Source organism: Pristis pectinata, chromosome 30 (genome assembly GCF_009764475.1).
Source record: "Pristis pectinata isolate sPriPec2 chromosome 30, sPriPec2.1.pri, whole genome shotgun sequence".
NCBI classification, from domain to species: domain Eukaryota; kingdom Metazoa; phylum Chordata; class Chondrichthyes; order Rhinopristiformes; family Pristidae; genus Pristis; species Pristis pectinata.
In genome coordinates, this window is record NC_067434.1 from 18,722,647 (window position 1) to 18,794,735 (window position 72,089).

At 41.2% G+C, this 72,089-nt stretch overlaps 1 protein-coding gene and 1 long non-coding RNA gene across 8 annotated transcripts in view; both read left to right on the forward strand.

The window, feature by feature from the left end:
• The window catches only part of LOC127584747 (erlin-1-like), a 43,475-nt gene extending 32,293 nt beyond the window's left edge, over positions 1-11,182 (forward strand). For all 5 annotated transcript variants that reach the window (XM_052041666.1, XM_052041668.1, XM_052041669.1 and 2 more), the window contains exons 7-13: positions 926-1,051; positions 1,577-1,650; positions 2,070-2,128; positions 2,851-2,942; positions 5,872-5,961; positions 7,750-7,829; positions 8,983-11,182. In XM_052041666.1, coding sequence (XP_051897626.1) covers positions 926-1,051; positions 1,577-1,650; positions 2,070-2,128; positions 2,851-2,942; positions 5,872-5,961; positions 7,750-7,829; positions 8,983-9,231 — 770 coding nt within the window. In that variant the 3' untranslated portion in view covers positions 9,232-11,182. The remainder of the gene's footprint in view (positions 1-925; positions 1,052-1,576; positions 1,651-2,069; positions 2,129-2,850; positions 2,943-5,871; positions 5,962-7,749; positions 7,830-8,982) is intronic.
• A 3,886-nt stretch (positions 11,183-15,068) lies between these two features.
• Positions 15,069-51,526, forward strand: LOC127584769 (uncharacterized). Of its 3 annotated transcripts, XR_007958432.1 has the most exons (5): positions 15,108-15,154; positions 28,242-28,381; positions 34,007-34,071; positions 38,475-38,645; positions 51,102-51,526. It is a non-coding gene; the product is annotated as an uncharacterized LOC127584769 (long non-coding RNA). The 3 variants fall into 3 exon arrangements; XR_007958430.1 differs by lacking the exon at positions 28,242-28,381 and having other exon boundaries at positions 15,069-15,154; XR_007958431.1 differs by lacking the exons at positions 28,242-28,381; positions 51,102-51,526 and adding an exon at positions 42,197-44,044 and having other exon boundaries at positions 15,069-15,154.
• The last annotated feature ends 20,563 nt before the right edge of the window (positions 51,527-72,089 follow it).

Genomic DNA, 72,089 nt, shown 5'->3' on the forward strand with positions numbered 1-72,089 from the left:
TAGCAGCCAGCATGAGCCCTTCTTCCTCAGTTATTTGGACCTCTCAAAGCTGTCATATACTTTGTTTTTATTATGAAAACTCCAATAATCCAGCATCCAATTGTTCTGAAATCCTGATGGTTTGGCATCTGACTGTGGGCTGGATGTGTGGCCAGAGCAGGGTTGGGGTCAGGGACATGGGTGGGTTTGAGGCCAGAACCAGGGCCTGGAGAAGTTGTATATTTTCTGCACCTTTTAAGCTCATTGAGTTCACTGCAAAATTTATTATGCTACTGTGCAACACTTTTTTTAAACAAGTAAAATAAAAGTGTGTTTGGGTATTAATAGGAGTAACATCCCAATAGAATGGAAAATCTGCTAGTCTGAAACTACCAAAGTCCCAAGGGTCCTGGATTATTGGAGTTCTACTGTATTTGGAAACATTCAGAAACGCACAAAAAAGGAACTTTAAAACTAAAGGCACTATACCACATTTAAGGGCTCAACTCAAAATGAAGCAAACTGAAGTACTCCTTTGATCTTTTGTAGCCATTCCCTCAATTGAAATGAATGGAAAAGCTTCCCCTATATGAGGTCCAACATTCCATGTGTTCCTGCAGCTTCCCCACTAAGTAAGGCAGTGAGGGGGAGGGGGAGGATTGCTGCATGTTTTTTAACAGATGGTATCCATGGCATCACAGTTTTAGTTTCATAGAACTACCACCAAACAAAAGATTGTTATGTAGGATTAAAGCCTGAAATGTTCTGTGTAATGTATTAACTTGGGCAAGAAACTGTCTTTCTTCAGGTTAGCATATGGTTAATAGTGAGGGGGCACATAGATTAGTACTGGGACTCAAGCTGTTCACAATTTATGGTAATGATCTGGATGCAAAATCAGGACTTGTTGAACAAATGTAAAACTATTTATTTTGGTTCCTTTTAGTGTACGATATCGCAAAGAACTACACAGTAGACTATGACAAGACTTTGATTTTCAACAAAATTCATCATGAACTGAACCAGTTTTGCAGTGTACACACCTTACAGGAAGTCTACATTGAATACTTTGGTGAGGGATGTTTAAGTTCCTTACTATCTAGGTGAAGACATGCTTGGTTTAAAAAGAAATGTATTTACTTTCAAAAGTTGATAAACTTGAATTTTTCAGTCAAGTGCAATAATAAAAACTAAATGAAAAATGAATCGTCAGTTTCTCTTGGCAGGCAGAGTTTGACAGGTTATTTTAAAGAAAAGTTTAGAAGATCGAATATCATGACAAGTGCTAAATTTTAGACTTAACTAAGCCTGCACATGTATTTAAGGGGTTGGACACTAAAGCTCAGACATCTACTAATGAAACAGTGAAAAGGAAGTACAAGAATGGCTGGTGTGCTTTGCTGCAAATTTCTTTGCAATCACATGTGGAATACTGAGACTATTTCCTGCTTCTAACCAATTATAGGACTATGAAAGTTAAAATGAGAATGTATCTTGCTATGTTCAGTTGAATGTTTATTATGTAGTTTGATATGGATGCTCGAAGGCATGTTCCAACACTGTCATAGTCATACATTTTGATTTGTTCTTGCTTTAGATCAAATAGATGAAAACCTAAAGTTGGCTTTACAAAAAGACTTGAATGTCATGGCACCTGGTCTTACGATACAGGTAAATGAAGCAGTCTTTGATTTTTTACAATTTCTTGTCAAGATATATTTGATGTGCATTACTGGTCAACTATGTGGAGTCCACTCACTTTTTGTTACACTTGCCAAATCTGATTCTTAAGACTTTTCGATTCCTGTACTCCAATCAACTAAATTCCATCTGGGCCTGATGTAGTTATTTCCATGGTTTTATGCTGTCAAATGGCTTAATAAGAAAAATGTTGAAGTGAAAGACAGGGGGAGATGAAGCGGGTAAAATATGTTGAGTAGTGCGATGATTAAATGACTAGTCTTTTATGTAAGACAGCCTTTGCAGTGTTTTGCCCTTGGAGCTAAACGAAGTCTTTGGCAATTTTATATTCCATTGGAACTATATGCAAGTCTCCATTGAGAGATTTATTTCCCTTGTTGTACCAACAGGCAGTTCGAGTTACAAAACCTAAAATTCCAGAAGCAATTCGAAGGAACTTTGAACTTATGTAAGTTGGATGCTCTATATATTACCATCTGTATTCAGTCAACTACTCATTGGCATTTATTGTCTCTTAAGTTTTATTCAGCAAGATTTGAGAGTTTTAGATTAGGAGTCCCCACACCTTCACGTTTATGAATGGTTAAATGTGCTCTCTCCAACAGATTGAAGTGGAAGATCACACATTGTAGTCTTTGAACTCATCTTAAAATCTTTCATCCAATTTTTGTTACAGTATCTTCTCACTTTAATCTTCAAACATTTTGGCACTAGCTTGCACCGCATTTTATAGCTCCATAGAAGCTGCAACTGCTGCTATTTAGATTAAGTAAAACTCATTGAATGTGCCTATTACAACTGACTACAGATAAACTAATCTCTCGCCATGAATCTATCACAAGAATGTAATTAGTGCATTAAATCAGGTTGTTTATCACCTCTGGAGATCTCTACTGTCAGCAAAATTCTGCAGGTTTTAAAAATTTGCAGATTAAATATAAAATGATTGTTCCATTCCACTTTCTCTCTTAACGTAAAAGTAAAATGTGTGTACTAATACACATACACCACTGGGTTTAGGAATTAAAATGTCATTTTGGACTTGGTACTTATCACAGATATTGTCTCTATTCAGAATTTTGGCAAGTGCAAAGTAATTATCACGTGTTATAATTTATTGGTGAACATCTTAGTCCTTACTTTTTTCTCTGTGTCTTTTTTTTATTTTAGGGAGGCAGAGAAGACAAAGTTGCTCATTTCTACACAGAGGCAAAAGGTTGTAGAACAGGAGGCTGAAACGGAAAGAAAACGAGCTATTATTGGTATGTGTTCCCATGAGAGAAATTCTTCTTTGAGTTCAAAATTTAATTTCAACTACTGTGCAGGCATTTCCCAGTGCTGTTGACATGGTTGATGCACCACGGCATTGTTTTTTTTCTGCAATCCCCAGGAATCAGAAGGAAAGGTGGTGTGGTGGCCCAGTAATGAATGCTGCTGCCTCACACCTCAGGGACCCAGGTTCAATGCTGGTTTTTTGCCAGGCGCTGTAGTTTCCTCTTGCATCACAAAGATGTGCCGATAAGTCAATTGGTTACAATAAAGTACCCCTTGTTGTAAGGCTAGTGACAAGTGAATTTGAGGAATTGATGGCTAAGTGAGAGAGACTGGGTTTTAGAGCTACAAGATGAGCAGGAGTAGGGCTGATGTGATTGCCCTGTTGCAACGTGACTTAGATCTAAAGGGCTGAATGGCCTCCTATGTAATAATTAAGCCCTTGATATCACAAGTAGGTAGCAAAGGCTAGCTGTGCATGAATTTTCAAATCTAAAATAATAATTCCTGAATTGAGACAATTGGGAAAGATTAGTTGGGGCATCTGCTGAGTTCATGGCTACTTCCTTTGAAACCCTGAGATGAAAATCATCTGGCCCTGAACTTTTGGGTCTTGTGTTATTGATTCTCTTCTCCACCATTATTTTACTTGTGTCAATTTTGCTGGGTCTTGATTCCCGAGTCATTGTTGGTTTCTTTAAGGTGTTGATGTGCTATTCTCTAAATTTACTTCAGGTGATGTGACAAAGTTATTTTTTAAATGTAAGACATCTGTCACACTGTTTCACCAAAGGCCAATGTAAGCTTGAGGAACAACAACTCTTCCATCTCAGTATGCTTTAACCCTCATTGCTCAACATTGAATTCAAAGTTTCAGATAATCAACCTTTAAAGTTTGTGTCAGAACTGGCCAGTCCTGATGTAGGAGCAGGAAATGCTGGGGGTGCTCAGCAGCGTGGCGACACAATTTACCTCTTCAGTCAATGACCTGGTGGTGGGTCGCCAGCCTGAGGTGTAAACTGTTTTTCTTTCTCTGCAGATGTTGCCTGACTTGCTGAGAATTTCCATTATATTCTGCTTTTGTTTCAGATTTCTAGCATTTGCATCTTTTTTGCTTTTCGTTCTCTGCCCAGTTGCAATGTAACTTGCTTGTTCTCACTTCGAGATACTGCAGAACCTCTGGGATTTCCTGGCATTTTCCTTTAATTCAGATTTCCTGCAACTTTTGTGTTCTGTTTCACAGTTCCAGCAAATTTTTCTTTCCTCTTTCTTCCCTCTATTTCCCCTGGATGAGCCTTCAATCCCCTCTGCTCGTCAGCATCAGTCTGCCTTATCTTGGTCTCCATCCTATCACACACGTTCCCCGGGTTCTCTCCCTCCAACTGTCTTTTCTCCAAGTTTAAACATGCCTTCTTTACAAATTTTTCCAATTGTAAAGAAGAGTCGTTGACCTGAATCATTAACCCTACTCTCTGTCCACAGATTCTGGCAACGCTGCTGTTTCCAGCATTTTCAGTTTTTATTTCAGAGTTTGACATCCCAAGCCTTAAAGGCACAAATGAGAAATCGTAGCTCTGAGTAAAAGGTTGACTGAATTCTGCAGCTTCTCGGGTGTGTTGGTTTGCTTCTGCAAGACCTCGAGTCTTGTAAAAGCAGCTGGAGTCCTTATTCACTCTAGTGAATGACTTCAGTCCCTTGAAAATGATTTAATTGTAAACTAAGGCACTGAGGTGATCATCTGTGACGATTGTATGCACTTCATTAATTTCAAAGCATGAAATTTTACCGCTGGCCTATTGGTTTGCATTTCTGTTATTTTTATATGGCTCAGATGATCGAATACTGAGTCAGAGGCTGTAAGTTCCCGTTGCACTCAAGAGACTTCAGCATTAAAAACTGAGTACCTAGGGGTGCTGCATTGTTAAGTGTGCAATCTTTTGGATGAGTGTTAAACTGAGGAGGTATTGCACATAAGATCCAGTGGTTGTATTTTGAGGAAGAGCAGGGAATTTTTTTTCAGCAAGTGTAAAGCAAAATCACTGCAGATGCTGGAATTTCTGACAGAGTCTCTGACCTGAAGCGTTAAGTTTCCGTCTCCTTCCACAGAATCTGCCTGACCGGTTGAGTGTTTCAAGCATTTTCGGTTCTTATTTTAGTTATTCTCAGTAACCTGGCTAATATTAGTCACATGAACAACAGCACAAGAAAATATTTGGTCGTCATTATGTTGCTGTTCATGGGAGCTTGTGTGCTCCTTAAATTTCTGAAGTTCAGTCAATACTGCAAGGATATGAAAATTGCTGTAGAAATGCATGTCTTAACAAAATCCTTCAGACGTGTATATTCTTGAGTTATTAAGCAAAATGATTACAATTTTTTTTTGCATTGAGAATATTTTGCATTAAACAATTGAAAAGAATTGCTATGATTGTTTGTCCTTTATGTGCTAGGGAAATGTGGAATTTATCCTGTACCTTTTGAAGGAAGGCTGGCAAAACTGATGCAGGGAATGATTGGGAAATCTGGCATTGCACCATACTGTGAAACTGAAGTAATCACAAAAGTGTTACCAGTGCAGTTGGTATCTGTGGCGCAAACAATACAAGTCTGTAAAGTTCTCATGTAGCACAATGTTTTATGTTGTGAGAGTGAATTCTATATAAATTCCAACTGCTGCACACAATCATGCACTTCCTCAGATTCGATCCAGGTGAAAACATGCATTGAAGCATGTCAAGGCCCTAATGTTTTCCTTATCAGAGATGCTACTTTTATTGAGTTGTGTAATTCTTAGGTATGTGATCCTATAGAGCCATTAGCAACCTGAGAGAAATATTGACTGCTTTTTTTTCTGCTTGGTTTTTGTGTATGCTGTCTTTTTTATGGCAGTGAATTGAAATGTTTTATCCCTGTACACAGAGGCAGAAAAATTTGCACAGGTAGCACAGATTCAATTCCAGCAAAAGATTATGGAAAAGGAAACACAGAAGAAAATTTCAGAAATTGAAGGTGGGTATTTGGGAAACATTTAAAGTTTTATTCGTGATTTAATATAGAAGTTGTTATGCCCTAATCTGGTTATTTAATCAGGTAGCCATCCACTTGTTAGCTCGCAAATTGTGTAGCCAGACATCTTAATTTATATTTATTTTCCTTTCCATCTTCTGCCCTCTTATTGACTTTGTCCTGGTTATAGTGTTTCATGAGTGCCAATCATTTTCCAGTACCTTGTTGAAGAGAATGACAGTCATTAGTGAGAATCAGATTTATTATCACTGACTTGTATGACGCGAAATTTGTCGTTTTACGGCAGCAGCACAGTGTAATGATATAAAGTTACTATAAATTACAAAAATAGTGCAGAAAAAAAGAAATAATGAGGTAGTGTTCATGGACCATTCAGAAACCTGATGGTGTTTATCTGAAGCTCTTCCTGAATCATTAAGTGTGGGTCTTCAGGCTCCTGTAACTCCTCCCCGATGGTAGTAACGTGAAGAGGGCATGTTCCGGATGGTGAGAGTCCTTAGTGATGGATGCTGCCTTCTTGAGGCACCGCCTCTCGAAGATGTCCTCGATGGTGGAGAGAGTGTGCCTGTGATAGAACTGGCTGAGTCCACAACCCTCTGCAGTCTCTTGCAATCTTGCCAGCATACCATTCCAGAACACTTTTGCTGAATGGTTTTCATGAAATAGAACCCTAAAACTTTTATTCCTCCCTCATCTCATTGGGCAGACCTGGCCGTTCATTCTGTGAGACAAGTATCCAGGGCTACAACCAACTCAAATTCTTGATAGGTGTGTCTTCAGTGGGAGCATTTTGTCCCTAAAGGAGTCTGGAGTTCTTTCACCGCCATTACTTAGGACAATATCACTGGCTGTAGTATCCAGTCTTGTGTCTGAAGAGCTAGTGGCTCATGGATTAAAACTTTCCACTATACATCTTCACTTTGCTTCCTATTCTAGATTTCCAGCACTCGTCCTAAAGCAGTAGCCCTTCTCTGATGTACGAGGTGCGAGTGGGACATTAGATTGTATTGCAGCCCAAGATGCAAATTTTCATTCGATAAGTTTAATGACTAGGTTTACCTCTGCTTTATCTGATTTCTCCCTTTATCTCCATATTCACTGCATTACTTTCAATACAAGGAGTATTGATTTCATTCAAAAGATGACAGCGAGATCTAATTATCAATGAGCTTTTAATTTTTTTTAGAACTCCGAAGATAATTTTACAACCCTTGGTTTGTTTTTAATCATTGGCTGATAACCCGACAAGTTTAGATAATTACAGCATTCACATTTCACTTGATAGCAGAAGGCAAAAGGAAAAAATATCATGAAGTCTTTGCTGGTTTTTGTGAAATGATAGAATTTGAAATTTCTGTAAGCTGCAACTTTAAATCTTCAAGTACCTTATAATTATTAGCACAAATTTTATATGCTGTAGCTTACTCAAAACTGCTCCAGAAGAGGGATTATTTTAAGTTATTAACTACCTAAATCAGACTCATCCATTTTACTATGCATTGGTGAATCAATGTTCATCAGTAGTTGCTATATGAGGTTAGTGTTGAAATATTCTGATACTTGCTTTAGAAATTCGTTCCCAGTCAGTATCGTGGACACAGTATATAATGGTGACAAAAAGGTTGTACTCTGCCTCTGAAATTCATTCCATTCACTTAATTGGAATAAATTTCAGAGTTGGTACAGAGATTTGGCATGACTGACCAGGAGCGAACTTCTAGGCAAGCGTTAAAGTGAGGAGTGGATTTAATCATTTTGGTCTGCATGCAGATCGTGCCTATTTAGCCAGAGAGAAGGCCAAAGCAGATGCAGAATTCTACACTGCCGAGAGAACAGCACAAGCCAATCAGGTACGATGCACTTAATTTCCATGGATAATTGTGAAAATACAAACAACGATGTTACACGTGTCTCTTGCAGTGGAAGTGTTAATGAAAGTGGAGACTCCACAACAACGTATACACAGGAACTCAGCAATGTGTAGAAACATCCCTGGCCATCTTTTCTTTTTCGATCTATTGACCTAATTTGGAATTCTTTAAATGCTATCCCATGTCTTGCCCTTTACAATTCACAAATGTTCCTGTCACAGTTACAACAAGTAGTTAGAGAAGGTAAAGGCAGTTTTAATCGATTTATCTCGATTCTTTTTAATGTTGCTGTGCAAATTATGTTTAGATGGTGCCATTGTTCATTTTGCAGTTTGTCACCTGCTAAGTTACCTCAAGAGTATTACAGAAATCTGGACTCTCATTGCAGAAGCTGCTCACAATTAACTTCATTTAAAAATGTCATGCTTCCTTTACAAGCAATGTGTTATTCGTGGGGCAGTTATTTGCCATCATAAACCACATTTAAAGTTGATACGAGGAGAATGCAAGTCTGATTGCATGGGGCTTTACATAATGGGTGTGCACACTGAATCAACAGTGGTCACTGGCTAATTAAAGGGCCCAAACATCTTTTAGCTCAATATCCTTGCCTTCCTATTTGTTTAAAGTTACCATCAATGTGTTTGTCCATCCATCTATGTGTATCAGCCTGACCTTTGTACTTAGTTGTGCTGCTTCGTACTGCATCCAGTATTGTGTTCCTATCTAGTAATAGCAAGTTTAGGGCAATATTCCTTCTCAGCCTGCTTGACTCAGTTTGCATAAGGTTCAAAATAAGGTACATTGTCATAGTCTTATCTGAATTATTAAAGCAAAGTTCTCCTTGCTCAACATTCTGATTTAAGAAGCAGTAAGAATCTTGGAATCTTTTTACGTTATCTGATAGAAGGTACCTCAATATTGGTAAATGTCAGGAAAAATACACGAGTTTGGAATTTGTATTTTTTCTCAAATATACCAAATAAAGTTTCTTCAGGTTTTTTTGGAAAGTCAGGTAATGGTGGTAAGGAGCCTTACTTTCTTGGCATCCATTTGTTGGATGAAAATATGATTGACGTATTCAAATATGAATTGAGGATTTCTGTATTTTCCCACTGTTCCTTCCAAACAGATGAAACTGACTAAAGAGTATTTGGAGATGGTTAAATACCAAGCAATATCATCAAACAGCAAGATTTATTTTGGTAGTGACATTCCAGACATGTTCGTGGATGCTAATGCCTTTCGGCAAAACACTGAAACGAGGACAGAGAAAAGTTCTTCTAGTACTGATCGGGAACAGGCAATGCTTGCACCTGAAAGTACCTCGAGCAGGCAGCAAAGAGGTGCAATGAAGGACTCTGGAGACAATGCAACTTAGACTGAATGCAGAGGAAAGACACTACTTTGTTAAATATTACAGAATGCTGATTACACAACACTGGATTATGTTCAAGTGGACTCTGGTATGACAACCATCAGATTGGGTGCAGAATTGTACAACAGAATACTCAGTGGCTTTATGTAACAATTTCTGCAATAGCAACAAGATGAAATTTTGACATGGTACCAATGACTAAAACTGGTTATGCTCTATTGCCGAACCTTATTCCACGTCAAAAGCTGCTTTTTGTTTGATTAACAGATATGGCGCCTAACTGAAATTTGACCATGGCATTCTGTGTATTTACCAATACATGTAATGAGGATTACTTTTCTGTACTGGTATGGTATTATTGGAACATCTACAAGCAGTAAAAGGAGCATTTTCTGTTTTGATTTTGGGTATGATGAAATGAGTGGGAATATGATTGACAACTGTGAACAAATAATTTTTTAAAACTCTGACAAGCTACAATACTTTTGAAAATAGATCAGTGGAATAGGAAAATATATTTTAGAATTATTAAGATGCCTTTGTATTTAAACAATATCGATTAATGCCATGCTTTTACAATGGCAGTTGTGCTCATTGACCAAGAATTTTTGGACGGCAGTGGAAGAACATTGGCCTCTTGTAGATTGAAGTGCAGGAGACAACTTGGGGTAATTTTAGTGAAAAGAGCTTATTTCTGTTGGAGCTGTATCATTGCCACTTGGGGTGTCTTTGGTTTCTGACCCAGGTAGTTTTGGAAACTATATTGGAGTCACCTTATTTGGTACAACATAAAACAAGCAGGGCATTTTGTTTTCAATTGATGAAACATTTTTCACACCAACTAGAAATGATTAATTGCGAGAATGCAAACAGTTTTGAAGACTTGTATGCACTGACTTGACTCCTTAGACTGTTAAGATGCAAGCTGCAGTACTAATTGTAGCGGAGAAATAGAGCATTGTCCCTTAGTATTAATTATACCACCTAAGACTGACCCCAAATTCTAGGTGATGATGCAAAATTGAATATGTCCTGTTAATAACTTTATTTAGAATGAGCTTTCCCATGGATTTATTACTCAATTGATCAAATAAAGCAAGCCAGTTTAAGATGGCAGGCAATTGTTAAAGATTCTTTTACATGCAAAGAAATCTATTCTAATATCTGGGCAATTGGTATATGCAGATACTAATCTTTATTTTTGATAATTCATTATACCGTTAAACATCTTTGCATCATGCCATGTAATCCTTTTGTGGTGTTCTAGCCTTTATATGCAATATTTGTATTGATCAGATACTGATTTCCATCCCCCATCCAGACTTATGAAGGTTTTAATGTGAAAATTGAATATCAGTTCCAGTGTTTGAATCATTACTCATTGTATAAAGCAGTGCCTATCTTAAATGATGGTACTAAAAAAGTGTTTTTGATGTATGTATTCTTTTGAAGAAAAATAATTAACTCTTTCTTGATTTAATTTCTATTATCTTTGTGGGAATCGTATTTTTCCTGGATGATTCTCTTGGCACAGAAGAAACAAATGCAGATGTGTGTTTCAAATCAATATTTCTGTTGTAGACACTATAAAATAGTTTGTACTTCTCTCATTCCAGAATTCTGATGTTTTACCTTAATTGTAAGATGCTTACTAAATTTTTACTGTATTTGGAAAATGATGGTAATCTGAAGAATTTAAGTTTACATTGCTTCTTGAATTACTCTTTACAAAGTGCTGGTACATATGCAATGTATTTGCTTTGAATGATGCTTTGGGATTTAGTTGTGCTTGTAAAGAAAACCACCAAATTCAAATATCTGGAGAAATGGTTTGGAACATACAGAGAATTTAAATTGACTTTGCAAAATTTGCTTTGGACATAACCTATCTAAAAATCAAAAAATTGAGTTTTCTCCAAAATCTGTCACATAAGTAAACTTATTTTGATATCAAGTTGTCTTGAGTTATTATTTGAAAGGGATAGTCACATAAAGTAATAGCACAGGAAGGCCACTTATTTTCTAGCTTTCAACAAGGTTACAGCTGGTCTTCCAGAGCCATATTCCTGCATGAGTCCCATCAGCCCTGATTCTCTTAATAGTCAAAAAAAAAGTCTCTGGCTTGAACATACTCAGCGACTCTGCCTCCAGTGCCCACTGGGGCACAGAATCCCAGAAATTCACCAGGTGAAGAAATTGCAAAGGTTGTGTGGAAACAGACCCAAGGATGGAATGGGCAGAAGCTGAACCTGTGCATGAATGGGGAATACAAGAACTGAAACAAAGCAGTGATGGCCTGAAGCTGCAAGTTAGGTCCTAGTGTCCTTGTGGGAATGTAGACTGAATTCTAATTCACTGGTCTTTATTTAGAATCATTGTGGCCAGTGTTACCTCAATTTAATTGCTGCTTTACTCTGGTTGGTGCTGTCTGGGACTTGAAAGCAGGACAAGTGCATTGTAGATGTGAGTTTCCAGAGCAAGGTGAATGTGTTTTCCAAACAGTGTGGGAGGGAGTGCTACTATGAAAATATCTGCTCCAGAGGGAACCCATTTAAAATGGAGTTAACTCCATTTGGGAATTGGTTAGGAGCAAGCCTTCCAGGTTAAAATTCTGGATACTTGCCAATTTCACAGCAGCAAATGTTAAGGAGTGTTGTTTCCTTGTTTCACAAGAGAATTCCCTTGCCAGAGAAAACCTGTTAGGTTGGGGAGGATTGTCACTACCAGATAGCATTGCATTTCATGTCCACCCGGGCTTTGAATATCTTATAGTGAGGAGTTTGATTGTGTTTAAAGGGGAAGTTATTTGGCTCCACTCTCACTCAATGAGCACAAACAAGACTCATAGTTTCCTGGAAAAGGACCCATGATTTCTTTCTTTTGAACTGCATTTTTCCGTTTCCTAGGCCAAACTATGTCATTATTCCAATAAATCACTTACTGGTTTAAATAAAAGCTTTCAATGTCTCAGTTCTTATAGTGAGTGAGGCACAGGCTCATGGACGAGATCTCAATTCAAGCTACCTTCTTTCAGTTTGCCTTGATTGTCTTGGTCTCTGCAGGAGAATTTATTTCAACGTTATCCTTGATTGCTTTCCAGTAGCCAGTTGGAGAGATTTAATGATTGGATCTCATGAACAGGAGGGGGAGTCCCAGATTCTGTGTGCAGGAATAAGTTGCCACCAGTTACTTTTCAAGCAGTTGTTGGGGAACAGCCACTTAACCTTGAGCATTATAGCTGAAAATTTGACGCCTGGAATTTCCCCTCTGTTATCAGTTTGGAAGGTAGTTCCAGACTAGTCCACTAATTTATATGTGTGGCACAGCTTCAACAGCCAGGATGTAATTCTGACCTTGAGTGCTGTCCACGTGAAGTTTGCATGTTCTCCCTGTGCCTGCATGTGTTTCCTCTTGAGTGCCTTCTCGCGCATCTCAAAGCCATTCATGTTGCTTCATTGATTGGCTGCTGTAAATTGCCGCTCATATGTAGGAGAGTGACGATGTAAATGGTTGCTTGACCGTTGGCACAGACTTAACGGGCTAAAGGGTCTGTTTCCCTGCTCAGTAACCATTGACTGTTTGCAGGAAGCCTGGTTGGCAGATTTGACCATCAAGCACCCATTTACACTAATCCTATGTAAATCCCATTTTATTTCCATCAACTCTTTTCCCCCAGCTTTTGCCACTCACCTACATGCCAGATGCAATTTCCAGAAGCCAGTTAACCTACCAACTCACAAGACTTTGAGATCCAGGGACATGCTCAGCAATGTGGATTATGGAGAGCAGGTTGGGAAACAGTGGTACATGCCCCCTCTCCCTCAAATAATCATTAAATACAGTATATGAAAAGCTATGCATTGATGTATCGAATATGCCCCTCCAAATTTAAGTTCAAATTCCTGCCTGTTCCTATGTTGCTGTTCTGTGTTGGTTGGAGATGTGCTGGTGGTTTGTTGATTAATACCTTTGCTCCAGATTGTGAGCTGGGGAATTTCCATCTGAATAGATAACTAAGTCCAGAATTTAACAAGAAAAAGGCGGCAGTCTCAATCACAATAATGAATAAACTACGGAATTGTGTAAAAAAACCAAAATTCAGGCACCTTTGTTGCCTTTGAAGGAAGGAAAACTGTCCTTGCCCAACTGGCCTCTGACCATCTCCAGACCCAACAATGTGTTGACTCTTAATTGCCTCAGTTGAGAGGCAAATAGGGTGGACAATTAATGGTGGTGATGTCAGTGACATCTACAAGCATTTAAAAACTGCCCCCTCCCTTTACCAGCTGCTAGGGCAAGTAGTTGTCTGTGGAACGGCACAAGATGACCGAGGAAGTGGTTGAGACAGCTACTATATTTAAAAGACACTTGGACAGGTACATGGATAGGAAAGGTTTAGAGGGATATGGGTGAAATGCAGGGAAATGGGACCAGCTTAGGTGGGCATCTTGATCAGCATAGATGAGTTGGGCTGAAGGGCCTGTTTCTGTGCTGTATTACTCTGTCACTCTATGATGCAAACTGTGGCTCTATGATGGTCTCCCATTAGCTTGAGATCATCAGGTGCAAAAAAAAAACAAATGGCTGGAGGAACTCAGTGGGTCAGCAGCATCAGTGGAGGGAAGTGGACAGATGACGTTTTGGGTTGAGACCCTTCATCACAAGGAAGGCGCACCTTAGAAAGTTGTTAGGTATGTCACCGAGCACTAACAAACTTCTACAGATGTACTGTTGAAAGTATCCTGACTGGTTGCATCATGGTCTGGTACAGCAATTTCATTGCACAGGAATATAAGAAGCTGCAGAGAGTCGTGGACTCAGTCCAATACATCACAGGCATGTCCCTCCCCACCATCGAACGTTTCTACATGAGGTGCTATCTCATGAAGGCATCATCCATTATCAAAGGTCTCCACCATCCAGATCATACCATCTTCTTGCAGCTACCATCAGGCAGGAGATACAGAAGACTGAAGTCCCACAGCACCAGGTTCAAGAACAGCTACTTCCCTTCAACCATTTGGTTCTTGAACCAACCCACGAGGGCAGGTATGGTAGTGTAGCGGTTAGCGTCATGCTTTATAGCGCCAGCGACCCGGGTTCAAATCCTGCCACTGTCTGTAAGCAGTTTGTACGTTCTCCCCATGTCTGCGTGGGTTTCCTCCACGTGCTCCGGTTTCCTCCCACATTCCAAAGACGTACAGGTTAGGAAATTGTGGGCATGCTATGTTGGCGCCGGAAGCGTGGTAACACTTACGGGCTGCCCCCAGAACACTCTACAATGCATTTCACTGTGTGTTTCGATGTACATGTGACGAATAAAGGTATCTTACAACCCTAATCACTACCTCAGTATAGTAACACAGTGACCACTTTGCATTACAATGGGCACTCTTGTTCTAATTGTGTTCTTTCCTGTATAATTTTGTTTTTCTTGTGAAGGCCGTATCTCTAATGCTATGTGCCTGTGATGCTTCTGCAAGTAAGTTTTTCATTGCACTTGTGCACACATGTACTTGTGCATATGGCAATAAACTCGACTCTGATTTTGATCAGGTGCCTATACAAAACAGTAGTCGGTATCAGAGTCGACAGATACCAATTTCTGCAGATAAGACGGTAGAGCACATCGGTCGGTGACCATGAGTAACAATGCTAGACACAACTAACTATTTTTAATTGTAGTTTGCGGTTAATGGGAGGTTAAATGTCCCCACCACCCCCTTTACCACCACGACAGTGCCCACCCTCAGATTTCGGGGACATTGTTTCGGATATTCTGGCGCCCTCGTGTAAATTTCATTCTGTTTCACATTCTGATTGGTTCACCCCTGGAAAAAAAACCACCGAACGTCACGGCTTGCAGGAGATTTGTTCCGGGAAAAATAACACTTCACAGTGGTTGAAGGCCGCGAGTGAGTCTCAGGTACGAAATCAGTCTTTGGTCGTAAGTTTTCCTCGGTTATTTTGTAACTGTGGTAAAGCGATTTTTTTTTATTAAAAAAAGGCAAATACTTTTACTTCCTGTTGTCCCTGGGCGCTGCTCGTTCACAAAACGCGACGATCGCTCCCACAAATAGATCTCAAGGCAAACATTTTCACCAGTAACCTTATGTTGGACAAGCTTGCAAAAAGTAAGTTTGCAACTAGCTGGGGAATTTAGTACCGTTCAAATGTTTGCAGGTTTGTCGAAAGGATTGATGTATCCTGCGCAAAAAATTCAGCGGTTAAGTATATTTCATCTTCTGCAACCTGGTCTGGTAGGTCCTGCGCTTTATTTACTTGTACTGTGTTATGTTGGGGAATTTGGGGGCTGGGTAGAAGGAGGTGGATGAGTGTCCGTGACTTTCTGTAGAGAAGCTGTCGCCTCTCCCTCCCATCCTGCATAGACATCCCTGTCAATACTCAACACTTCCAGTGTCTGTAGTTTGCACTTCCAGTAGACTTTGCCTAATTGCTTCAGTGTAACCTGACCCCGGCTGTTATGTTTGAAAAAACAATACTCCTCTGCTGGACGCAAGAGCTCACTCGGTTGATGACCTTGGACACTTTCCCAGTTACCAGGTCCTGAACCTTCTGATATCCAGGATTATTTGATGTAAAGTGGAGATTTATCTCAAGGACATTCTCGGTATAAGCACGTCCACTGTTCTTAAAACGAGATTATAGTTGAAACAATAAAGCCCAAATGCATCCAAATGGTTAAGCCAAACCTGGGAAAGCTGTTTACGCTAACAAAGGAATTGCAGTTTCACGGCATGGTTGGGTTTACCTGAGTCACTTTCCAGCTGTTAGAAAGAACACGATGTTGAAGCGCAGGCTTGCAATTATCTAATTATCTGTTGATGAGGACGTTATGAAGGAACCTGCAGTGGATAATGTAAACGTGGTTACGAAGTAAATCCAAATGCACCCAAAAGAAGCAGCATAATCTCTTATGTATTCTCACCCTGAACTGGGTAAAGCACCAATTTGTGCAACTATGTTGGAGGGAGATAAAAGGGGGATGTCAGGGGTAAGTTTTTTTTACACAGAGTGGTGGGTGCGTGGAACGCACTGCCGGCAGAGGTTGTGGGGGCAGATACGTTAGGGACATTTAAGAGACTCTTAGATAGACACATGAATGAGGGGCTATGTGGGAGGGAAGGGGTAGATAGATTTTAGGGCAGGATAAAATGTCGGCACAACGTTGTGGGCCGAAGGGCCTGTACTGTGCTGTAGTGTTCTTAGTTGCCAAGTTAGATACATATATGTAGAGTGTAAATACAGCTTTCCTCCATAACACCAGCATGTGATAGCATCTGTTTTTTTTAAAAAAAAGATACTTTTGGTAACTATGTTTAATCTGACATATAGTGGTAACGTGCTTCCTTGAAGTATTTATGCAACAGTAATACTTCCTTGTGATGTTCCACACAGGTAGTCTATGTCCTTGTGGTTTGCGATGGAATCTCTATAACCAGAAAGTCACCAATATCCCCAGTGTTGCATTATTCAAATTCATTGAAGTAATACAGCTGTCCCAAGTTAAAATGTTGCCTAGCAAATTGAAATTCAAAGATAAGTTGCCACTTTTTCTCAAAAAAATAGCATTTAATATTAATCTTTTTCAAACCGTAACAGGTGTGTAAATCTTGCTGAGGTGCTCCGTGATCTAGTCTTGTACGTTACCATGTTATCGCTCCGATCAACGACGGGTGCCTTGAGTGTTACTATTGGCCACACTCAGGACTGACTGACTGCAACCTCATTGTCAAAGCACATCATTTTAAAAAGTCCCTCTGCCTAGAAATTGGAGTTCATTCATAACTTGTTTTAAATTGTTTGGAGTATTGTGTCCAGTTCTGGTTGGCCAGCTATAGGAAGGATGTCATTAAGCTGGAAAAGTTGCAGAAAAGATTCATGAAAGGTGTTACTGGGACTGGCAGGCTTGAATTAAAGGCTGGATAGGCTGGGACTTTTTTTCCCCTGGAGCATAGGAGGCGGAGGGGTGACGTTATACAGGTGTATAAAATCATGAGGGGTGTCGAAAAGGTGGATTGGTCACAGTCGTTTTCCCAGGGTAGGAGAGTCCAGAGGACATAGATTGAAGGTGAGAGCTGAACCAGTCCCCTTTCGCATCCCCTTCCCGGTGGTGCTGCCACGTTCTCACTCTTAATTCTACCTCTCTTGGTTATTCCATTATTGTCACTTTAATATTTCTTTTTGCGCTACTTCAGACTGTGCAACAATCTTTGCACCATTCTGTTCTTTTATGCTCATCACTATTTATTATTACCACACACACTGTTTACTCTGAGCTTCATGCGAGCAAGGACTTTCATTGCACCCTGGTGTATGTGACAATCAACTTGCCTGAATCTGAAAGATTTAAAAGGAACGTGTGTGGCAGGTTCTTCCACACAGAGGGTGGTGGTTATATGGAACGAGCTGCTAGAGGAAGCTGTAGATGTGGATACAATTGCAATGCTTAAGAGACATTTAGACAGGTACATGGTCTGGAAAGATTTAGAGGGATATGGGCCAAACTCAGGCTTATGGGACTAGCTCAGATAAACATCTTGGTCGACATGGACTTGTTGGGCCAAAGAGCGTGTTTCCCTGCTCTATGACTCTTGTGTTTTTCCCTGATGCCCAATTGGATGTCATTGAAAAATTTAAATAATGAATAGGGTGTTTCCCCCTTTTATTTTGGTGTGCTGAAACATGCTCAGTGCGATTTCTAATGCCATTTGGGTTACAGAGACAACTGTGCTGTCTTTGCCACCAGTGATCATGGGAAGCCTGTCAGAACCTTAAAGCACACCAGCTGTGGCAGCTTCAGCAACTGTGCGAAAGGCTGCCCTGGGGAGGGAAGAGAGGATGCGCAACGTCACTGCATCTCACCACACCCTCTCCCCATCCCCACACTCATACCCACGCATCCGTCATGGTCTCACTGTGCCCCCTAACACCGTGAGGTAAGGTCACGGTGCAAGCAGAAATCAGCAACGATCTCCGCAGTGAGAAGTTACTTCAGGCATGCGGATGCACAACTGATTCACCGCACCTGATCAGTAATGTCAGGCAGGCAGCCAAGTACAGAAGGGCCAGCAGGGACACATTAATTCATGTATGGTTGATGCCTAATTATGAGGGCTGCCCCCTGTTTGACAGTGAGTGAAGAACATTGGCTATAAGTCGTAAATTTTGGCACTAATTTTAGTCGTAGATGAAGAAAGGATTATCACACATACTGATGATGTGATGTTAAAGGAATGCTGGGAAGAAAAACCTCATCAGGTCAGGCAACATCTGTGGAAAGAGAAACAGTCAACATTTTGGGTCTGCAATCCTTCATCAGAACTGAGAAAGAGAGGGATACAATTTAGCTTTCAGTAGGAGAGAATATGGGGGAAGGGATCTGGCAGATCCCACAACCTTACCATTTACAACACATTACACAGACTAGGAAGCGTAATGTTCTGGTAACGGCTGCCATTAAGCTATTTTGATTCATCCTATCACAGACATCCCCTTTGTTCTACACTTCCCTTCCCCACCTTCTCTCCTACCGAAAACTAACTTGTACCTTTCTCTCTCCCAGTTCTGACGAAGGGTTACAGACTGCTTCTCTTTCCACAGATGCTGCCTGAACGGTTCAGATTTTTACAGCATTTTCTGCCTTTTTTTTCAAATTTCCAACACCTTCACTTTTAGAACATAGCACACAGAACGTAGAACAGTACAGCACAGAACAGGCCCTTCGGCCCACAATGTTGTGCCGACATAGCTATTCCCTCCTACCTACAGAATGCCCGTATCCCTTTATTTTCCTCTCATTCATGTGCCCATCCAAACCCCTCTTAAAAGCCCCCAATGAATTTGCCTCCACCACCCTATCAGGCAACGCATTCCAGGCATCCACCACGTCCTCAGTAAAAAAAAAACGTACCCCTCATGTCTGTTCTGAACCTACCCCCCTTAGCATAAATGCATGCCCTCTGGTATTGGATCTCTCAGTAATGGGAAAAAGATATTGCTTGTCCACCCTACCTATGCCCCTCATAATTTTATACACTTCCAACAGATCACCCCTCAGCCTCCGTCACTCCAGAGAAAAGAGCCCAAGTTTGTCCAGCCTCTCCTGATTGCACATGCCCTCTAATCCAGGCAGCATCCTAGTAAACCTCCTCTGCGCCCTCTCTAAAGCCTCGATATCCTTCCTACAGTGAGGTGACCAGGATAAGGTTTTATCCACCTTATCACTTTGGCTGCAATGGAACTGAACCTGCAGAGCTGAGTACAACTGAGAACTGATAATTTCTTTTCTTTATTTCTCATTTACTGATGATGTGAAGCCAGTGCTCGGGAATTATTCCTAATCCAATGGACAGGACATTCACCAGAAACGGCTGTAATTGCATTAAAACAGACACAATCTTCTCTAAGCACACTTTACACTCAAGAATTGGGTGCAATCAGGTCCAGTTGCTTGGCAATCATATCCATTGCAGACAATGGAGTAGAAAAGCAAAACACTGTCTGTTGGACATTTGAAACAAAACAGGTTAGAAATGTTTGTGAAGAGAGAAACAGAGTTAACGTTTCAGGTTCATGACCGCTGAGTTCAGACAGAATATTGAAACATCAATTTTGTTTTTTCTTTCTGTAAGTTCTGTCAGACTTAAATATTTCCAGAATTTTCACCATATCTATTTCATAATGCAAAAAACCGTTATCCTAAAACATATCAATTATATTTGGATTTAATGGCAGAGAAAAGTGAATCTTGGTGTAAAATAAAAACACAGTACTGCAAACACAGGCCAAACCTGTTATAAACACCCGACTTATGGACACCACTATGTACGATCGAGCTCCCATAATATTATCAAATTCAAAGGTCTGACATTTGTACATGCGTTTGTTCCTGCAAAAAGCAGAACTAGTTTCCTCTCTCTCTCTACTTTATTCATTGTTCATTATAAGTCTCAGGTGCTTTTGATGCCATTCATTACAATACTGTGGAGGTGTGGTCACCATGTCAAGTGATTTCCGAGTTACGGACAAAATCAACTAAAGGGACGTCTGTAAAAACAGAACCCATTCGTTATGCAGGGGCCTGTACTTAACATCCTGTTAAAAGGTCATTACCTGAAATATTAACTCTGCTTCTCTCTCCACAGTAGCTGCCTGACCTGCTGAATAATTCCACTATTGTTTGTTTTTAATCTTAGCTTTACAGTTTTTTGATTTTCATTTACTGTTAGGCAAATATTCAGCACAACTACCTGAGTATAGCCAACTGGGAAAAGTGCCATGTCGATTCCTTTCAAATTTGGCCATCAATTTGATGTCTGTTTTTCACACTGCATTGGACTTCTTCAGACTTTACACAAAATCAGTATTCAGAGTGTGTGTGGAAGTAGGAATTTGACCACTTTAGGAGAGCCTGTTCAAACGGATGCATTGCTTATTGATTACAGGGGAGGACCTATGCATAAGTACCCCACCAGGCTCAAGGACAGCTTCTATCCCGCTGTCATAAGACTATTGAATGGTCCCCTAGTACGATAAACTGGAGTCCTGACCTCACAATCTACCTCATTATGTCCTTGCACCTTATTGTCTGCCTGCACTGCACTTTCTCTGTAACTGTAACACTTTATTCTGCATTCTGTTACTGTTTTCCCTTGTACTACCTCAATGTACTATTGTAATGAAGTGACCTGTATGGATGGCAAAGATTTTCACTGTACCTTAGTACATGTGACAACAATAAACCAATTTAATTTAATGTATCACCCCCTGTATACATCCAGGTTTACTGCTTTATTCATTTTTATTTTAGTAACAATGCACTTGTATTGCATTTTCACTTCTGTGACACAAATTACTTGACTACAAGGTGCTTATTTTCCTTCATACAATATCCATTCTCCTTATCAAAGTAACCTAAGACAGGAGCAACACACAAAACACTGAAGGAACTCTGGGTCGGGCAGTATCTACTGTCTGTCCAGATGAAGGGTTTCAACTCGCAATGTCAACTGTCCATATCCCTCCATAGATACTGCCTGACCCACTGAGTTCCTCCAGTGCTTTGTGTGTTGCTCCAGATTCTAGTATCTACAGTCTCTTGTGTAACCTAAGACTGGATTCCTGTGTACATGTACAAACTAGGGTGTCACAGACTGCAGCCGTTCAAAGATTATAAATGAAGTGGTTGGAAACAGGAAGCTAAATCTGATGCAATGCAGTCAAACTTTGCCTTTACAGTAAAGCTGCTTTGTTTTTTCTCATTGTAGTTCTCATTCCAGCATCTGCTCCAAAGGTCCCAGATACTGGAAATACAATGTGCGAGGGAGCACCTGAATGAACCTGCATTTGACTATCCCATTATCCAACCTATTAGTGATACAGTCCATCACAGAGCAACCCTGTCCGCCTGTTGAGTCTTATTTAAACCATAGCTTAAACAATAAAATGTATTTAAACCAATAGAATCTTATTTAAGATGCCAAAGACATTGTGACCTGCAGGCAGCCAGAATTAGACTGGGAGCCTCTTTCTCGACTGCACTGACTTGATGCACTGAATGGCCAGGGAACTACACTCCTCCTCTGCCTGGGCTGCGTGTGAGGAAATAGTTCGAGTGCCAGTCACTACTCCCTTTAGCTGCCCCCTCTTTACAATCTAATGGTAAAAATCCAACACATCTTGAACGAATTTATGCAAGAAAGCTTACCACACTGGATACAAAATAAACTAATAACCCTTGTGAATGTCTCTGGTGTTGGTCTTTGCCCATCGCTGTGTTCCCATATTGTGCTACTCCCGTGGCAGTAACTTGCCTGTTGACTTCAAGTGAAGGAGACCTTGTAGGACCTCTCGGAGCTATTGTGGTTCTAGAGAGCCCAGCTTTGAACTGCACCCCTTGGCTTGGAGTGAAGACCCATCTGCCAGTGGTGGAGCAATTAAACTTGGGAATGATCAGGAGGCCAGAATTCTTTGAGTGTAGAAATTTCAAAGGCTTGTAGGGCTGGAGGAGGTTGGAGATTGGGAGAGTGGAGAGGTTCGAGAGATTTGGAAATCAGGATGAGAAGTTTTTTTGCTTTTTGCTTCTTGTCATTTATGTTTCCTGTGGTTCCTACTTCATAGCTAATGGAAGCCTGGTTGTTCAATGCAATCTACTTCCACAGGATAAGATGAAATAGGATCTTTATTAGTCACATGTACATTGAAACACTGCATTGCATTTTTTGCATAGAGTGTTCTGGGGGCAGCCCGCAAGTGTCGCCACGCTTCCGGTGCCAACATAGCATGCCCACAACTTCCTAACCAGTATGTCTTTGGAATGTGGGAGGAAACCAGAGCACCCGGAGGAAACCCATGCAGTGACAGGGAGAACGTGCAAACTCCTTACAGACAGTGGCCAGAATTGAACCCGGGTCACTGGCGCTGTAATAGTGTTACACTAACCCCTACACTACTGAATAGGGTGAAAAGTGCAAATGCAGAGTGAGATATCTGGATGAACACTATAACTGATGGTATTAAGCAGCTGGTTTTAATGTTCAGATTCTCTCAACTGGAGAGAGAATCTTTGTCTATTGGCAAGGAGTTGAGTAATTGGTTTATTACTGTCACATGTACTGGGATACAGTGAAAAACTTTGTTTTGCATCCAACCCATCCAGATCATTTCAAAACATAAGTATATTGAGGTAGTACAAAGGGAAAAGCAATAACAGAATGCAGAATATAGTGTTAAAGTTACAGAGAAAGTGCAGTGCAGGTAGACGAATAAGGCCACAATGAGATAGATTGAGAGATCAAGAGTTAATTTTTATCGAACAAGAGGTCTGTTCAAGACTTTTATAACAGTGGGATAGAATCTGTCCTTGAACCTGGTGGTAGATGCTCTCAAGCTTTTGTAGCTTCTGCCCGATGAAGAGGAGAGAAAATGACTGGGGCGAGAGAGGGCTTTGATTACGTTGGCTGCTTCCCTGAGACAGTGGGAAGTGTTGACAGAGCCAATGGAGGCGAGGCTGGATTTCATGATGGACTGAGCTGTGTCTACAACTCTCTGTAATTTCTTGCAGGTACTAGGGAAAGATAGATTTAAGTGAATTGGTAGAAGGATTATTGCAGAGTTGATGGGGGTCTGGAATTCACTGTCTGACAGGGAGGTGGAGCAGAAACCCTTATCTTGTTTGAAAAGTTCCAGGATGAAGCTTTGTGAGACCTGTGAGGCTTCAGACTGAGACCTTGGAAGTAGATTGAACAAACTATTTTTGGTCAGCATGGACAAGGTTAGCGAAGTGGCCTCCTGTAACTCAAATGCCTCTGATTCCATGATGGTCAAGCTTCACAATAAGTCCATATCGAACCAATGCCATGATATCCTGCCATTGCATCTCTTAGTGATATTGGCTCACACTGAATCATTTAGAATGAGAATCCAAAATTACTTTATAATTGTCCATGTCTTCATTCCTGTGTAATTGATGTAGGGTTTGCTGTCCTGTGCCAAGTGCTACCTTGTGCAGGCTTTCAACTGTGCTTATCTAAGAGGCCACAATCAACAGCATCTATGTTACTATCTGGGGAAGTCCTCCACCTGTTAACCTACCTGTGCTTTTATACTAGGCATTACAGAAAGCAACCATACACCGTCCAAATAAAATTAAGTTCTACCGATAAACCTCCAGCAAGAGGGAAGCCATTTATATGTTGTATTAAGTCTGAGTCTGTGCAACATCTGGGGTTTAGCCATTGCATGTGCCAACATCTGTGATGAGAAGTGGATTTGACTGGTTAGTAAACAATTTCTTTCTGTCATTTCTTCAGAGCATTGTTGTAGGCAATGCAAAAATATTATAGTGGCATTCAATTTTGTTGATTAAAAGTTAATACCTTCAAATGAGATGACAATTGATTGGTCCAGCTTTGAATCCTCATCAAGGTTAAAACGGGCAATATTTAGTTTTCATAGAACATAAAACAATACAGCACATGAGCAGGCCCTTCGGCCCACGATGTTGTGCCGAACTAATTAAACTAGTAATTAAATGTGTAACTAAAGTAATCCCGTCTGCCCGTACAATATCCATATCCCTCCATTCTCTGCACATCCGTGTGCCTATCTAAGAGCCTCTTAAAATGCCTCTTTCGTATTTGCCTCCACTACCATCCCTGGCAGTGCATTCCAGGCACCCACACTCTCTGCGTACAAAAAAAAAACTTCCCCCGCACATTCCTTTGAACTTGCCCCCTCTCACCTTAAATGCATGCCCTCTAGTATGAGACATTTCAATCCTGGGAAAAAGATACCGGCTGTCTACCCTGTCTCTCATAATCTTACAAACTTCTATCAGCTCTCCCCTCAGCCTCTGCCACTCCAGAGAAAACAACCCAAATTTGTCCAAACTCTCCTCATAGCACATGCCCTGTAATCCAGGCAGTATCCTGGTGAACCTCTTCTGCACTCCTTTTTTTCAAAGAATATGAAAGATAAAAGTTTATGATTGGTGCAGACAGCAAAACAGTGTCCATGTGAGTACTTGTGAAATTCCCTGATTCCACATATAAACATAAAGGCTTTATGTTTATTTGTGGATCACGGTTCTTGGAGGAATTCAGGTTATGAGTGGTGAGCACTTTCAGTTGCTCAGGGTAACATTGAGAATGGCAGCTTCTGAACCCATTTGAGACTCTATTACTCCTGTTCTCATGGTTGTTCTGATAGTAAACAACCTCTGCAAGAGCCTCTGGTCAGTCATCGAGGTTTCTGGACAACCTCAGTGCACTGCTTGTTGACTTTTGTTTACTCTCACAAATCCACTCCCTGAAATATTGTTTTCTAGAAACTGCTGTTGTTCAATTCACGGCCACAACCTGAGACTGATCAAGAGACTAAAATCAGTGGCAAATTAAGATTGTGATATCCAAATTAGAATCCTATTAACCAACTATTAAAGTCTTCAGCCAATGAGAAGCACTCAGTGCCGTTTTCAATCACCACTGCTTTACGTTCCTACGAAGGGCCTACTCATTGGTTATACCATTGATGTGTTTGGAACAAGTTTACAGCAATAAATAGCCAGATGCAGAAATGTAGATTCTCCCCAATCGTGCAAGCACAGAAGTTATTGCTTCAGCCACCTTCCATTGGACTGGTTTATTATTGTCCTGTGTACTCGTGAAAAGCTTTGTTTTTTGTGTCCAGACAGATCATGCCATACATAAGTACTTCAAAGTAATAAAAAGGAAAACAGAATGCAGAATACAGTGTTGCAGTTACAGAGAGTGCAGTGCAGGAAAACAAATACAGTGCAAGGGCCACAACAAGGTAGATTGCGAGATCAAAGGTTCATCTTTAGCATATGAGAGGTCCATCCAAGAGTCTGGTAACTGGGATAGAAGCTGTCCTTGAGCCTGGTGGCATGTGCTCTAAAGCATTTGTATCTTCAGCCTGATGGGAGAGGTGAAAAGAGAGAATGACCAGGGTGGGAGGGGTCCTTGCTTATGTTGGCTGCTTTTCTGAGGCGGCAGGAAGTGTAGACGGAATCAGTGGAGGGGAAGCTGGTCTGCGTGATGGACTGGGCTGTGTTCACAACTGTCTGCAATTTCTCGCGGTCTTGGGCAGAGCAGTTGCCGTACCAAGCCGTGATGAACATTGGAAAGTAAACAATGTTGGAAGTATTTCATCCCCACACCTACCCTTCATTACACTTGAACTGTATTAATGAATGACCTTGGGCTTAGGTGCTCATTCAGTGCTTGGACCAGCACCTTGTTCTTTTGGTCCTGAGCCTGAGGAAATCATATTCTTAATCACTGTGTATATATCTGCCTAATTTAGTACCTTAATTCTGATTGGCAATGACATCACTGATTAATAGATCAAATTATTTGACCAAGTCATTAACTGTGTCTTTCGACGTCTGATGTGTGTGGATGTATGATTTTTGATATCGCCACTGTCACAGTTGTGACTAAGTCGTTGTTTCTTGCAGTCCCCCAAAAACAGAACAATTTATAAAGAAACAATGATCTCCTGGTCTTGACTGAATTGTTAAAACAGCACCCATTTAATAATAAAAGCAGTGCAAAAATGTTTTTTCATTTTGTATAACAAGGTATGATGGATGGGTGGTGCAAGGTCCAAATGTCTTTCTAAATAGAGGAAAGCCTGTACATGTTTGACTTGTTTGTTAATGGATTAAAGGTAACTCCGGAGTGATTTCATGGGAAATGCGATGTGAAGCACTCGTATAATTAAATGTGTCAGAAGTGGGCATTTTGTATTTTCTCAATGCATCATTTGCAGGGGCTTTCTTCATCAGCACTTGCAAAATTCAGGAGCACGGTGCCACAAACCAATAGCCTTCCTCATGAAGAGTAACCACCCAGTACTTTTCACTTTTGTGAACCTGTTTAACTTGTGATAGGGAGCAAGAGGATTAGTATCAGCACAAACTGAAGATACTTTCTTCAGTACCAGTCTTCGCTAATTGTTTTTACTCTCCATCCCACATCTGGTTGGTTCACCTTTGGGTTTTAACTAATGTCTTTGATGTTGTAGAGAGGCATATAACAGCATTCATATGACAAATGAGAATCAAAAGGTTTCTGAGAACTGATGAAGGGACTTTGACTTGAAAAAGTAACCTTATGTTTCTCTCTCTTCAGATGCTGCCTAACCTGTTGAGTGTTTGCAACACTTTCTGTTCTTATTTCAGATTTTCAGCATCTACAATTTTTTTTTGGCTTTTGCTTTATGGGATGGCTTAGAAAAGACTCTGGCTTGCCTTTTCTCCCCCCATTGTTTTCACACTTTTACCACTCAAGGTGAATTTTGCTCATTGGCCTCAGTAAAGTTTCTCAATACTTGCATTTATACGAATGAGGCAAAGTTTAGTTCCTTCAGAACTGGTGCTGGCTGTAGAATTATTTTTTCTTCCTTATTCAAATATAAATCACAAGCAATTTACATTATTGTTGTTAATATATCTGCAAATCTAGCTGTGTACATTGGTGACTGCTCTGTAAGAGTAATCTGAAGTTGATTTGCTTTAGGATTTGCCACAGAAGGCATTACACAAAGATTGGTTTCATCCACAGTAGCCTATGTAGTAACAACCTTTCTATTTTGATCTCCTGCGTCTCTTGGCTGAGAAAAATCTGGGCGTCAATTGGAAAACTTTTACAAATTGAGTAAAGGAAACTTTCTTAATGCTTCGATCGAAATGAATGTTACTGGAGAAGATCTCTGGGCTTTGTAAGAGCAGAAGATACATTACAGATTTCTAAACTCAACATTGAGTTCTGCTGTGTTGGTTTTCAGCATTCATGGTGATTTCAGATAACAGTTTGGATCCCCCATTGACACCTCCTTAGGACCACCTGTTTGTTCCTCAAAACACCTGCTTTCACTACCACCTCCTTTTGTCATTGAAACTCCCTTGCCTTCCACCCTATCGCAGAGCAGCCCTCTTGTCTCTCCTCCCCTCCCACCTTTCTCAACACCTGCCTATGTTGAACTTTGCCCAGTTTTGAAAAGTGGTCTTCAACCTGAAACGTTAACCCTCTTTCTCTTAGCACAGATGCTGGCTGGTCTGCTGAGTATTTCCAGCAAACTCCTGTTTTTATTTTCTTTTAAGGCTTTACACTGTTGTGCATATTATTTACATAAAATTAAAAGGGGATTTATATGTTCGTTTTGCTGCATATTTTTTACATTATTGAATCGTCTCAAATTCATTTACAAAGTTGGACAAGAAAGAGCAATGTTCCCAGCATCTTACAGGTCGTCAGACTGAAGAGCCGTTTGTGTATGTGTAAGGAGTTAGTGGTTAGTCGTCTTAATATTGTTCTGTCACCAGCAATTTTTTTAAGTTTCAAAAATGCAATCTTTTTGGAATATATACGTAAATACAATGGTACAGGTCTTTCTCTGTGTTCATTCTACCATGAATTCCATACATTCTCTGTCTACGCATCAATATCAATCATGTTTTCTCTTAGACAATGCAGCTGTGCAACACTTGAGAGGCAGTAACACAAGGTCCAGCCCTTACCGTCCATCCTTCAGTGGGAATCCATGGGGATTGGGCACTGCTTCCCCTACTATTCCTCCTGTATTGCTGCCATTTACTAACATCAAGGTGAGCTCACGGAATTCACTTCACAAGAATTTTGCAAGGTCAAGTTAACCTTCCACTTGCTAAATTTCAGCACCAGTCAGTAAATAGTAAATGTCAACAGGCCTCTGAAAGACCAGCTGTGTTTTTAGTGCTGCTGTCTTGTCAGCACTTATTTGGCTCTGCCCTGTGACCTGTGAGCAGTGGTGGACTCCTCTCTCTTCTGCACTGGAGAAGAACCAGACCTGTTAGAGCAACGTGACAGAGAAAGGGAGGGACAGAATTATTTCAAGAAATGTTTCCAGTCTTGAAGGAACTTGCAGTGAAACAGGTCCAAGAAGTAATTATTTTGATGTTGAGGTCAAAACAAGAGCTTTAACTGCATTTAGTTGACAAATCTCAACCACAGCAGATAAGAGGATATCTGAAGTCGATGGTTTTAATTGTCTTATCCAAAGTGCCACCATTTTAGATATATATTTTAGAAATGTAAACGTGAGGTTCTAACAATCTGGTGAACGATAAGATACATGTGGAAGGAGTGATAAAACGGTTCTTAAGGAGGCAGAAAACCACCTATTAGTGCATAAGAACATCGGTAAAAGCAGGAGTAGGCCATTCAACCCATCTTACTGCTGCACCGTTTAGTATGGTCAGGACTGATCTTTTACTTGAGTTTCATTTTCCTCCACTAATCCAATAGCCCTTGTTTCCCTTAATATCTAAAAATCTGTCCGTCTCTCACTTAATAAATGTACTCAGGACCTGATCCTCTATCTCCCTCTTGCCTAGAGAATTACAAAGCCCTCTGTATAAAGTTTTACAGAGGGCTTTGTAATTCTCTAGGCTCTGTATAAAGTTCTGTATCAAGACATTGGTGAGACCACATTTGGAATATGCGTCAGTTTTGGTCATCGTACTATAGAGAAGATGCCTCTAAGCTAGAAAGAGTGAAGAGGAGATTTATGAGGATATTGCCAGGACTGAGTCATGGAGAGAGGTTGAGCAGGTTGGGACTTTTTTCACTGGAGCGTAGGAGAATGAGGGGTGATCTTATAGAGGTGTATAAAAATCATAAGGGGCATAGATAGGGTGAATGCGCATAATCTTTTTCCCAGGGTTAGGGAATCAAGAACTAGAGGACAGAGGTTTAAGCTGTGAGGAGAGGAATTTAATAGGAACCTGAGGGGCAACTTTATCACGCAGTGGGTGGTCAGAGGAAATGGCTGAGGCAGGTACATTAACAACATTTAAATGGTACTTGGACAGGTACATGGATAGGAAAGGTTTAGAGGGATATGGACCAAACGTGGCCAAATGGGACTAGCTTTGGTGGGCATCCTGGTTGGCATGGACCAGTTGGGCCAAAGGGCCTGTTTCTGTGCTGTGACTCAAAACTTATTCTTACCTCGGTCCTGAATGACCGACCCCTTATTTTGGACTGTGATCCCTGCAGCCATCAAACCGTGTAAGAATTTTATACATTTCAGTGAAATCACCTCTAGTTCTTCTAAACTCAAGAGACTTCAGGACTATTGAGTGATCTGTCTTAAATAATGTGCTGAGACAGGTCCTTGCAGACTTTTTTTTAAAACCTGTGACAAGGTGGCCACAAGATGTCAGTTGTGAGCCTAGAAAGTCTTGTTAAACAATGTTAAATGGGTTGCAATACAGCTGCACTAACGGGGATATGAGCACTGATAGTCCAACCTCGCCATGAGTTTAAGCTCCTTGTCTGCCATTCATTGGAATTGCTGGGTCTTGGGTTATGTTTTCATTTGCATTTGGAGGAGGACTTGCTTCCACTGCAGTTCTGTTGGTTCTAAGGTGATTGATGATCCATAGACTCTGCCACAGATGGGACAGTGATACTTTATCAGAGGAGTCAGTAGCCTGGGATCTTGTGCACTCCTGCCCTTTGTGCATGGTCTCCTCATTGTCTTCTTGCAGAGACTCGAGGTACTCAGTGCCTTCCTGGATTCTGCTTCCCTTCTTTCAGCAGTCTCGACCCAAGGATTTCCGTGAATCAACCGGAATACTTTTATTCATGGAAACTTTGAGAACATCCTTGAAGTGTTTTCTCCACCCCACCCTGGAGATTTCTTGCTCTGATGAAGGGTAGAAGGCTGAGGTGTATAAAACCACAAGGGGCATAGATAAAGTGAATTGGCACAGTCTTTTATAATATAATGAAGGGCATAGAAAAGGTGGATGGCCACAGTCTTTTTCCCAGGATAGGGGAGTCTAAAACTACAGGGCATAGGATTAAGAGTGAGAGGGGAAAGATTTAAAAGGGACCTGAGGGGCAACTTTTTCACACAGAAGGTGGTGGGTATATGGAACGAGCTGCCAGAGGAAACTGTAGAGCTGGGTACAGTTACAATGTTTAAAAGACATTTAGACAGGTACATGGATAGGAAAGGTTTAGAGGGAATGAGCCAAAGGTGAATGGGACGAGATCAGATAAACATCTTGGTCAGCATGGACGAGTTGAGCTGAAGGGCCTGTTTCAGTGCTGTATGACTAAGTCTGTGGAGCTTGGGGTAGAGTGTTGGTTCGTGGGTCTGGTGTTGGCCGTGCCAATGGTGTGGCCTAGAAGGGGAGGCAGACATTGATGTTGGTCTGGGAGAGGATGTGGACAGTGGTTTACCTCTCCTACCTTCTATCGCAAACTCGTATCATCATCTCCTTCTCTGGAAAAAGGGTAGCCTACCAGGGAGCTCAGAGACCCTGTGATCAAGACAGGAGGTGAGTCCTGTAGTGGTTATTGCAGAGGGGAGGGTGAGAGAGTCCCCCCCCTTAGCTGCCTCAGGGGTGGTCATCACAGGGATCCTCATCTGCCTTCTCCCAATTTGCAAGGAGCTGCTCTGAGTGGCAATGTAGATTCTGCCCATCAAGAGTACAATGGACATGATCCTCACTGTATGACAAATCCAAGAGACGTGTAGACAGCTTGGCACTCATGGTGCACGGCCTTTCTTGACTTTGCTAAAGGTCGGATTATCAACCAAGAGTGTTCCGTTATAAATGCCTATCTGCACTTGGATACACATTAAAATTAAGTTACAGATGTTTTCAAGGGGTAGCGTTTAACACACACCGATTGCTCTTGAGAAGATGCTGGTGAGCCACCTAACTGGGCAGGAGGATGTGCAATTTCAGACCAATGTTTGCAGTTGATGGGCTGGGACCAGTTATGTGACTAACACCTGTATCGTTATTGAACAGCTTCAGGAGAGGACTCCAAGTTTATATTTCCTCTTTGTCAGACTCTCTCTGTTAATCATTGCACTGTTTGATTTGCTGCCTCTAGAGAGTCTCTTTCTTAAAACTTGCTCTTTTTGATTCATTGAAATTTCATCTTCAATAAATCACAATTTAGCAGTGAGGAAAGGAATTGAAACTCCCTCTCACAGGTAAAGCCAAAACTGTGTCTTCCAGTTAACTCAACAACAGATGGGGGTGGTGGGGGGGGGGGGGGGGGGGGGGGGTCCAAATCCAAATACAGCAACAAAAGAGGAAACCCAATTTTTTTTTGGATTCCAGATATTCTTTAATAAAGACTTAAAAGATTTTGATTTCCTTGGGTATCTTTTAATTAAAGAAAGGCTTGATGTAATTAGAAAAAAATCGAAACCAGGAGTATATTGTAAATGGTGAGGGATTGATGTAAGAGTTGTTTACAGGGACATAGGTGTCCTTCAGGAATTACTGAAGGTTCAGCAAGCAATTAACAAGGCAGATGATGCTTTGGCCTTTATTGAAAAAGGATTTGAGTACAAAAGATGTCTTGTTCCAACTACAGATAAGGTCCTGGTGAGACCTCAACTGAAATGTTGTGTGCAGATATGGTCTTCCCACCTAAAAAATGCAGTGGAGATTCATCAGACTGATAACTAGGATGGTGGGTCAAGTTGAGTTTATCGTCATATGCACAAGTGCATGTATGCACAGGTGCAATGCAAAACTTACTTGCAGTAACGTCACAAGCACATAGCATTAGAGACACAACATTCCCAAGAAAAACATAAATTATACAAAACTATACAAGAAAGAATGTAATTAGAGCAAAAGACAACACACAACATTGCAACGCAAAGTGGTCAAAGTAATCATTGTGTTGCTATACTGAGGTAGTGATTAGGGTTGTGCAGGTTGGTTAAAGAACTGAATGGTTGAAGGGAAGTAGCTGTTCTTGAACCTGATGGTGTGGGACTTCAGGCTTCTGTATCTCCTGCCCAATGGTAGCTGCAAGAAGATGGCATGGCCTGGATGGTGGAGAGCTTTGATAGATGTTGCCTTCTTGCAACAGCACCTCATGTAGATGGTGGGGATGGATGTCATGTGAGGAGAGATTAAGCAGACAGAACCTCTAGAGTCTAGAAGATTGAGGTGATCTGATTGAAGCATACAAGATGAAGAGGCTTGACAGGGTATCTTGAGGAATAATGATTTCCCTGGTTGGGGTGTCTAGAACCAGGGTCACTCTCTCTCTGAAAATAAGAGGTCAGCTATTCAGTAGTAATTCCTTCAGCTAGAGGGTTGTGAGTCTATGGCGTTCCATGCCCACACAGGCAGTGAAGGCTAAGTATACTTCAGGCAGAGATTAATAGCTTTTTAATATTAAGGGAATTGAAGGATATTGGCTTAGTACAGGAAAGTGGAGCCGAGGTAAAAGATCAGCTTTATCTTATGAAATAGTGGAGCAGGAGCAATGGGCCGACTGGCCTATTCCTGCCTCTATTTCTTATGTTTTTAAAAAGTGATCTTCTTACGTATTTCTTTACCTGTGACTTATGTGATCCAGTGACTTTCACTGGCACCTTATTATCAGCCTCATCAAAATAGCACAGCCCATGACTGTAATAAAAGGCTATGCACGGAAGCCTCTGGGAAAATCTTTGAAGAGCCATTATAATGTGCCAGTCCAGTGAGCTTAATTATCTTCCAATAATTCTTACATCTGTGCATGTCTAAAACTGAAATTAAATCACACAACTGCTGTGTATTTTACTGGTATTTTATGTACTTAGCCAACCAAGTATTATTCTCAAACAGAAAACTTGTTAGCTAAACCCAATCTATTAGTAATGCCCCGGTAATTGGAAATGGATGCGCCGTTTCAAAAACACAATGATCCAGTGCTGCTATATTTTCAGACCTAATGCTGAGAGAGTCACAGGAATCTGCCCCAGCAAAAATACTCAGGAAAGGCAAGAGGTGATAATGTGCAGAAAAGCTAGCCAGTGCTATATTTTTTGACTGATCTTTTTATAATGGGAGATGATGAGACAAAAAAGCACCAACATGCACCAAATTAAAATTAATTTATTGTAAGCGCATCATTTTGTTACAGTAAAACTCCAATGATATTCGACTATTTGGAAGTCCCAGTGGTTTGCCATTTGGCTCCAACCCTCTTATGAAAATCGCCAATGTCCCATTTGTTTCACACGTGAATTTTGTGTGATGTTCACCAGGTCACATGGCCACATGTGAAGCTCTTAGGATAGCAAAGATAGTTCTTAAGAAGCGACTGAGAACAGTTTCTGAAAATTTAATTTGCATTGCATTTTTGTATTTCAAAATGCGGCTTAATGAAAGGCATTTCCCATTGTGACCTTACCTTGTACTCATTTTCCTCCATAGATTTGACTAAAAGGCTTTAAGGAGGAGCTTTCGGGACTTATCAACAATATCAAGTAAAACACAAGGTAATGATGGGATTTAGGTAATAAAGCATGAAGAATGAAGAGTGTTGAGAAAGGTCTGCTGTTTGGTTGTAAATTCTGGCTTAATTTTCTTTACAGGTCCTTTTTCAAGAACTGGCAATTGGATGCAGTGAATGCATACAAGATAAATCCTACAATGCCATCTGACGCCATTCTTGGTGTGTTGTTAGATGACGCACTGAATGCTGAAACCCTAACTCTGTGGGAGTTCGGACGAGGCTGTGGAGAAGATTAGGATTTAGATGCAGGATCTGAGTTTAATCGTTATTTATGCCCAGGGAGATCAACCCAAAACTGTCATATCAACATAGTTTTGAGAATGGCGAATCTGTTCAGATAGGCATCCAGGCTTTGCAGTTATTATAAGCAGATAATTAATGACTCATAAGACCATGGGTATTAGAGGGATGAGAATGAAAGGAAGTGTTGCCTACCAGATAAGTTGTTCTGGTCTAGTTGGACAAGGTGGCAAGATTGGTAATTTATTTATTATTGTTACATGCATGGAGATACAGTGAAAAGCTGTGTTTCACATGCCATCCAGACAGATCATTCCAAACACAAGTACATCGAGGTAGTACAAAGGGAAAAGCATAAACTGCATTCTGTTATTAATGTTACAGTTACAAGCAAAGTGCAGTTCGGGTGGACAAATAAAGTGCAAGGGCCATGCTGAGATAGCCTCAAGAGTTTATCTTTATCGCATGAGGTCTTATAAAGTTGGGATAGAAGCTGTCCTTGAGCCTGGTGGTGTGTGTTTTCAAGCATTTGTATCTTCTGCCCAATGGAAGGGGAGAAGAGAGAATGACCAGGGTGGGAGGGGTCTTCGATTATGCTGGCTGCTTTCTCGAGGCAGTGGGAAGAGTAGACAGAGTCCATGGAGGGGAGGCTGGTTTTCATAATGGACTGGGCTGTATCCACAACTCTCTGCAATTTCTTGTGGTCTTGGGCAAAGCAGTTGCCAAACCAAACTGTGATGCATCTGGGCAGAATGCTTTCTCTGGTTCTTCAGGAAGTGTCCTGGGAACTGCACATCAAAGATTATAAAGGACTGCAGTGGGGACCATGTTCAAGAGGAAGCAATTAAATCTGCAGTTAGACTTGCATTGTAGGATTTATCTTGTAACGCTTGACAATGTGGCCAGGGGTCCTAAGACTAGCTGCAAGACAGAACTGATTGACAAGATGCATTTTCCCCTATCCAAAAGCAACAGTGGGTGTCAAATGATGAACTGTTGTCTTGTTGTCATGACAACCTTGTAACCAGAGTAGTATCACGTTTGATTCTCATGCCGTTCAACACAACGGCCTTTTACATGGCAGTGGATAACAGGCCTTCGTTGATTGACTCAAGAAGAATAAACAGCCAGGTGAATTTCTGGCAACTGTGTTGAACCATATCCTAGAACGAACCGCCACATTTAGGAGAGAGCCATACAGAAATTGGAGGAGAAAAATAGGCAAAATTTATCTTGTGTTTTCTTTCACACTAGCAGAACTGTACTCTGATTGATTTGCCCCATTCTTATAGAAGCACGAGATGTTGAAGTTAGTTGGTCTTTGAATGTGCACCTCCAGCATTCTCACTGATGTAATGGGTCTCGGATACAATTCTAGAACGGGAGCAGCTGGTTCATTCCTTCCACAGGTACCTGGCGCCTGGAAATTGTTGTTTGTGCAAATGGTGGGTGGGCGGACTCTGTAGGCGATTGAACAGTGGGCATAAACTGCCTGCAAAATCTTCTCGCTCAGATGTGGCTTTTTGTAGTGAGGTTCTGGCACCACAGTCATAGCATCAAAATCATTACTGCACAGGAAAAGGCCTCTGGACAATCCCATCAATCCCATTCCCCTGCTCTTTCCCTGTGACTCTGCAAATTGTTTTCCCTCAAGTATCTGGCACTCTCCCTTTTGAAAACTCTGTCTGACTTCCACCTTCCTTGCAATGCAGTGAGACATGGATTTATCATTACCATGTATACTGTTTTACACTGTGAGCTTCATGCGAGCAAGGAATTTCATTGCACTCTGGTGTATATGACAATAAATTAAACTAACTAAATTAATCAGTGAATCCCAGATCATAACCATTCCCTCTACTAAAGAAAGTTATTCCTCATGTTCTCTCACTTTTGGATTGGTTTATTATTGTTACATGTAATGAGGTACTGTGGAAAAACTTGTCTTGCATACAGTTCATACAGATCAATTCATAACAGTGAATCGAGGTGGTACAAGGTAAAACAATACAGAATTCAGAATAGAATGTCACAGTTACAAAGAAAGTGACAGAGCAGGTAGACAGTAAGGTGCAAGGTCATAACAAGGTAGATTGTGAGGTCAGGAGTCCATCTTATTGTACTAAGGAACCGTTCAATAATCTTATGACAGTGGGATAGAGCCTATTTACTTTGTATCATTGCCCTGGTGCCCAAGCACACAATAATGGGGTCCATGTCCCTCTACTTGTCCTGTTGAACCCAGTTGTGATCTTGTCCTCCGGTCTATCTCCAACAAATCTCCTCTCAACCTTCTTCCCTCCAACGAGAACAACACCAGCTTCGCTGGTATAATCTTGTAGCAGAAGTCCCACATCTCATGAACCATTCTCATAAAAACTGACCAAAAAAAACTGGAGGTGCTGGAAATCTACAGTAAATGCTGGAAATACTCAGCAGGTCTGAGTTTGTGGGATGAGAAACACAGTTAATGCTTCTATTCTGGTGGAGGGTCTTTGATCTGAAATGTTAACTGTTTCTCTTCCCACAGATGCAGCGTGACCTGCTGAGTATTTCCAGCATTTTCTGTTCCTAATAAACCTTTTCTGCACCCTCTCTGGGACTTTCCCATCTCTCTCCAAAACCATGGCAGCCAGAATCTGATGCAAAACTCCATTTGTAGACTAACCTGTAACTTAGAGTTTCACCATAACCTCCTTGCTTTTGTACCCTGCTTCTATTTCTGAATCAAAGGGTCCCACAGGTTTTCTCAGTGTAACATTCCAGTTTAAAAGAATTATACACATTTACAGCCAAGTGCCTCTGTTCCTGTACAACCTTTAGATGCTTACAGGGCATGGAAGTTGTGTCTGTCATAGAGTACCATGAATAATGCAAAATGGACATTCATTCTCCACGTGTTGGTACTCTCCGGTCAGTGTGGGTACAGGACGAAGCTGTACAGATTTCTGTTCAGGGAGGCACTACGACTTTATACACCTTTCAGGAGATGTGTCAGTTAGTAAAAATCTTGTGCCATGGTTTCCAGTCCCACTCCAGAGACTTGAGATGCAGGCCAGCCATTTGGTGTACATTGAAGGGGCTGCATTTGGGATGAAATGTAAAGCCGAGGTTCAGTGTGCTCTTTCAAAGCTCCCACAGCAATGTCATAGAGTCATACAGTACAGAAGCAGGCCCTTCAGCCCAACTGGTCCACACCGACCAAGATGCCCATCCAAGCTAGTCCTATTTGCCAGTGACCGGCCCATAACCTAAACCTTTCCTATCCATGTACCTGTTCAACTGTCTTTTAAAAGTTGTTATTGTAGCTGCCTCATTCCACAAATGTGCCACCCTCTGTGTGTTTAAAAAAAAAGCCACCCCTCACGTTCCTATTAAATCTTTCCCCTCTCACCTTAAACCTGTGCCCTCTAGTTCTTGATCCCCCAACCCTGGGGAAAGGACTGAGTGTATTCACCCTATCTCTGCCCCTCATGGTTTTATACACCTCTATAAGATCAGCTCTCAGTCTCCTACGCTCCAAGGAAAAACATCCTAGCCTGTCCATCCTCTCCCTATGCCTGTTCCTGAAGGATGGTGGGGAAGTTTTCCTACTTTCCCGGCTGACTTTTATCCCTCAACCAACATTACTGAAAAGCAAGTCATTTAGAGCAAAGAAAACAAAATGCTGGTGGAACTCAGTGGGTCAGGCAGCACCTGTGGAGGGAAATGGACAGTCGACGTTTCGAGTCGACCCTTCATCTGGACTCTAAGAGCGGAGATGGCCAGTATAAAGAAATGAGGAGAAGGGGTGGAGCCCTCCACCCCTTCCCCCTATTCTGGGTGCTTGGGTTTTCTTCCACATCCCAAAGACCTGCGGGTCGGTAGGTTGATTGACCACTGTAAATTGCCCCAAGGGTATAGGTGGGTGGTAGAATCTGGGGCAAACTGATGTGAAGGTGTGGAGAATGGGATTATTGTAAAACAAAACCAGAAAATGCTGGAAATACTCAACAGGTCGGGTCGTATCTGTGGAAAGAGACACAGTCAAAATCTCAGGTCGCAAGTGATTTTCGTGGGATTAGAGTAAGTGGATGCAGACTTGGCGCACTGAAGTGCCTGTTATTGTACTGCATGACTTTATGACTCCTTATTGTTGATTTTCAGCATCTTGCCATGGAGAATGTGCAGTCTGTCAGTCCAGAGCCAACCAGCAGAGGGATCTTTTTACTTCGGCTGTTGAATCTGAAATCACTGCCGCTGGCTTGCCTTTACTTGGTGCTGATCTTCTTCTCTTCATCTTGGCAAAAGTACACAAAACCCCTGGAACTGCGGAAGGTGAGAAGGCTGCTTGCTCGTTATCTCGCTTCCAGCGGTCATGTCTGGTTCACAGTGTCCTGTGGTCACAGAGCTGGGAAGCAATTTAGTATAAATTAGTTTGGTCGACAGGCAGGGTCATATTTTATTCTGATGAACTAAAGTCAGTGCGACACCCAGGAATGTGATATTCAGAAACTGTTCTTTTATAGTCAGTCACAGAAAACATTAATGGAATATATTTGCAGCACCCTTCTTGATCAATTCATAAAGTGAACATTCTTTTTGATTTTGGATATCCCACTTTCAGCCATCTCTCTGCAGCCGCTCCAGATTGCAATATACCTTTCATTTGTTGTGTGGGTGGTCTTGGTGGCCAACTCGTTCCATCTCAGTTGTTGGCCAAAATATGAAAGTAACCACAATTCCATGTGCATCTGCCACAACGGTATTTCTGTCAATTGTTTTAAAGTAGAACGAATCACTTCTCGAGTGATTCATTTTGCTTGCAAATCAACAGAATGCTGGAGGAAATCAGTGGGTCAAGTGTGTATGCAGAGGCAAAGGCATAGTCGATGTTTCGGGTCGTGACCTTGCATCAGGACTGAAACGTCGACCAGCCCTTTGCCTCCACTTTTGCTCCCTGACCCAATGAGGTCCTCCAACAGTTTGTTTTATCCTCTGCAGTCTCTCTTGTGACTCCATTCATTTTGCTAATGGGTTTCTACCTTGGAGTACTGTCTTTGACACAAAATGGTCAGTGAGTGTGTAGTTGGGATGAAATTTAACCAAGGATGAGTATCACAGTGAAGCAATTGCTCTTGTTTAGAAAATATCCAACACAGTTACTACCGAATCCACTGTACCCCTGGAACTGCAGTTATACTGCTTGCTTGACCGACTGTATTGGGAAGAAAATCAGCTAGATACACTCCAGGTCAACAAATGGAAGAGTCAGTCGCTTACTGCCTTTAAAAATTCAAAGGGTGGTGCCTGATGTGTTTCTTATGAAAATTAAGTTTAAAACATCGGTAGGTGGTCTGAATGGGACTGGGCAAACCAAAAGAATTCGAACCTGTGCCTGGTTGTGCCAGGTGGAGAGGTTAGAGCACAACAACAAGCTCGGATATCGTGGCTGCAAATCTATGGTTACTTAAGCAGTCGTTGTGTGTGTTTGTCTGTATGTAATTGACCATCACTGTAACTGGATCGCACTCAGCCGTGATGCATCCTTTGGCTGGATAGCCTGCAGGAAAAACTCACCAGCAAAGAATTATTACTTGAATGTCATACCAGGTGGCACCAGCTGTAGATACAAACCCATGAGAATTAGAACCAGCATCAAAGGCAGAGGAGAGAGAGGCAAGAGCAGAAAACAAGTGCTGTAAATGTATTTGTGGTTTATCTGTCTATTTGGTGCTTTGCTATTCTCAAAGACATTGGAGCACTGGGTCATTTTTTCTTTGGATTTCAAGACCTATAAAAGCTGGCCTTTATATTTAATTGACCGTTGATTTTTTTTTAAGAAAAGTTTAGTTTTGTTTAGATTTCTTTATTAATCACATGTACATCAAAACACAGTGAAATGCATCTTTTGCATAGAGTGCTCTGGGGGCAGCCCGCAAGTGTCGCCACGCTTCCAGCGCCAACATAGCATGCCCACAACTTCCTAACCCATAAGTCTTTGGAATATGGGAGGAAACCAGAGCACCCGGAGGAAACCCACGCAGACACAGGGAGAACGTACAAACTCCTTACAGACAGTGGCGGATTTGAACCCGGGTCACTGGCGCCGTAAAGCGTTACGCTAACCACTATACTACCGTGCCTGCCCTATTAACCACACTGTATTTTCTTTATGATGTTTTAAGGAAAAAAGATTCAGTCCTTCTTTGGCCCTAACTTTGCAACTCCACGTTGAGGAATTGACCAATATTAGGATAGCTGTTAGATTTTCTTAGGCAGAAATATCATCACTGCTTCTGATTTGGTCTCTCAGAGCTCTTAAATCAGCATTGTGTGGCTTCATGGGAAGTCACTGCTCTAGTTAATGAGAGGAGATGCATTTTGAATTCATTCAATTATGATTTTAAAATCTCTTCCCTGCCTCCCCCCCATACTTTGTTTTTATAGTTGAGACAGCATAGCTTAGTTGAGGTAGCGTAGCGGTTAGCGCGACGCTATTACAGCGCCAGCGATTGGGGTTTCGATTCCCGTCGCTGTCTGTAAGGAGTTTGTACGTTCTCCCGTGTCTGCGTGGGTTTCCTCCGGGTGCTCCGGTTTCCTCCCACATTCTAAAAGACGTGCGAGTAGGTTTAATTTGGGTTTAAAATGGGTGGTGCAGACTCATTGGGCCAGAAGTGCCTGTTACCACACTGTAAATAAAGTTTAAAGTTTAAATTTTAAAAAAAATTAGCAATGTTTTAAAATGGGATGCATCTGGTATTTTCATGGGTCTTTTGGTTGAGGTTTTAACCAAGACCCATTTTGCCTCTCACACTGATGAAAGATCCTCCTGGTGCTGTTATAACAAAAAAAAAAGAATTCTGATATCCATCCCTCAACCCACACACTTCATAAAATAAAGTTCTTTGGTCAATCAGCACGTAGCTGTTTGTGGGAGCTTGCTGTGCACAAATTGGCTGCAATGTTTCCTAATAATATCAGTAATTGCACTTTAGAAAAATGTTATCGACTGAGAGATACTTTGGGATTTCCTGAGATGTGTGAAATGTGCCGTTTAGTGTGAAATCTTTAATCTGACGTGAAAGGTGTTAGCTGTTTGCTTTCCCATGTAAATATTGCTAATGTTCTGAGTTATTCATATCAAACTCTGAACGTCTACTTTTTTGATATATACACCAGCGCTAAGTAAGACTTGTTACCACTGCATTATTTATCACAGCTGTGCCAGTGATTACTTTAAAACTTGACCTGTTTTATATTAAACTTTATTTAAAAGTGTATTAGGATTAGCATTAGTTGTGGTGACTGAGTATTTTCCTTTTAATTATTATTCCTGCTGTTATATTTGACAAAAAGCACTCCTGTATACTGTTTATATGCCAATTTGCTATGTTCCCACTTGGATAATAATGTACATGAATGATTCATGCCTAACATACATAATGCATAATTAAATCACAGTTTGATGGAGTGGAATTTATTAATTGTGAAGACACATGTGTTTCTGTAATACACTAATTTATTTCGATAGTTTTTATTGCTACATTGCTCACTCAGCTGTAATCAGCTACTCTGAGTTACTAAGTAGCAGTTGCACATTGTTGTAACAAATTATCTACAGGAACATGCTAAATACAGACAGGGACTGTTAATATACAGATTGGAGTAACATGTTTCTTAAGAAAACTTATCAAATTAATTACAGTAATGGTGGCAACTTGATCATTTGTCCTTGCTTGTCAAAAGTAAATTTTGATAGATTAACGAGGCTGATAGATTGCAGATTGTGTATGGAATTCGTGTCAATTATAAATAATGGGTTGTGTTAACAATGCAAGTAGAAATGGAAACATTTATATCAATTAACAACCTTCTTTTGCTTTTAGCCAACAAGAAATGTATCTTAAATCTGGATCTTCCACACTAAATGATGTGGTCGCTGTCAGGATGGTCGAGTGCCAGTGTGCGACGGTTTTGTCAGTTGTGGTTTTGTTTTGAGGTATCACGTAGTGAGGTGAAAACGTTCTGTATATTGTGTGTCTGAGATAATTTCACTGGAAAGAAAAGCACGGAAGGGTGACTGCTTTAAAGCAGTGTGTCTCCCAGTGGCCGTGTATAAAATTACCATCCAACGTACTCCAGACCAGAATGGTTGCTACTGAAGAAGTTGCGCTGCACTATGGGATAATACTAAATGTGTTACGATTGTCCTCTAAGCCCATATCAAGAAAAACAAAAATTATTTTCTGTTCAGGAATTTCATTTAATGTTGCTCGGAAGTGATGTTGGAGTGAGGGATAACCATAATGCCCAATGCAGGCACTATACTTCCTTGACATTTATGTAGACTTGAATGTGATGAATAGCAACCTGGGCGAGTTACCAAAGGAGCACTGGTGCTTGTGAACCGTTCCAGCAGAAGACTGCAAACTCAGCAGCAATAAAACAACACCACCAACAAAAATCCTGGTTAAAATCACAGTGCAATAAATTCTGATATAAGATGTTTAGAGGTGGACTTCTCTGGGAATTGCTGCCCATGTAAGCTTGTAAAATATTCCTTAATACATTTTGAGTGCATGTTCAGATGAAAGTAAATAATTTTTAACCCAGAATTATGCTAATTATAACCTGAACCATTATAAAAAATACTGCATATAGCTGTCAAAGAATGGAATATGATATTTGATCCCATGCATTTGATTTGTAGGGCAGGTAAATTCAGCTAGATATAATATTTATTGATGGGTATACAATATTTAACAGTGCTGCTTTTTTACATTAGAGCATTAAACAATCGGATTATGACAGTGATAGTAATGATGGGCCGAGAGCTGACCAACTGGAGGGCTAGGTTTGTTATCAAGAATTAAATCATTAGTTTGGATTTTAATATTATAAAACTTCTGGGTTTTTTTTATATGGACGTAACAGAGGGCAACTTTGAATTGGAAAAAGGAAAAAAAAATAATGTTTGATGTTGATTTGTTATACTTCCTATCAGTTAAGACTTTAATGTCTCTTTTACCTTTTTAACTAACTGTGAGGGACCCAGGTGCATTGTAATAAAAAAAAACAGGGAAATGCATGGTTCACAAAATAAACTTTTGGCTTCATTGCACTCCCTGGTAATTCATTTGACTCACTGTGTCTTTTTCTCTTTCACCCTTTTTTCTCTTTTTCCTTTTATATTTATATGGTTTTAGATGCTGAGTAAATAAAGCAGTAAATCTGGTGTCATTTCCTAGGTACAGACAGTACATGTTTATGAATGGCTGGCAGACACTCGTAAACCACACAGAGTGTTACACAGTCCGATAGAGAGATATAAACATTTGACATTGACCATCTTGTCTAAATCTGTTTGATAAATTCATCCTTCTCCAAAAATCTTTTTCCTGGGGCTATTGATTTCAGAAGGGTACCAGAATATGATACATTTACTGAGTTAGTATTGGGCGCACTGTTACATAGTTATATTGCTAACAGCTCCCTTGCTCCCCATACACTTAAAAAATAGTTTAATTTTAGACTTTAGTAATGTTGTGGCAATGTGTTTCTTTTGTTCCCTTTCTAAACAACAGTCACATTTGATTTATTTCTAATGCACTGTTTAGAATAATACCATCCATTTTATAAGTCTGAACTGCTGCTTGCATTGTATTTTTTTCACTGTAATAAATGTTGTTTGAGAAAATTATAATGTTAAATATTACATGTGTAAAATAAGTGGATTAGAATAAAACACAAGGATTTGATGTTTTTGGATTGTGTTTGAATAATTTGAAATTCAAATACAGCAACAATATCCTAGAGTGCCATTGGACGTATAATGAAGGTTAACGCCCCCAGGCCTTCAGCTGAATATTTACATGGAGATGAAGTTATTTTTCTCTCTCCTCCTGGGCTGCTGCCCAGCATCTCGCTGGAGGAGGTAGACAGACAACCTGCTTATAGAGTCCGTTGCAGTCACTCAATGACTGGCTATGCAAGGAAGCCTCTATTTGCTGGAGAGGGTGCAAAAAAGATTTACCAATACTGAAGGGCTCAGCTTATAACAAGAAGCTGGATAGGCGAGGACTTTCTTCGCTGGAGTGTAGGTAGCTGACGGGTGACATTATAGAGGTTTATTAAGTCATGAGGGGATTAGGTAAAGTTGATGGCCAAAGTCTTTTACCCAGGGTACGGGAGTCCAAAATTAAAGGGCATAGGTTTAAGGTGAGAGGGGGTAGATCTAAAGGGGATCTGAGGGCACCTTTTGAGTATATGGAACGAGCTGCCTGAGGAAGTGGTAGAGGCAGATACAATTACAATGTGTGAAAGGCTGTGTCTGCAGGGGGTGGAGGGAGGGGCATATTCAGCTTGGAGAACTGGCTGCTACTCCAGTGCTTTGTTTTGTCCTGACTGTCAGTTGTTTGATCTGCTCTTATCGGGTAAGTGGAGAGTATTGCATCACAGTCCTGAATAATGCCCTTGTGGAAGAGTTACATGGACGGGAAAGATTTAAAGGGATATGGGCCAAATGCAGGCAAATGGGACTAGCTCAGGTAGGCAACATAGACGAGTTGGGCTGAAGGGCCTGTTTCCATGCTGTGTAACTCTACGGCTCTATTCTCCTGCCTCCGTCCACTTTCTCCACTGGAAGTCTCCAGCCCTGGTGGATCACGAGCACAAATTTCACAGGCCAATGTTCTGTGAGCTCATTGTGTTGACTGTGAAGCTGCAGAACGCTTAACCGTGAAGCAATAGGACGACACATTGGTGCAGCAGTTAACTCTGCAGCCATGTAGCTCCAGCAATCCTGGTTCAATCTGACCTCTGGCCCTTTCTGCATGGAGTTTGTATGTTCTCCCTGTGACTGGGTGTGTTCCCCCGGGTGCTCGATCTCCTCTCTCATCCAAAGGAATGAGGATAAATTAATTGTTCACTGTAAATAACCCTTGGTGTGGTTGGGTGATAGAGAACAGATTGCCAGGAGATAAGTGGGGGAATAGAAACAAGGCTGATGGAAGTGCCTGAGAGCCAGCATGCACCCAATGGACTGAATGGTCTCTAATATCATAAAGAAATAAGATTGGTTTGTTTCGGAGGTTGGAACTGAGGCTCCTCCTGGCCAAAAAGATAATAATTGAAAGGAGTATAATTACTGGTATTAACTTATTATTGGTATTGGTTTATTATTGTCACATGTATCGAGATATAGTGAAAAGCTTTGTTTGCATTGCCATCCAGACAGATCATGCCATGCATCGAGGTAATAAAAAGAAAGCAGAATGCAGAATATAGTGTTGCAGTTACAGAAAGTGCAGTGCAGGTAAACAAATAAAGTGCAAGGGCCACAACGAGGTAGATTGGGAGATCAAGAGTTTATCTTTGGAGGATGAGAGGCTCATTCAAGAGTCTGATAACAGTGGGATAGAAGCTGTCCTTGAGTCTGGTGGTACGTGCTTTCAAGCTTTTGTATCTTCTGCCCAACGGGAGAGGGGAGAAGAGAGAATGACCAGGTTGGGAGGGGTCCTTGATTATGTTGGCTGCTTTCCTGAGGCAGTGGGAAGTGTAGACAGAGAGGATGGAAGGGAAGCTGGTTTGTGTGACGGATTGGGCTTCATTCACCACTCTGAAGTTACCTGCAGTCTTGGGCAGAGCAGTTGCTGTTCCAAGCTGTGATGCATCCGGATAGGATGCTTTCTATGATGCATCTGTAAAAAATTGGTAGGAGTCATCTATAGCAATGCCATAAAGAACAAAGCCCAGACATTTTGTGTTTGCTAGCTGAAGTCCCATTGAGTTGCTGGCATAAACCCACTGCGAACTAATAGTTCTTTCCAATGTAAATCTGAAAGCCCTTCAACCTGAAACATTAAATCTGCTTTTCACTCCTCAGATGCTCTTGAGCTACTCATTATTTCCAGGTTTTTATTTCAGATCACTAGCATCTGCAGACTTCACTTTGTTTTGTTTCTTTTTCTCTAACAAATTGCTCTTTCTTGCAGTCAGTGTTGAAGAAAAACAAAGCAGAGAGTGTTCTTTTTTTTTTGGAACTGTCTTATTCTTCCCTACATTTCTGCATCCCTCTCGAGTTGGTGTGTGTTTGTTTCCTGTATTTGCCCCTTTGTGGCATCTGCCTCTCTATTTGTCACTGATTTTGTTTTTTTAACAGGTTGGGACTTTTTTCCTTGGAGTGTAGGAGACTGAGAGGTGATCTTATAGAGGTGAATAAAATCATGAGGGGCACAGATAGAGTGAATGTATTCAATCTTTTTCCCAGGGCTGGGGAATCAAGAACTAGAGGGCATAGGTTTAAGGTGAGAAGAGAAAGATTTAATAGGAACCTGAGGGACAACTTTTTTGCACAGAGGGTGGTATGTATGTGGAATGAGCTGCCAGGGGGAGTGGTTGAGGCAGGGACAATGACAACTTTTGACAGACAGTTGGACAGGTACGTGGATAGGAAAGGTTTAGAAGGATAAGGGCCAAATGCTGGCAAATGGGACTAGCTTGGATGGGCATCTTGGTCAGCATAGACCAGTCGGGCAGAAGGGCCTGTTTCCATGCTGTATGACTCTGTCAGTTTCTCTCTTCTGGTTGTCTCCAAATCACTTTACTGATTTCATCAGTTGAAGTCTCGTTCATGTGGATGAGAGAGAAGTTGTAGGTAGGGAGAATGGGTGCTCCAATTGCAACATGGGTGCAATCTGTGGAGGGTGATTGAGGGTAATGGTGTCAGGGAAATAGGGATTCCTGTGGATTGTGTAGTTAAACCCAAGGAACAATGCCTGGAATTTGGTGGGTTGGGGTGCATGAGCAGCTGGGGTGTAAGGAAATGGGATTAGTGAAGGATTGTTGTAGATGGGTGCTTAGTGGTTGGCACAGACAATGGACCAAAGGGCCTGTTTCCGTGCTACATGACTATGGTCTACTGATGATGGAGGAGGCTGGGGTAACATCAGCCAAGTCCCCTGAGTGATTACAGAGAGAACGTTGAGAATGCTGGGTAGTATCGGGTTTCGAGTTGGAAGGTTTGAGCCTGGTTTTTCTAGGGGGTCAGGGACCGAGAGTAATTAGTCATAGAGTTGTACAGCATGGAAAAAGGCTCTTCGGCCCACCACGTCCATGCTAACCTTTTTGCCTGTCTACACTAATCCCATTTGGCTGTATTATGACTGTATCCTTCTGTACTTTGCCTATTTAAATATCTGAATAAATTCTTTTTAAACATTAAATATATCTGATTCCATCGCCCCCTCTGGTATTGGTTTATAATTGTCACATGTACCGAGATACAGTGAAAAAACTTGGTTTTGCATCCATCCATCCATCCATACAGATCATTTCAAAACGTAAGTGCTCTGAGGTAGTACAAATGAAAAGCAATAACAGAATGCAGAATATAATGTTACAGTTACAGAGAAAGTGCAGTGCAGGCAGACAATAAGGCACAAGGGCCATGCCAAGGTAGACTGAGGACAAGACTTTATCTTTAACTTAGAAGAGGTCTGTTCATGAGTCTTATAACAGTCGAATAGAGGCTGTCCTTGAGCCTGGTGGTACATGTTTTCACCTGATTGCCTTCCAGGTATCAACCACTCTCTGTGTGTAATAAAAAAAAACTTGCCCCTCAGATCCCCTTAAAAACTCCTTTCTCTCACCTTAAATCTATGGCCTCTTGCTTTTGATGCCAAGTGATATTGCAACACCCTCATTGGCAAGAGAGGCTAATTACAACATGAAGCATTTTCATTGGCAGTTTCTATGATATGTCTAGGTGTTGGAACTTTGCAGTGCAAGTTCCAGCACCCACACACATCATGGAAAGTACTCGTAAAAGCATATCATGAACATGGATAAGGTTCAGAGGGATATGGGCCAACTGCAGACAAATGGGACTATCTCAGGTCGGCACCTTGGTCAGCATGGATGAGTTGGGCCGAAGGGCCTGTTTCCATACTGTATGACTCTAGGACTTTAAACTGGCAACTGAAAGTCATAGAGGGTCCTTGGTCCAATTATTCTCTGTCCTCTAAACCCACTTCATCTGAAGACTTTTGGCCGTCAGTTAGTCTTGTCGACTAAAGACAGGGACTTTAATCACAGCAGGACCTGTTTCTATTTTCTGTTTTTGATTTGAGAGGGATGTATTTTGCTCGAGCAGACTTCTAAGTGCACATACAAAGAAGCCAGTACCATAGAATACAGAGGAAGGACACACAATACCAGGCAATTACAGATTCTCAGTTAGAAGCATAGCCAATATATTAGCCATTTAAGGATTAATAATTAATATCAAACCATTAATAATTTAATGTCAATTTCCAACATTAATTGCATCCAAATTAGATACTATTAGTTTAACAGCATTGACTTGAATATATATCCCCACAAATTTTAATGTGCTCTGAACTCTGATTTTGAAAGACAAATATTACATTTTGGATTTTTAGTCGAGAAACAGATTGAATATGCTGTTGCTTTATCTATTTTAAGATTTCAAACAAATAGGTTAGTGCCTCTGTTAAATGGTATAAAGGAGACTGCTGCTCGAAAGTGTTAGGAGTTTGTCAGCTGTGGTACCGTTGATTGCTAAAGAAATCTGGAGAATTACATGTAATCCTACTTTAACCTAATTATAATCTAAATTATGTTTCTATTCTATGCTATTAGTTAGACACCTGAATATGGAGGGATATGGATCACGTGCAGGCAGAAGAGATTTAGTTTAATTTGGCATCATGTTCAGCACAGTCATTGTGGGCCGAAGGGCCTGTTCCTGTGCTGTACTGTTCTGTGTTCTGTATTCTATGGTACTCAGAGTGGTACTACTAAAGAGTTGGTGTATAATTACGCAACTTTTCCTCTGATTTCAGAAGTTAATAGGAGATACAGTAACCTGAAATATCCAGTCTTTGTTGTTCCACGCTAGCAATGGGCAGATCAAGCTAGAAAAGAGAATAAAAGGGCAAAGAGGAAACACTGGTCTCTTTGTTTCCATTGTCATTCATACACAACCTGGGTCAAAAGTAACATGGATCTGTACACTTCTGTATCTGGCGATTCTAAACTTGGAGGTGGGTGGAATCGAACAAGGGGAGGCGCTGTGAGTCACAATGGAAGCCATTTCACAGAACAGTTTGATGGGACTTGATTACAAGTTTGCAGATGAGCGTCCTGGAACGGTATTAATTTTGCATGCGAATTTTTTTTCATGCCAGGAAGAGGCTACGTAAATCCTTTCTGAGCTTGCATCTAAGCTACAATATGTTAAAGTGTCCGGTGCTGCTGTATATCTGCTGCTTTCTAGATGTTGCTTCCTGACAGCTGCTGCAGCCTCTGGAGAGCCCTAATTTATTACCCCGATGTTTTCGTTCCCTATAATGGATATGATATTACAGGAGATTGTGTTATTGTTGTTATCTGGAGGTCACCATGACTTTGTCCCGTGGCAAGAAAATAATTCAATGCAGCCTTCTCTGCACTGAGTTCCTCGTCAGACCTGGGAAGGATGGAACACCCAAAGCTAATTGAGTGAGCTGGTGTGTGCTGTTCTGTAAGGTTCTGTGGGGCAGAACAGGTCTGATTACTTTTAATGAGAGAGCAGGCAGTGTGGTTGTGCTGCTGCCACACAGCTCCAGTGATCCAGGTTCGATCCTGGCCTTGGGTATTGTCTGTGTGGAGTCTTCATGTTTTACCTGTGTCTGCATGAGTTTCTTCTGGGTGCTCCAGTTTCCTGCCACACCCTAAAAATGTGTACGTTTGGTTAATTGACCACTGTAGAATTCCCCAAGTGTAGGTGGGTGATGGGTGAATTGGAGATAAGCATACAGACATACAACATAACAACAGGACCTTCAGTACACCCACCATTTACACTAATCCTGCATGATTCCCGCTATTGATTCGCCCCACATTCTCAACAGCTGCCCCCAGATTCTACCACTCACCCACACACTTGAGGCAATTTATAGTGGCTAGTTAACCTACCAAACACCACTTCTTTGGGATGGGAGTTGATGGGCATGTGAGAGAGAATTGATTTCTGGAAAATAATTGGGAGAATGGAGTTCTCTGAGCTGGCACAGACTCAATGGACTGAAACAGCCTTCATGTCATGAATGGTATGAATGTTGTACCATGCACACATGTATTGGTTTATTATTGTCACTTGTACCGAGGTACAGTGAAAAACTTGTCTTGCATACCGATTGTACAGGTCAATTCATTACACAGTGCAGTTACATTGAGTTAGTACAGAGTGCATTGGTGTAGTACAGGTAAAAACAATAACAGTACAGAGTAAAGTGTCACAGCTACAAAGAAAGTGCAGTGCAATAAGGTGCAAGGTCACAACAAGGTAGATCGTGAGGTCATAATCCATCTCATCGTATAAGGGAACTGTTCAATAGTCTTATCACAGTGGGGTAGAACCTGTCCTTAAGCCTGGTGGTACGTGCCCTCAGGCTCCTGTATCTTCTACCTGATGGAAGAGAGAAGAGAGAATGACCAGGGTGGGTGGGGTCTTTGATTATGCTGGCTGCTTCACCAAGACAGCAAAAGGTAAAGACAGAGTCCAAGGAGGGGAGGCTGGTGTCCGTGCATGATCCTTATTTTTCATGTTGTCGTGAACACCTTCCACACTGTGTTTAATTCAGTAGCTTGCACATTAACGCGGCTCAGCCACAGGCAGCAGGCTGTTGCTTTATACACTCAGCTTCATTTGCCAGCTGAACCATTAACTGCAAGTTGCAAGTTGTATTGTGGGATTGTGATCATGTCATTGCATTTTTTGTCCCTCAGGTCAGATGCTTATGAATTGTCATCAAATGTGATGTGAATTCACAGGAGGCCCTTGCTGTCACTCGCAGGTGACATCTCCTGATTGAAGCCTGAATTTGGGAGGAGAAAAATATTACTTACGCCAGAAGCATTTTTGTCAAATTTGGAAAAAATTCACTTTTCTGTCGCACTCACCCTCCCTTCCCAGTTCCAAAATTATGGTCTTTCAAGGACTTAATCATGATTATTGAAGAGCACAGAGGCTGCAGGAAGAGTATTATATGTTCACTACATATTCTGACTTGTGTTGTACCTTTGCTCCCAGGGAAGTCCCGGATGGGATCTGAGAGCGATACCGTTTTAAGGGAGATACCGAAAGTGGGAGCAGAAAGAGTTGTCAAATTTAAACAGAAATATCAAAATTGTCAAATTCAAATAAAGTTCATTCCAGGATTTACAGAGGTGTACGTGTATAATTTTGAAATTCACATTTGTTTTTCATCCCTGCTTTATTATTACAATTATTCACCTAATAAGTCATGACATGCCACCAGATTATGTTTAAATATCTCTGCAGTATGATGGGTATATGTGTAAGGATGAGTAATTCAGCCTCTGTTCCTTGCTAACGCTCAGATGTCCACTAATTCCTCCACAGGTTGAGGAGCAGAGTCTGGAATCTGCCAGGTGTGGAATTGCTGAGTGAACTATCTTCATAAACCCTGGCTTCCACGTGTGACCTGCTCTCCAGATCACCTCCGTTATGTTTTATGTCGATGCAGTGAATAAAAAGTTAGAAGAAGTTCATTTCTGAAATTAACTAAACTAAATAAATACATCTCGGATATATGATTGGCAGCGGCCGCTTATCAGAAAGTTGTCAAGGGTAAATATTCATGCATTGTTGTAGTTTCATTCATAAAGGTTTGGGCTGGTGCGAGCTCATAGCTGCCCAGTTAGCCCTGCCCTACTTCCAGTAAGAACACCATCCTGTGCCAATTTGTTCTGCTGACATTTTCCACAGTAGTTCCTTTCTCTTTAACTAGGCTTCCCCTCCACCATAGTTGGTGGGGCTCCCAATCATTCCCTCTCCTCCTCTCCTCAATCCCTCTCCTCCTACCTAGAAGAAGGTTTGCATTCTCCTTGTGCCCACTTTTCTAGGTTCCATGATCAAATGCCCCATTCCTCTCATTTGACCCATCGACCCTCTCAGAGCAAACCCATCAATCGCATTCTCCCACTTATTTCCCTGAAGCCTATTTTTTCACTCATGACCACTAACAATCCCATCACCACTTTCTCCTCCTACCCATCTACACCAGAGGTGATTTATCACAGCCAATCAACCCACCAATCCGCATGCCTTTAGGACGTGGGAGGAAATGGGAGTACGCAGGGAAACGCACACGGTCACAGGGAGAACATGCAAACTCCACCCAGACAGCACTGAAGGTCAGAATTGAACCTGGGTTGCTGGTGCTGTGAAGCAGCAGCTCTACCTGCATGTTCCATCATTTTCACCACTTTCAGTGACACACCATTACGAGGCATATCTTCCTCTTCCCTCCCCTTTCAGCATTCCGAAGGGACCATTCCCTCTGACTCCCACGTTTATTCCTCCATCTCCACCAGTGCACATTCCCCTTCTCGAAGCACCTTCCTCTTCACTCACAGGAGACTTACCACCTGTCTTTTTTACCTCTTCAGTTCCCACCATCCAGGGTCATAAAGTCTCTTTCCTGGTGAAGCAGTGATTCATCTGTATTGTTTTCAATCCAGTGTACTGCATTTAATGCTCGCAGTGTGGTCTGGAGAAACTAAATAGAGATTGGATGACCGCTCAAGAGAAATAAAGGACTGCAGATGCTGGAATCTTGATGAAAAACACGATGATGCTGGAGGAACTCAGCAGGCCAGGCAGCATCCGTGGAGAAAAGCAGCCACAGATGTTGCCTGGCCTGCTGAGTTCCTCCAGCATCATTGGGTGACCACTCAGCAAGGTCGACACTGAACTTCCTGGCGCCTGCTACTTTAATTCTCCATCCACTTCAACCACACTATCCTTGGGCTCCTCCACTGTTCCAACAAAGCCCAGTATCAGCTCAAAGAACTTTCAACTGGGCACATTAGAGCTCTCAACCTGAATTCAGCAATTTCAGATACAACTTTCCAACTGGTATCAGGTTTTGGCCAGTTCTGGTGAAAGGTTATCAGCAGTGGTGTCACTTATGGTTTCTCTCTCCGCAGATGCTGTCTGACTTGCAGAGAATTTCCAGCATTCAACTTTATTTCAATTTTCCAGTGGCTGCAGTGTTATATCTCGCAGTTCCAGCACTTTTGTCTCTCTCTTCTGCTTTCATTCACCTTCTATTTACAACTCCTCTGGACAGAACGACTCTGATTAACAAGCCTTCCTCTCCCTCTCTCAGCCAGCCACCACCACATCTTATGTCGGACATGTCCCTCCATTTCTCTCCACCTCTCCCCTCTCTGCAATTTAAAACATGAATTCTAACCTTCCCCTCTCTGATGAAAGCTCATCAACCTGAAATGTTAACCCTGTTTCTCTCTCCACGGATACTACCTGACCTGCTGAATATTTCAAGCGTTTTTCTGTTTTTTATCTCAAATTTCCAGCATGAGTTTTGTTTTTTAAGATATCTTTATTAGTCACGTGTACATCAAAAACACACAGTGAAATGCATCTTCTGCGTAGAGTGTTCTGGGGGCAGCCCGCAAGTTGTCACCATGCTTCCGCTGCCACCGTAGCATGCCCACAACTTCCTAACCCGTACGTCTTAGGAATGTGGGAGGAAACCAGGTGCACCTGGAGGAAACCCACGCAGACACAAGGAGAACGTATAAACTCCTTGGCAGGCAGCGGCCGGAATTGAACCCGGGTCGCTGGTGCTATAATAGCGTTATGCTAACTGCTACACTTACCGTGCCTGCCCTACCTTTTATGTTTATAAATACTTTTATAAATTGTTTTCTAAAATTTGCTTTATAAATTACTGTCCATTTAGTTCTTTACTCCTGCTCTTGGATATCTAACCCCCTTTTGAAAGTTTCCTTTGAATATCCTCTCCATGACATGAAGATAATCCTTGTTTCCATCCAGACCTTTTTGCCAATGCCTTATAGTTATACCTTTTAATGTTTGTATTAAAACCCTTCAGAATTTTGAATGTCTCCCCTCATCTTTTGTACTCAAAGGAGAAAATCCCAGTGTTTTGCAATCTCATTCATTGTTTACTTTTAACCAAGTATGATATTTAGATTTTGCATCAGGTCCTTGGAAGCCTGTGTATAAATTTCAAAAACAGCCACTGTAGGGAGAGAGAAATAAATAGAAAAGTAACCATTTGGTGCATGATCATGTTCTTTGCCGGAATGATATTGGTTCTGTCTGCAGATATTATTCTGTGCAACCCAGACACACACCTTTGGTCACACACCTGGGTTATGCCTGGTTATGTTAAGTTAAAACTGTACAGAAGATGAGTGAGTTGTGCCAGGAAAGATAATTAATACTAAGAAAGTAAAGTAACAGATAAAAATCTCTGGTTAAATAATTTATAAGTTTAAATCCAAAAGTCTAGTTTGTCTTCAATTTCAAATGTATTTTCCTAATTATGTTGCTAAGAGCTAAATGAATTCGATTTTCTTAGGTACTGTCATTTATTATGTTGAACGGAATGTGATTTGAATAGTTCCTGCTCACAAGTTCTTGTAAATGTCTGTGTTTGTTAAATTCTGCAGATCCTTCTATTCTACAACATGGCCTGCCAGCTTCATGAGCCTGTACACCACCCTTCTCTTCCTGCATGGCCTGAGCATCGCAACTTCCATTTTTTCAAAAGGAGTTCTTTTCAGAACTGCAGCACGCCTACTTCATGTACTGGCTTGTCAAAAATGTGGAGCTACTCGATACTGTCTTCATGATCTTGAGGCATCGAAAACCGTCAGATCTCCTTTTCTTCATGTCTACCATCACTGCAGCATGTTGCTCCTGAGTGACCTGACCTATCATTACTACCCATGGCCAGCCATTGCCCCTTTCCTGCTCTTCAATTCATGTATTCACATCTTCTTGTATTATTATTATGGTCAGAGTGCTGTGAATCCAACACAACGGCCCACATGGAAGAAAAGAATGACGCAGTTACAAATCTTTCAGTTTGTTATGGATTTGTTTCTTGCGACATGGGGCTATCTCTTTCACGGATTCTGTATTTATGGGATCCTATATGGTCTAACAATGCTGTGCCTTTTCTTAAACTTTTATTCCAAAGCTTTCAATTCCAAGAAAGCCACATAAGTAAGTCAGAAAATTTCAATTGAATATTATTTTTCTTCACAGTGAGCTGGATTCATTGTCTAACACATTGGTTTTCCAGCGTTTTTGGTTAAGTCCACCTCAGATAGATTGGGAATTGAAGATTACACATTAATATTATAACTATTTAGTATTAAATACATAATTTTAAAATGTGGCATGTTTACATAATTTTAAAATGTGGCATGTTTTAATACTGCTTTTACAATTCTTTCAAATGTAAATCCTCAGTGATTGCAGGAATTTTTTTTCATTCCAGATCCAAATAAGAAATTATCAATCAACGGTTTTAAAACAAAATACATCCAACCCGACCAGACCTCTTGTCCTTAAAAATAGCCAATCTCACTGTCCATTCAGTACAGATGATAATGTAGTTTCATTTAAAATGTGGATATAATTGCACCTTACAAGGTTGAGAGAATGTTTCATGGATGTGTACAACAACACGGTGGGTTTGGGAGGGCGGCAGTGGTAAAAGGATAATTAGTTCCAATTAGTTGAAGATAAGGGGACATAAAGTGACAATGCAAGGGGATCTGAGGTATAACAAACTGCTGGAGGAACTCAGTGAGTCAAGCAGCATCTGTGGAGGGGGAGCGAAACTGTCAATGCTTCAGGTCGAAACCCTACATCAGAACTGAGAGGGGAGATGGCCAGCATAAAGAGGAGACGGGGAGTGGTGAGACAGGAGTCCGAGGTGATTGGTGGACTGAGGAGGGGTGAAAGGTGACAGGCAGGTTGCCCCAGGTTAAGGGAGAGGAGAGGGATGGACCTTGTGAAACAGTCGGAGTTTCCAGAAGGGAATGGGATAGAAACATGAGGGAGAATAACTTGTGGGACAATGGAGACAGAGCAGGGAATGGGACTTATGGGATTGCAGAACCTGGCCTGTGGCAGCCTCCTGTGCTGTACTGTTTCCTTAACTATAATTCATTTGGTCTACTTTGATGATATGCAGAGAGATAATAATTTGGCACAGTGGGAGAAAAAAGAAAACCTTCTCAATGCCTTGTGCTGGGTCTGCTCACTGCGTATTGCCGCACCCATCCTGATGCAGCCAGATCTGCCCATCTGCACTCATTCTAAGAGGGGCAAACAGCTCCATCTCTTGTGGGCCAGCTCGTCAGTTATGGGCGGATTACCCCCAGGTCTCCTGGGATTTTCACCAGGCAAACCCAGGGATCAACAGTTTCAGAACCACTGCTAGAATGCAGTGTTAATATCATTTATGCAGTTCAGCAATCTTTTTCAGAAACACAGTTATAATATAATTTGGTGCAATTTCAACGATTAAAATGTGGATATATGAAATATATGTGTTTTTGTTTTGGTGTCAGTGTTCTGATGCTAATTACGGTAGTTTGATTTGCCCTGTCATCTTACAATTATTGCTGCTTCATTAAAAAATGTACCTGGTTAGTATAAACTTATTCCAACTCTGATAAAATGATCAAACACAACCAGCAGTGATTCTCAAATGAGTGAGCTTGATGGTATCAGTGAGAAGCATGGCCCAGTGAGAGTTTTTCCCAACAGTGCAGGTGGAATTTTCTGTGCATCTTAGTAACTGGTTTCAGTACAATTATAATCAGGGACAAAACTTCCCAGAGAAAAAGGACAAAGACCAAAAAAATTTGCCATTTCTCTGGAAGTCTTCTGCTGTTTGGGAGAAACTATCCTCAAATATTAGCTAATAATATGTAATTCTAATATAAAAGTTAAACATTGCATACCAACAGATGGCCTAACCTTGTTTAAATTGGAAATCAGTGTAATCAATCACCAATGTTGTGGTTATTAATCAAAATACCTACGTGCCAAGAATCTCATGATGATATTAATGAACAATAACTTTATTAAAATCTGGACCAAACAGAGACCTTAATCACCAGGTTGCACTTTTCAGTCAGCGATTGTGTTCTACTATTCCAGTAGACATTACTTCATGGAATATCAATCATCCGTGTACTTCACAAAGTTATACAGAGCTCTGAACCTCCAGGCCATTAGTCCAGCTTTAGATTTAAATCCTTTTTTTGAGATGTACTTTCAAGTAACTGACCGTCTCAAGGGTTTGATAATACAGTGAATGGACTCAGTCATTGGCCACGATCTGAAACTTGACTGAGTTCAGATGCACTGGATGCAGCAGTTCTGGGCAGCTGCCAGGGCTCCAAGTGACCAGTTCACTAGAGATGGAGTCATTGAGTCATACAGTAAGGAAACAGCTTCTTTGGTCTATCAAGTCCACACTGACCATCAAGCCCTCACTATGCTAACCCCATTTTATTCTTCCCACATTCCCATCAATTCCCTTCAGATTCTACCACTCACCAAATTTGCAACCTACCAACCTGCACCTCTTTGGGACGTGGAGGAGGAAACCGGAGAGTGCCTGGGGAAATCTCATGTAGTCTCAGGGAGAACGTGCAACTTCACACAGACAGCACCGAAGGTCAAGATTGAACCCAGGTCGCTGGATCTGTGAGGCAGCAGCCCTACCAGCTGCAGCACTGTGCCATCTAGTGTGAGGGTCTCTCAGAAAGAATCTGAAGTGCAAAATTTAATATGTCACAGTAAGTTCCAGTTCCATTTGCAGGAAGAGAATTAATATCTCAGTATGGGACTCACAGCTCTCCTCCCCCACCCCTTTTATTCTGGCTTCTGCCCTCTTCCTTTCCAGTCCTGATTAAGGGTCTCGGCCCGAAACCTGATAAAGGTCTCGGCTGTTTATTTCCCTCCATGGATGCTGCCTGACCTGCTGAGTTCCTCCAGCATTTTGTGTGTGTTGCTGCAGATTTCCAGCATCTGCAGTCTCTCTTGTGTCTCCATTTTGCTGCTCCACTGCGAGTTCTCTTCGAGGTGTGCCTACCCTTGAAGAAGTTTTTCTCCCCTCTTTGACGGGAGCTCTGTGAGACCCTCTTTCACTGTTGTCCTCCCCTCCCCCCACTCCTTTCTATTCTGGCTTCTGCCCTCTTCTTTCCAGTCCCTGATGAAGGGTCGGATTGTTCATTTCCCTCCACGGATGCTGCTTGACCCACCGAGTTCCTCCAGCATTTGTGTGTGTGCTTGAGAAAGGAAGTTTCGGTGTCAGGACAGTGAGACAAGTCAGAAGTGATGGTGTTCAACTGAATGGTGGGGATCCCAGCTTCCTTGCCAATCATGCTAATGTAGGCCAAGGTAAGAATTTAATTTAAAGTGAGGGAGGGAGAAAACAGAAAGAAAATGGATCTTTTTAGAGATATAAAGATTAAACCAGCTTAATCTTGTAGAATTATGGAAGAAGTTATGTTTTTTCACATATCTATGAGAAGTTTTATCCCCAAGGTTACAACACCAACCTCTGCTGGCATTAGTTACAATTTCTCTTGCTCCTTAAAGTAATGTGTATAAAACTTCTGTGGTTTTAGCCTTGGAAGCTACCATTATGTACATTTTTTTTGTGCAAATGAAATTTCCCCAGGAATACAAAATTACCTCAGTTTAAAATGTCCACTTTTGTAAGTGGTTGATGGAAATGGACACAAGCCAGCACATAGCAACTCAAAACACATATAAATGATATACTAATTTTGGTTGAAATTGTATTGATGTAAGCACAAGTGAAGTTAGTCTGGAGATACAAGAGGCTGCAGATGCCGGAACCTGGAGCAACAAACAATCTGCTGGAGGAACTCAGCAGGTCAGAACTCAGCGGGTTGAGCAGCACCTGTGGGGGGAAAGGAATTGTCGACATTTTGCGTCAAAACCCTGCACCAGGACAGATGAAGTGTAGTTAGTCTATTAATTAACTCTCTAAACTTTAGGTAAATGAAAAAGCTGGTCCAATTTCTAATTCCTTTAGTTCCATAAATGTTCTGACCTGAGTGTAAATGCTTGCATCGTTCCGATAAGTGCAATAAATTGTCCCTTTGGTTGCTATTTCAAGGTTTCAGTGTAAAACTAACATTTTGGATTATTAACTAAATTCATAACAAAACATTTAAAACTCTTAATCTTTGCCATCTTTTTTCCTGTTTAATATTATAGATATTTCTTCTTTTGCCTGTCTCTTCTATTCTCTTGCAGAATATGAGCTAAGATGTAAATATTTCTAAATGAGCAGTTTGTATGCAAAACACTTATTAAGGGAATGCAAAGTTATTTCCAAGAATCTGTAAAATAGGATATTTCAGGCCTCTTAGTACATTCATGACTCTTCTATGGTATTCTTCATAGTCAGCTGATGTTTCAACTGTGGAATCAAGAGCTTGTGTCCTTAGCAACTGTAACTGAATAATTCCTAACGGTATTTTCGTAATGTTCATCAGATCAATCAGTCATTGTGCAACTTTTTATTTGCACTTTGCACAATACTCTAAACAGACGTCTTTTATTAATGAATGTTTGGAGAGAAATCAAATCAGCACTAGAAACAAACACACAAATTATAAGAACAACCTTCAGTCCCGTAGTGGATTAAGGGATTTTCATCCCCTAACCAATAGGATTACGTTGCGTCACTACTTTCAAGAACAAATACATATCCCATCAGGAATACCCTCTCTATTGCTAGACCAGGTATAGATAGAACTTGTGGGAGGTATGGGGTGCAGAAGAGATGCTCAGACATGTCTCAGGCGTGTGCTTGTCCATGTAACAGACAGTGGATCTTTAGATTTTCTGAAGCACAGCAGCTGGTTTCCACTGTTGTTGACCACAGCCACCTTCCCTTCAGGAACAACATCTCATCCTCCATCTGGGACACAATGATGGGTCCCATACTGGGAGAGCCTCCCTCCTCATACCCATTGGCTTCATTCTCAAACAGGAACTCTGTGATGACAACAGTTTGGTCAAATACTAGCTTGAGGTGTCAAGGACAGTCACACCCAATTTGCTCTGAAATTTGTTGACCATATTTAGTCAAGCGGTGTAATGATGCATTGAGCTGAACGGTCCTGGCAGAGTCAAAACTGAGTATTGATATGAAAGTTATTAGCGAGTGTTGCTTAATTGTACTGTTGACAACCCCTCACATTACCCTGCTGATGATTGAGAGTAAGACTGATTGATCAGATTGGATTTGCCCTGCCTTTTGTAGGTAAGACCTTCTTAAGAACCGTTCCTTATTGTAGAGAGCTAGAGCAGCTTAGTTAGAGGTGGGACTGGTCCTGGGGCACAAGTCAGGCAGTTATTTGTCATTACTATTTCCAGTGGGCTTAGCCGTTTCTTAGCACAAGAAGATTATTGCCAATGTGGACATTCCCTGGTAATCCATGTTGTCAATTTATCAGGGTAACTTGGGAGAGACTTGACACAATCAATCTTAATAAAATTAACCAAAACAACATTACTTTCTGTTCTAATAGACATGCATTATTTGTATTATTGTGATATTTTTATCCATCGTGATGTGGCGATCTCCCAACATCTGACAGGTGACCTCAACATACCCATGAATATCAAGCTGTGTCTGAAAAGCTGAGACAAGATGGAGACTGTTGGATTCAGTTTTATAAATAATCATGAAAGACATGGGGATTCAGAAGTTATAGTCCACTCTCAGGGTGCCTGAGGACAGCCATCCAACAATCAGTATGGAGGAAACGAGACCTGACAAGTCAGTGAAAGTCAGTCAGTCAGCAGTGCAGGTTCAGGAGAGCTCAATGTGTGAGCAACGAACCTTCGCCAGGGGTCACAGCCACTTTTCCAGAGGGAGGTTGGAACCCATTCTGTTTCCTGCCTCACCAGGGCTCCCCAGTAACACTGCCAGCCTTGAATCCGCTCCTCCAGATCGAGTGGGTCTGGGCAATTCTGTCTGGTGACAGAGGGAAAGATCAGTGCTGAATTTCTCAGGGTTTGAAGTGCTGATGTGAATACTAAAAGCTTGTGGACACAAAAAAGATGCTGGAATCTGGAGCAACAATCTGCTGGAAGAACTCAACGGGTCAGGCAGCATCTGTAGAGGGAAATGGATAGTTGAAGTTTCGCAAGCGATAGGTGGATCCAGGTGAGGAGGAGTGATAGGCAGAGGGAGGAGAGGAAGGTGGACATTTTGGCTCTTTTGGCCCATTTCATCCATGCCAGCCATGGTACCTATCTATGCTAATCCCATTTGCCTGCTTTAAGCCCATGTCCCTCTACTCCCTTTCTATCTAAGTATCTGTCCAAATGCCCTTTAAATGTAGTAATTAATTTACACCACCTTCACCACCTCCTCTGGCAACTCGTTCCCAATATTTAACACCCACTGTGTGAAAAACCTATGCCTCAGATCTCTAAATTTCTGCCCTCTCGCCTTAAACAGTTGCCCTCCAGTTCTAGACTCCCCTTTCCTTTTGATGCCCTTCATAATTTTATAAACCTCTGTAACATCACCCCTCAGCCTCCCAGGGTCGACTGAGAAAACCCCAGCCTATCCAACCTCTCCTTATAAGTAAAGCCCTCCATTCCAGGCACCGTCCCAGTGAACCTTTTCTGCACTCTCTCTGTTACTACCACATCCTTCCTGTAGTGTGGCGACCAGAACTGTACACACAGAAACTCTCAGTGCAATCTAATCAATGTTTTATACAAACACAGCATGATGTCCCAAATCTTAAACTCAATGCCTCAGCAAGCATACCAAATGACTTTTTCACTACCCTGTGTATCTCTGAGAGCCGCGGACTTGCACTCCAAGGTCTCTCCGCACATCAACACTTCTCGGGTCCTTGCCACTTCCTCTATATGTCCTTCCTGAAGTGCACTACCTCACAGTTGCCTCATAATCCACATTGCCATTTAACTTTGCGTGATCAGAATTTGGATATAATACACTTGGCACTCACCCATTCTTCATTGATATAGATTGTGAACAGCTAGAGTTCCAGTACCAAATTCTGTGGCATCCCATTAATTATAGCCTCCCAACCCATTGAATAACCCATTGATTCCTACTGTCTGTTTACTCTCTGATGTTCTCCTATTGGAAACTCACTGGGAATGCATTCAGCGTTAGATCAATCAGTCCAGCTGCAGTGATTCATTTTGCCCTTGTGACTTCTTCTTGCCTTCTTAACCTTCTGATGGCTCACAGATTTGCAAGCACCCTGGTTGATTTTCATGCTGGCTGCAAAGAACCATCATTGTTTCATTGACTGCCGGGTGGCAGGTAATTTGTACAATGGTCACCAGTTCATCAGAGATAATAAGCAATACTTCCAGATGCACTGACCTCATTTATAATCAACTCAGGAATCTGAGCTGCTCTTGCTCAAAGTGTTCAACTTGATCTTTGTTTTGTGCAGATCCGTGATTGTTGAAGCACTAATTTGTTTAAAACAGCTACATTGAATTTGGGGAATGTCTTCCAGGTCCTCGTATGCATCAATGAATTTCACAGGCAATGGATAGTTTTAGAGTACAGTTGTGGTTTTATGTAGTCTGCCAATTTGCACACAGCAAGTTCCAACAAACAGCAATAAAATAAACTATCAATGAGCACCAATTTGGTGATGGTGTTTGATGGATAAATAGTGAACAAAACACCTTAACTCTTTGCATATGGTGCCAGGAGTCTTTAAACTCCATTGCATCTGAAATAAGGTACCTCTAACAGTGCAGCACTCCCTCTTCAATGCAGTAAAGTAGATGATATGATCTCGTCTGCAAGTCAAAGCCTTCTCACTTAAAGGTGAGAGGGTTGCCACTGAACCAAATTATATATCCCACTGTCAAACATAATTCAAATCTAATTATCATTAACAAAGAATATTATTAAAAATCATTGTTCAGTGGAATAAGTGGTGAGTTGTGTTAATCTCTGTTTAATACCAATAATGATATAAAAGCATTAGCTAATATATGAGAAAATGATCACTTTAGGCATTATTGAAGAGAATATTGTCAGGATAATGGATACTTTTTAACCACTGTCGTTCCCTCAACATAAGTTAAACCCAACTGATTAATATAAGAACAATTCTTCTCAACACAGTGCGGGCTGACTTATAAAGGGAAAGGTAGTGTATAGCATCCAGTTGTGGAGGAGTGATTGGATACAAGTGCCTGGTGCAATTTAGAGCAGCACATTTGTTCCTTGAATCTAAATAATTCTGTTATAAAGTATGCTTTGTATTTCACATACCATTTGGAATTCAACATTTACTGTCTCTACCTTACAGAAGTGTAGAGTGTTTTAAAGGGCATTCTTTCCTGAGTCTCAGCAGAGGCATGATCAGAGCAGCACATCCAGGAGCAGTTTTTCAATTAAGTGCATAGTTCAACCCACCAGCCTGACTTCTGTAAATGCTACCCTGTCAATTGTTCAACTAATTAGGTCAGTATAGCATCTCATTATTCACCATCTGCAGGAGCATAGCCAGTGTAAAGGCAACGTAAGGTGTTCAAATTATCCGATTATCAAAGATTAAAGATTTCTGATACAAATTAGCTGCTGTAATGTAACATACTTTTGTTCACATTCCTGTCAACTGATGCATATTCATGGGTCCTTTGGAAGTGTGAGCAATATTGTTGTAAATTGGTTTTGAGGAAATATTTCCTCAAACTTGCACATTATTCTGCTTTATCTCCTTTTACCTCTGAGCTTCAACTTACCTCTTGTTTAACATTGAAAGTAGTGACTCGGAGAGTGTTAGCTGTCCAGGTACCACCAGTAAGTTCTTCATCTGAGCAGCTGGTCTCCACCAGAGACTTCATAATAAATGTGAGGACGTAGAGATGGACATCAATCCTGAGTCCACATCTATGAGGGGAGTGGGGCCCTCAGCTGGAGTTTCCAGCAGGCCTTGCAGGCCTCCACTACTGTGTCCCCATCTGTACACCCTCTCACCTCTGAGTGAGAAGGCTTGGCTCACATACTAGACCATATCATCTACTTCACTGCATTAAAGAGAGAGTGCTGTGCTGCGGGAGGTGCGATGGATGCTCAGCACTATTATGCGAAGAGTAAAGGTGTCTCCCAGTGCTTTGTTCACCATCCATCCCTCAAACAATGTCACCAAGGCAAATTGCTGGTGATCTATTAAGGATCAATGGATACCGAGCAACGAGGTCACAGATGAATATATTTCATGGAACTTTGAACCAAATCACAAAAACAATTTCAAATCAATAACGAAAGCCACAGAAAATACTATACTCCCCCCCGCCCCGTGATAAATAATAATCATATCTCATGTTCTTGAGAAATAGAAGCAGGAATAGGCTATGTGACTCCTCATGCTTGCTCCACTATTCAATTAAATTAAGGTGATCTTTTACCTCAGTGTCATGTTCCTGTTCTAACCTTATCACCCTTGATTCCCATAATTATCCAAAAAATTATCGATCTCTGTCTTGAATATACTCAGTGACTGAGCTCCACAGGTTTTGTGGGCAATGAATTCTAGGAATTCACTCTGCACTGGGTAAAGAAATTTCTTCTCATCCCTTTCCAAAATGACCAGCCCCTTGTTTTGAGACTGTAACCCATAGCTCCAGTCAATCCAGCTGAGAGAAACATCAAAGTTGCATCTTCCCAGTGAGAATATTTTATGTTCAATAAGGCTGCCTCTCATTCTTCCAAGCTTTAGAGAGAATGGGCCCAATCTATTTAATATCTACTCATAAGGAAATCCCCATCTCTGGAATATAATCCTTTCTTTGCATTTCTCTCCCTGAAGTGGGGAGACCAGACCTGTATACAATCTCTCATTAGGTCCCGTTATAATTTCTGTAAGCAGATGGCACAGTGTCACAGCAGGTATTGCTGCTGCGTCAACAACCCAGGTTCAGTCCTGACCTAGGGTGCTGTCTGTGCGGAGCCTGCGCATTCTCCCGTGACCGCATGGGTTTCCTCAAAGTGCTCTGGTTTCCTCCCACATCCCAAAAGCATGCTCCTAGGTTAATTGGCCTCCTTAAATTGCCCCTCACGGGTGACAGGAGAAATGGGGGAAGTTGATGAGTGCGTGAGAGAGAAAAGGTTATCAGAAAGTAGGGTAATGGGATCGATAGGACTGCTCTAAGAGTTGCTCATAACTTGATGGGCCAAGTGGCCTTCTAATGCGATATTACCACTGGCCCTTATATAAGAGACTGAATGGTAAATAGAATTCCTAAAAATTTACAAAAATCTTACTGTTCCTTCTAACAAAGACAGATTTCTCCATCCACAGGTAAGGCGAGGTTCTGGTCAGCATGGACGGTACTCTGGCCTGTACTTCCTCTCCTCTTCCCCTATCTGCAGAGGTTGGGCTCATTGGCAGTTCTCCATCTTCACCTTGGCTGAGACCAGCACAAAACACAAATCCATTACGGGATCTTCTTGCCTTTTGTGGGTAAGAACCATTTTACTTGATACATGAATCCATTGTGTCTTTGGTTGCTTCTCCTCCAAACTGGTAAATGTACTTCATTTTACTAAAGTTAGCTATTGTGTCTGGATATGAGCTTACAGCCAAAAAATGTGATATTGTCACACTGAGAGAGTTGGACTACAGTTTATTTTGCTGAACACCGCACTATTATGTTTATATTTATCAAATGTCGCAATTAGCATTAAAGTAATATGGTTTCAAATACAAGCCGTGCCAACTTCTGCTATTGGAAGTGATGGTGAGAGCGCGTACAATTAAATCTTGTCGTGACTGTTGTGTTAGCGGCTAAGGGTTGGGAAAAGGACAGGGAGCTGTTGCATGCCAACAGGAGGCATTCAATATTTGGGGAACAAATAGAGTTATAGAGAGATACAGAACAGAAGCAGGCCCTTCAGCCCAGCAAGTCTGTGCCAGCCACCAACCACCCATTTTCACTGATTCTATGTTAATGGCCCACATTCTCATTAGCTGCTCCGAGATTCTACCACTCACCAAAATACTAGGGGCAATTTACAGTGGCCATTTACCCGACCAATCCGCGCCTCATTTGGTAGCACTTTCACCTTGAAGGCAGAAGATTGTGGATTCAGAACTGACTGAGCATATAATTCAGACTCATGTTCCATTGCATTACTTAGGGAGTGCTGCACTGTTGAATGGGCCATCTTTCAGACGAATTTAGACATTAGCATCTTCACTCTCAGATGACCATAAAAAATCCCATGACGTTCTTTTGAAGAATGGCAAGGAAGTTCTCTCTGGCATCCCGTACAATATTCATCCCCCACTAAAAACGATTATCCAATTATTATTATGTTGCTGCTTTGTTAAATCTTTTGATGCACATATTGGCTGTGGAGTTTTCCACATTAAAACTGTGGTGATGCTTCAAAATTACTTCAGTGGCTGTAATGGTGCCAATATAAATGCAAATCTTTTCTTCTTTCTATTAAAGATTAAGATTATTTTCAGTTCTAAATCGAAGCCATTAGCATCAACTGTATGATATATATACGTTTGAAGTAACTGTGATTTATGAGTTTACTGTTTGGGTGCATTAACAATGTAAACACAGAAATATGAACTGTGATGACAGAAGAGTGGGCAATAGATAATTGTGGTATCCCTGTCAAAGGACTCATCAGGATCATGTGACTGAAGACTGAGATTTGTTCGTTTCATGACGTCTGATATTGCAAGAACAAAAGTACTGCTGAAACTCCTGGGAAGAGTGAACTGACAACAATATTCAGTGCTGCCATCAAGTGGAGAAATGTGTATTAGGAGGCACACATAATGGTTTGAAGTTTTTGAAAGCTCTCTCAGTGCTGCCTCTGTGTGGTCTTAATGGAAGCTGAGCTACTCCAACGTGTTAAATATGAGGACTGCAAAGTGATAATGTACAGAAACGAAAGGTCAAAGTATTGTATTGAGCATTACAAGGAATTAGCGGTTAGCATAACGCTATTAGAGTGCCAGCGACCTGGGTTCAATTCCTGCTGCTGCCTGTAAGGAGTTTGTACGTTCTCCCTGTGTCTGCGTGGGCTTTCTCCAGGTGCTCCGGTTTCCTCCCACATGCCAAAGACTTACAGGTTAGGAAGTTGTGGGCATGCTATGTTGGCGCCGGAAGTGTGGCGAAACTTGCGGGCTACCCCCAGTGCATTCTTAGCAACACAAAAAAACGTATTTCACTGTGTGTTTCGATGGACATGTGACTAATAAATAAATATATATATCAAAGTCCTGATGCAGGGTTTCGACTCGAAATGTCAACAATTTCTTTCCCCACACCGATGCTGCTCGATCCGCTGAGTTCCTCCAGCAGACTGTGTGTTGCTCCAGAAGCAGTCTCTTGTGTCATCATCATTTCAAAGCTTTATTGATCATCAGAGTAAATGGATCCAATGCAAAACAGGTTGATTTACAAGCCGGTTGTTTCTTTAGGTCAGCATAGGAATCAACCATTTGGCCCAGCAAGCCTCTCCCCTGCTCAGACCTCACCAATTCTTTCCCGCCCACTCTGCCTGCATAACCCTCCAAGAGAAAATGTTGGAAATGCTCAGCTGGTCAGGCAGCATCTGCAGAGAGATAAACAGAGTTAACATTTCAGGTTGAAGATCTGCTGAGTATTTCCAACAATTTCTGGTTTTTGTTTCAGATTTCCAGTATCTTCAGGTTTTTTTTTGATTTGCTTAACTCTCTGTTTCCTTTTCTTCACCTGCTTATCGCTTAATGCATCTATAATATTCATCTAAACCACACCCTCATTCCACGTTCACATTATTCTCTGGAGAACCAGGTTTTTTTAGACTTCCCCATTTTGTCTTTCCTTGGAGATGACCTATACAGGTGTAGCCTGTAAATTCACTCCTCCACAATTGGAAACAATCTCTCTGCTTTCTCTCTATCATAACGTTTCATAATTTTAAATACCTCCATTTGATTCCCCCTCAGACTTGTCTACAAGATGGACTTACACCATCTGGGATATGCCCTCTTCTCATTACTACCATCGGGGAGGAGGTACAGGAGCCTGAAGACCCACACTCAACGATTCAGAAACAGCTTCTACTGCTCTGCCATCAGATTTCTGAACGGTCCACAAACCCATGATCACGACCTCGTTATTCCTTTTTTTGAACTATTTATTTATTTTTGTAATTTATAGTAATTTTTATGTCTTTGCACTGTACTGCTGCTGCAAAACAACAAATTTCACATCATATGTCAGCGATAATAAATCTGATTCTGATTCTGAAGAGGGAAGGCACCATGTCAGTTAATCCTTTCCTAATTGACATAACCAGGTATTATCCTGGCAAATATATTTTGCCCCCATTGCTTTGTATAAGATGGAAACCAGAACTTCATTCCCTATTCCAAGTGTGGCCTTTCAAAGTTCACTAGAGACTTACCATAACTTCTCTACTTCTTAGTTCTTTTCCTCTTGAAGTGAACTTTAGCTGGTTTGCCATTATGGCTATTTTGACCTGTCTCGCCACTTCTAGTTATTTTCCCTCTTGCTCCATTAAGGTTCTTATTTTTGAACCAATATATGACTTTATTTTTCTTACCGAAATGTAATACTTCACATTTATCTATGGCGGAATTCATTTGTCATTATACGCCTATTCTGTAAATTGTCACCATTTCTGCAACTGAATAGTGTTAATTACTGATAAAAGAAGTACTTTGGTCCACAGATGTAGAGTCATAGAGAGAGATAGGCCATTTGGCCCACTGAGTCCATGCTGACCCTCAATCACCCAATTGCACTGATACATTAATCCCATTTTTTATTCTCTCCACATTCCCATCAGACTCCACCACTCACCTATACACAAAGCACAATTTACAGTGGGACCCACCAACCCACACATCTTTGGGATGCGGGATGAAACTGGAGCAAACCCGGAGAAAGTGGAAACTCCACACAGGCAGCACCTGAAGTCAGGATTGAACCCAGGTCTCTGGCACTGTGAGACGGCGGCTCTACTTGCTGCGCCACTGTGCTGCCCTATATTTAATGATCCCTGGAGCCACAATAACCTTGTTGATTCTGGTCCAAATCTAACTGCAAGGACTGCCTGAAGTATTTTCTTCTTTCTTTATGTGGTAAATTCAGAGCCTGATCCCTCTGCCTATGTGTTATCCAAGCCACAGACTCATATTCCTATAGTTCTATGATGCAATTGAATTCTTGATCTAGCTTTGATGTTAAAGTCAATTCTTCCAAGCCAGTCATCGAGTAAGTTAAAGCTATTTTGGATTAAAAGGAGCCTTGTTCTTTTGAACTGAAATAAACCAAAAAAAAACAATCAATGGGCAATTTTACAAAATTGGATTCTTCATCTTTCTTTTATTGGCTTTTACAAAGTCTAACTGCAGCCCATCATGGAGACTTTATCTACGATGTAATAATGAAATACAAAGCCAAGGAAACAGGACCTTCTAAATCTTGGTGATGTTGGAGCTCTCACTTTCCTACTTATAACGCCAGTAAAAACATTCCTTGTTTATATGTTGAAACTAGTTTTATTAATTCACAAACTGTACGTCATTTACCATCTGATCAGTTTGACTGTGACTGCCAGTAAAATCTTTGGATTACAGGAATGCTACTAAATTCTTCAAAATAAAAAAAGGTGGAATCCTTCAGATGCAGTCCTGTCAGTTGGCAGAAAAGCATCTACACTATAAAACTAGCATTCTAAATTCAACATTATCAACAACAATAATATGCTCCCCGACATATACAAAATGCTTCTGTTCAAACGTAGTCTTAATGATGGTGGAAGAGTGGTCAGAACCTAATTAAAGGTCTCAGCTTTCAAGTTGCAAAGTTGCACTTTAATGATACTGCTGTCTCTGCTCCAGTTTAAACCCTTTCTCTGGATTTTTCATTGGAGCCATATAGCTGCAATCTGGAGTAATTTTATACCACAGCCTCACACTACCTATTGAGCACCACACTAAGTGATGCTATGTTCCAATTGTCCTGTCACTCATGAAAAAAATCCTTCATAACTCACTTATGCTTACAGCTCTTATGAGTTATGGGCCTTTTACCTTCACAAAATGGCAGTGGGAATCAATGTTTACATCATCACTATAATATCCTATACTTCTCCTTGTCCTCTAAATAGCAGGAAAGTAAATAGAGTTCTGCGATTCACTGAGTTTGCTCAGTAAAAAAATATGATTAAAATGGTCTTTTCTCCAAACTGAACATGGTAAATAACTTGCTTTCCATTTTGCTGAAGTTTGCTGGGCACACTCAATAAACTGATCAAATGGAATGTCGTCGACAGAATTGTTTTTGGCTTGGAAGCCAAATTTATGATGTAGACAAATTGCTGACTATGTCAGTAACCAGAGAGATGGTAGTGGGAACCTGTAAGTCATTTCGCTAATGCTACTTTTGATGATTTTAAACAATAAAATCTTTATGTACGAATATAGAACATTTGAATGTTTGAGGTAGTAAACCCTATAATTCAGCTATTTCTGGAGCCAAAGATTTGAAACTGCTAGTCCATGAATTTTGTAAATAACTAAGCATCACAGATGCATCACCTACTCAGCTTTTAGGGAAAACAGGAATCAAATACAGAGACTTCCTTTGTGCCATTAACTTGTCCAGCATTGCTTGCTTAAGGAAAGTAGACATTATTGCTATTAGATTACCTAGTGCAATGTGGTTTTCAAAAACATGTTCTGACTGTGGCTCCGCTTACAGAAAACAGCCCCAATGACTGAACAGTCTAACAAACAATGCCAACTTTGGTATTCTGATGTTGGTTGAATTAAATGTTATCATTACTTCTGTTTGCTTTGGACAGTTACCAGGGACACAAGGCAGTTGCCCAGAATTTCTTCCCTGTTCTATGCCGTGTCATCAGTTTGCCGTCCTTTTCCTCTGAAACTCATTCCATTGAAGTCAATGGAATTAACTATTAAATTGACTTCAATAGAATGAATGTCAGAGACAGAGTACAGGCCACCAACAACATGTACAGCATGTTTACTGCTATTAAGTTGGAATAAATTTCTAGGGAACTGATCTCTGATAAGGTTAGTTTCCCAGATGAGCCTATTTATTTGTGAAGAAATATCTGCAAAGAGAAGGAAAGAAATTGTACAAGATCTTACTTTACTCATGTGACCTTGGAATGAGGAAAGGCTGGTGCAGCCGTATTTATTGCCCATCCCTAATTGCCCCAAGATGATGGTAAAAGGCCACCTTCCTGCACTAGACCCATTTGTTAAGGGTCAATCTCATAAGATGGTTAGAATGATGTGTGGCCCAGGTCAGGGAGAGGTGACAGATTCCCTTACCTGAAGCAGATTAGTAAACCATTTGTGTTTTTACAACAATTCAACATGGTCATTTTCCCCCAATGTCAATCCATAAATTATCAGAATTATTGAATTCAATTTCACAACTTGTCAGGGAGGGATTTGAAATGTTGACCTCTGGTGTTTTGTTTCATAACCAATAACATCATGGTACTCAGGAACATGAGGCAGTACAGTGGATATGTCTTTGGAACTTCTAACCTACAACATTATATAAGATGAGTCAAGTTCCAGTTATTATACAAAGAACCCATTGCATATCATTTCAAGAAAATAATGCACGGAAATGGCTTCTCATTAATTCTGTTGGATTAGCACAGAGTTGACAGAATTTCTATTATTTGTTGTCCCATGTTTTAAAGGTCCCATAAGTTAACTTTCTACAACGGAATTTCTTTGATGCAGTGGAAATTTGCAGAACAAATGCATATTGGTTGCTGTAGTAAAGCGGTTTTATCAGGTGAA